General features: G+C 33.8%; 1 protein-coding gene across 3 annotated transcripts; it reads right to left on the reverse strand.

The window, feature by feature from the left end:
• Window positions 1–24,404: 24,404 nt before the first annotated feature.
• LOC118196364 (uncharacterized) lies at window positions 24,405–50,295 on the reverse strand. Of its 3 annotated transcripts, XM_085821587.1 has the most exons (5): window positions 45,234–50,295; window positions 45,019–45,089; window positions 37,995–38,107; window positions 33,352–33,618; window positions 24,405–28,912 (listed from the first exon to the last, which is right to left on the reverse strand). In XM_085821587.1, exon 1 carries the CDS (start codon window positions 49,920–49,922, stop codon window positions 45,672–45,674), a length of 4,251 nt encoding a protein of 1,416 aa, XP_085677713.1. In that variant the 5' UTR covers window positions 49,923–50,295; the 3' UTR covers window positions 24,405–28,912; window positions 33,352–33,618; window positions 37,995–38,107; window positions 45,019–45,089; window positions 45,234–45,671. The 3 variants fall into 3 exon arrangements, with proteins under 3 accessions (XP_085677713.1, XP_085677712.1, XP_085677711.1); XM_085821586.1 differs by lacking the exon at window positions 37,995–38,107 and having other exon boundaries at window positions 33,352–33,614; XM_085821585.1 differs by lacking the exon at window positions 37,995–38,107.
• Window positions 50,296–50,568: the final 273 nt, after the last annotated feature.

Below are 50,568 nucleotides of genomic sequence, written 5' to 3' on the forward strand. Positions count from 1 at the left end.
TAATGCATCATGCAGCTCTTCAGTAAATTCTTCAGTGAGAGCGTCTAACTCATCTCTCGTTTGTACTGTGTGTGTTGGATACTGAATGTTGTTTAGAGCTTTGGCATAACCTTCCCAGTTTGTAATAAGGGCTCTTTTGTGTGGTGTACTGTAGGTATTGGTATTGACTTCCATTATCATAGGATTGTGATCAGATGACATTTCAGTCAAGCTTTCTATATAACTGGTAGTTAATATTTTTTAAATAATTAATATTTTTTAAAATGAAAATAATAGTTAATATTTAAAAATAATAGTTAATATTTTTTAAAATGAAAAAGTCAATGACAGATGGTCTACCAATCCCCCAGTGTGTTGGTTTCTCTGGAAATGCTAGGTTAATGTTGGCAGCTTGGGCAAAGTGACTAATAATGCGTCCGTGTTGATTAATATCCCAGCAATTCCACTCGCGGTGGTGTGCATTGAAATCTCCACCTATAATGACTCGATTGTTAATATTTAATAGTGTTTGCAAATCTGCCTTGACAGAATTAGTAAGTGTTTGTGTGTAGGAAAATAGGTGAAGATAACAGTGATTGGTCGTGATCTGTTTGGAGTGAGTGTAATAGCTAGAGCTTCAATTGATAAAAGCTGTGGTAATGGCGTGACATAATGAGAAATGGAGCGCTTGATTAAAATAAGTAGTCCACCTCTTGCATTACCTCTGGGCGCATATCTGCCTACAGTTGATATGTCCCATCTGTGCGTGACATAATTGCAGGCTCTAAAAACATTCTGAGAGCCAAGCATGTGTTCTTGCAGGAATAGAATATCAGGGGCAAATTCGTGTAAAAACTTCTTGAGCTCGTAAGCTTTCGGGAGCAATCCATTTGCGTTCCATGTAATTATAGTTAAAGGCATACTTTGATTACACTGATACATTATGAATTTCAATAACTATTTCAAAAAATAAGAACATTTTATCAACATGATCCGTTAATTCTCTCAGGCATGCAAGTTTTAAATACATTATCTTTATGTTCTGAATTCCAAAAATATTGTTAAATTCTGCTACATTCTTAACAAAATTTACACATTCTGAACATTGACTTTTCTCCTGCGGAGAACTGGAATCATTATTTTCAGAAGAGATTTGCTTAACATTTTTTACATTGGAAACATTAAGATTTTTCAGAGCATTACTAATATCAGTAACACTAAATTGCACGTTATTCTTAACTGATTGGTTTTGTGCAGCAGTAGCCGAACTGGGAAATTGCACATTAGATTTATCGTTAGAATTAGGAATTTGATTTTTCGTCATAGCTGCATATGAGATTCCATTTTTTACAGAATTATCCTTTTTCTGTTGGTTACTCTTATTTTTAGGAAATTTTTCGCATCCACGGTATGACGCGACATGATTTTTTTGACAGTTGCTGCACTTAGGCTCTTCAATACGTCCCTTAGTTGGACAATCCATAGTCTTATGTTCTAATGAACATTTCACACATCTCGACGTGAAGAAGCAGTTTTCCGAAGAATCGTGCCACTTTTGGCAATTATAGCACTGTGGCACCTGATTCTTGGATATGTACTTCTCCACTGTCACAACAAACAGTAGCAGATCAGTAACATAAAAAATTTGGTCAGACATTTCATTTTTCATCACTTGCACAAGAAATAATGGCATAGGGACCCTTGTTCTCCGTCTAGTCAATTGGGTTTACTTTGCTTTTGGCGAATCCTTTGGCTGCTAGTGCATTTGCTATATAATCTGTTTTCGCAGTGTTGAATAATCCTCTAAAAACTACTTTAATGGGTCGAGCATAGTTCGCATTTGTAATGTTCGATTTTTTTTCCTTGAAATAATTCACTAAGAATTCTGTGATCCTCCGCTGTCCGTGGTAGAATTTTTAGCAGCTCACCATTAACTTTTCCGAGAAATTTTGCCTCAGTCATTAAAGCCAAATTTTTTAGAAATTCCTCATGTTAAATTTGCCTGGGTTTACCATTATAGACGGGACAGTCTGAGACTGGGTATTTGTCGGCTGCTGCTGCACTGCCTGTTGACTGGGGGTAGCATTATTAGTAGTTTCAGCATTATCATCATTTAACACATTAAATTTATTATTACATTCAACATTCAAAGGTACTTTTTCTAATTTTTGAAGTTTAGCAGTTTTAGTCGGTAATTTGAAACCGTCATCATCAACTTTCTTAGAGTTACTATTAATTTTACGCTTCATCTTAGCATCACTATTTTTTCTTTTAAGTGTAAGAGCATTTTGGGAGCCAATGCCTGAGTTACAAGGCAGATTACACCTTTTGGATCTGCTTACCTTTTATATCTGCAGCCTGGGCCTGGAGCATATGTAAAGCTTTCAGAAGAAGTTCCGTAGCCGTGTCTGCATCCGGGACCGGTCGTAATTTCTGGCACTCAGTAATAGTAGTCTTGATCGCGGCGATCTTGACTTCCAAATCGTTGAGAAGATCCAATAGTCAGTATCGTTAGTATCCAAAATATCAGTGTCCAGTAGTCCAACACAGCTTTTCCTGATAGAAGGCGACTCCGCAGGGGCGCTAACATCAATCGAGAGATTCACATCGTCGTTCGATTCACTGGTCGTAGTCGGAGCGCTCATGATGAGCAACCTTTCGCGAGGATCAAGGACCGAATGGATGGAGTTCAACAATGTTCAACTTCTATCCGTATGTCTGCGAATGCGTTGGGGTCACGTGGTAAAAAAGGAGCAATCAGGTGTAGTCACCAAAAATTAATGGCTACAGAAGTAGCGATGAACGCTCGCTTAGGGAAAGAATGTTTTGCTAAAAAATACTTATTTCTGAATTAACATTATAGCGAGAAATCTGCGTGCTGAAAAAGACAGCAATCAGCTGAATTTAGTTAAAAAAAAGATAAGAAAAATAAGATAACTACAACTACAGCACTTGTTCGCAGATAAAATCATGAAATTCAGTTCAAGAAAATCAGAGGTAAAAATTATAATTCCAAGTACATGAAATAGCAAAATTTGTCCTGACAATTATTTCCTAGTTCTTCATACTCATTTACCTTTAATGAAAATGAACGTCTGACTATATCAAACTGCTATAGCAAATTAGATATGATTAAAAGATCTGTTATTTTTTCTTTTGAAACAGGTAAAAACTAAAAACGTTAATTATAAATTAAATTTGATAGCCTTTTAAATATTCCACTGCATTAAAGAGTATGTTAAATTTGTATTTCCCTTTATAAATAAATATTTTTGGTTAACATAATAACATTTATAAGCACATGAAATATATTTCGAGCAGCCCGTTTAACTTCAATCGGAACGCCACTTTAAAAGATAATGTTTTTGTAAAAAATGTACTAGAAGCTGAAGAACAAACTCTGGTGAATTTTTCAGACGATAGCACACTGAAATAGGACCAAAATATTTAGTTTTAAGAATTGATTTACTTGATGATAAGCCTAATATACATTCGACTCCTGTGTGGTACAAGTTTAGTGGTAAAGCTGACGGTAATAATGTTTACTTTTGGGGGTCGTGAGTTCGAATCCCATACGATTTTTGCACCCTGTCTGCAACTTTCTCAGCTTTTTGTTCCAATTTGATCTATATTCATGTTTTATAATTTATTTCTATTATTATATGCGTTAAATATATTGTTTTATTTATGCTCTTATTTATTTAAATTTGCCCCCGCAAAAAGGTTTGAAAATTATATAATACTTATTTAAAGTATACCCTGTACATATATATTTGAATTTAACAAACATTATCTATTCATAAAAAGCAAATTTAAAGTTAATTAAATTTAAATGAAATTTAATGCAAATAAATAAATGATTGATTATTGCTGCGAATTAATCTACAATATCATTTAAATTCTGAGAGCATATGTAAATCAAGTGCAAGTATCAAAATCCATGAATAAATATATAATTCCAAAAATTTATTAATCCTAAAAAATTTATAAAAATGGATAAGTGAATACATTTTTTTAACAAAATATTACTATAATAATTGTTTTTAAATTCAGTCCTCTCCAGCAGAAGCGCAGGAATTAATTAATTAAATATTTCCATTTTCTTTACCTAATGTGTGTATATATAGAGAGAAAAATCTTATTTTTATAACTTTTTCTATAAAAAGAGATATAAATTAAAAATGTTTAAATTAAAAATAATATTTTATGGATTATGCATAAAATATAACTGCTCATAGTGCATTTTAAAACAAAAGAAATTTCTAATAAATTATCCAGCTATGACCCTGAAGTCAGCGATATACAAGCATAGCTGTGAACCTTTCTTTACAGTTGCTCTGCATTTTTTAAAGTACCAACTATTTTTTAATTCCTTTAACTTTTTTATTTTATTTATTTATTTATTTTTTCACTAACAGTACATTTCAGTTTTAATAATATATATATTATTTCATTAATATTTAAGGCTTCTAGAAACGCAAAATTTTTTTAAAAATTTACTTCAGCTTCTATGGAATTAGTGCTGTTCATAATATGTATTATAACCTTACTTATCTAAAAATTGCTAGCGTACTTTACTTTCGCAGTTCATAAGCAGAAATAAAAATTTCCAATAACAGTTGGAATGGAATTTAGTAAACAAAACTTTTCTGCATTTTACGTCAGGATCCATATCAAATCCAAAACAAACAATATTCGCTTAAGCGGGGAAAATTCAGATGTTCAGCGTCGTAACTCGCGAACTGCTTGTTTGGCGCTAAAATATTACAGTGACACCTAGCGGCGGAAAATGAAAATATTCTACGGATACGAGCAGTGGAAACGCTTGTACGGATGCCGTAGGCGTGTCTTCAATTGACGCAATGCGTTCGTACGCAGTAGTGGAAACGAGGCTTAGTCTGTTACTGCAGAAGAATATAAACATGAGTATATTAGAGATGCATTCATCCTAGGTTTGAAGAACCCACGCATTCGAGAACGGTTATTAGATTATGTATGTGATGTATTTAATTATGGCAAAGCACACTAGGGCTATCTGCCTAAGGGCAGGAATGCCTTCGTGGAGGACTTTCTAAGGGAAACTGGCTCGTATACACGTTACACATGGGGAAAACCACGAAAACACCCATGCAGCCAGCCCGTTCGCGGGATTCGAACCTCGGACCAAACTACCAGTGTTCAGCGACTTTACCGCTCGGCCGCTGGTGGGCGAACGGTTATTAGAAAAAGCCAGTATTTCGTTAGAAAAAGCTTATGATCAAGCTAGAGCCTTAGAACTTGCTGAACATCATTCTGCCTCATATGCCGGTGCTGAGGAAGATATTAAATATAATATCTTCCTCAGCACCGGTAGCTGCTGCTGAACAGTGTGAGAACAAAAATGATAGTGAACAATTGGCAGTAGTTGCTCCTATTCGATCCAGAAAATGTTTCTTTTGTTGCAGAGACCTTCATTTACGAAGTATTTGCCCAGCTAAGGATGCAATATGTCGAGGATGTGGTAAAAAGGGCAATTACCAAAAGGTATGCAAATCCAAACTTGTACGCTGTACTACTAATCCCACAGCGGCAGTTTATACACTAGCATCAGCTTCAATGCTTCCTCACTGTCTTGAAAGATCAATAACTAAAATTCTAGTAAATGGAGTTCAGCTGAATGCTTTAATTAATACCAGTAGTTCACTAAGTTTTATAAATCAGTGTTTTGTAAAAAGATGTCGAATTAAAGTAAAACCATATTTTGGTAGAATAACCATAGCTAACTCTTCTCTAAGCTCAGATATTACAGGCTGTTCTTTAGTTAATATCAAATTGCAAACCCATGTATACACTACTGTAGAGGTATTAATTATGAAAAACCTCTGTGGAGACTTTCTTATCGGGCATGATTCTTCTGTTGAGATAGAATTTAAAGGTGACAGACCAACTTTTAGAATTTGTTCATTAGCAACTGCTCTTGTAGCCCCCGTGTCATTGTTCTCTAATTTAACGCCTGACTGTAAACCTATGATTACAAAGTCAAGACGCCAAACTGAAGAAGATAGAACATTCATAGCTAGAGAAGTATGTAAATTACTTAAAGAAGGTGTAATTGAACCAAGTAATTCTCCTTGGCGTGCACAAGTTTTTGTTGTGAAAGGAGAACATCATAGACCCAGAATGGTAATAGATTATTCGGAGACTATAAACAAATTCACTATGATGCTTACCCTCTTCCCAAAATTGAAGAGTTGATTTCACAAGTATCAAAATATAAAATATTTAATACAATTGATCTCAGAAATGCTTATCATCAGGTTCCTATCAAAGAATCAGAGAAACACTATACTGCGTTTGAAGCTGATGGTAAACTCTATCAATTTCTACGTGTTCCATTTGGTGTAACAAATGGAGTTGCTTCTTTCCAAAGAACAATTGATGAAATAATTTCAAATGAAGAATTGTCAGGAACCTTTCATACCTTGATGATGTAACTATATGTGGCAAGAATGAAGCTGAACATAATAATAACTTGGAGAGTTTTATGGCTGCTGCTAAGAAGTATAACCTAACCCTGAATGAGGAAAAATGCATATTTTCCACGAAATCTGTAAAACTGTTTGGCTACTATATAGCTAATAATATAATAAAACCTGATCCTGATAGACTGAAACCGCTAATGGCTTTACCGATTCCTAAAGATGTAGGACCACTACAGCGAGCACTGGGAATGTTTGCTCATTATTGCCGTTGGATTCCCAATTTTTCTGAAAAGATTCGCCCTCTTTTGACTAGAGGACCTTTTTCCCTTAGTAAAGATGCCGAGAAAGCCTTCAGTTCCCTTAAAAGAGATATATCCAAATCTTCTTTAGCTGCAATGGAGGATAATATACCATTCAGAGTTGAAACTGACGCTTCTGAATTTGCAATAGGAGCAACCTTGAGTCAAGCTGGTCGTCCTATAGCTTTTTTCTCAAGAACATTAACCTCTTCCGAACGAAAACATTCTTCTATTGAAAAAGAAGCATATGCTATTGTTGAAGCTTTACGAAACTGGAGACACTATCTAATTGGAAAACACTTCGACGTTTTTACCGATCAAAGATCTGTGGCATTTATGTTTGATCAACAGCACTCCAGTAAAATTAAAAATGAGAAAATTATGCGTTGGCGATAAGAACTTGCTTGTTTCAAATTTGATATTATATATCGCTCTGGAAATAAAAATGAAGTTGCAGACACTTTATCAAGAATAAATGCAGCTATAAAACCGCAAATAGATCTAAAGGCACTACATGATGAACTTTGTCATCCCGTAATTACTCGAATATATCACTGGGTAAGATCTAAAAATTTGCTTTTCTCACTAGAAGAAATTAGAAGAACTGTTAATTCATGTGTATGCTGCAGTGAAGTAAAACCTCGTTTCTATAGATCTGAAGGACACTTAATTAAATCAACTGCACCTTTTGAAAGACCAAATCTAGATTTCAAAGTTCCTTTGCCTACGGCTTCCAGAAACCGTTTCCTTCTTACTATTGTGGACGAGTTTTCAAGATTTCCTTTTGCAATACCTTGCCCTGATATGTCATCTGCTACTGTTATTGCTCACCTGAAAAATATTTTCTCAATTCTTGGCATACCAGCCTACATACATTCTGATAGAAGATCTTCATTTATGTCTCGTGAATTAAAATGCTTCTTAACTTCACTTGGTATAGCAACATGTCGCACAATTGCATATAATCCTCAAGGAAATGGCCAAGTAGAGAGGTATAATAGAATCATAGGGAAAACCATCCAGCTGGCATTAAAATCAAAGAACATGGTTATCGAACGTTGGGAAGACGTTCTGCAACCTGTTTTGCATTTGATTCGGTCACTCTTATGTACAGCAACAAATGCCCCACCACATGAACGTATGTTCATCTATGCTAGAAGATCATATAACGGCGTTCTTTACCTACGTGGTTAACACAACCCGGAACAATATTAATGAAGAACCACACACGAGCTAATAAATATGAGCCTATTGTGCAGGAAGTGGAGCTCATTTAGGCTAACCCAGATTACGTTTGCGTTAAACTTCCAGATGGTCGTGAAACCAACGTTTCAATAATACGATATTTAGCAACCAGAGGAGATACTCTCATACATGCCCATGATATCGAGTTGGAGGAAAACCAACAACTTTCAGATTCTTTTGCTCAACATAACGAAGGTCTGGCCACTGAAGCTCCTGAACCCGTATCGAAAACTGTAAGAGTCAGCAGAAAAGAGGATTTTGAAAATACTTCAAATGATAACTTGCATGAGAGTGAATCCTTGCGTCCGAAAAGGCAGAGACGTTAGCCTTCTTATCTGGCAGACTATGTAACTTATTAATAATCTTTGGGAGGGGTGAATGTGTTTATAATATTTAATATTGTTGTCAGCACTAAAATTATACTACATTGAATGGCAACAGTCATTGTTAGTTTAAATATTATTCTTACAATGTAACAATTGTTTTATGTGCAATTTTAGTTGATTAAAGCTTCATTTGAGCTTCTGTAGGAAAGTGATTTATTATATTTATAACACAGTCATCATTCATAAAATTTTGAAAAGAATAATAAAAGGTGCAATACATTGCCTTGATTCTTGATCTCAACAGTAAAATAAAATCCTTAGAACAAGCAGTCCGGATAGAAGGAGCTAGCGAGACTTCAATAAACTCTCACCCACTCGGAATAGCTGGCGAACTGGGCAGAGGAGGGACCCGTTAGGCAGGTTCTAGAAGCAGATCAGAGTATATAGCTGATGGAGGAGAAGAAATTTTGGTCGCTATTCAGTGCGACGTTTAAAGGCCAGATAAGAACGCCCCTTAGCGGGGTCGAAAGCAACCCGTTTAGCGTGTGAAAAGAAGCTTTTTAAGAAACTATTAAGAAATTAAATGCTGTCGCGTGCGGCTGCGTAGATAAGTTGTCCCTTTTTAAAGAGACGTTTAAAGACTTCTTAAAGAATTAAAGAACAGGGTTCCTCCGGTCAATGCCCTTACGCATTGTTAACGCGGAGGCGGTTGTGGTTTAGGAACGTGAAGTAATCATCCACTTGGGCGTCTGTATTCCAATTCCCGCGCTGTTTAAAAGGCAGTTGAGCATATTCAGGTTGTAAGATAGCTCTGGGTCGCTTTTTAGAAGAGGCAACCGCAGGATCGTATACCGGCAGGGTACGTATTACTGGATTTCCAATAAGATGGATGATTTTTGAAAAATATTTCCGAAAGTCGCTGTATAAAGCGATTAATGGGCATAATTTTGAGGTCGTTATGAATGTCTGTTTTACTATTCAAAATGTCAGCGGAAAAGAACTTATTATTCAAGCCAAACTTATTCACAGCTTTTTAGGTTTGAAAATAATGACAATTCGATTCTTCTATACTGGAATAACACACAACAATATATATGTGCTAAATACATTTAGTCTTGCTCAAATGTTGCTTGCATTTCTTGAATAACAGATTGATTTCTCCTTATCATCTCCTTGTCTTATTGATTATTTTATTAAAACAAAAGCGTTCTTTTAAATGGAAAGTATAAAAAAAGCAATAATACATCTTTGGAAGCATTTAGAGGCCTTACGAGGGTTGTGGCCATAGATATAATAGTAATACTAATAGATGGAGCAAGCCTAGTTTTCAAACACGTAATTTTGATTCCAAATAAAGTTTGTGGCATCAGCCATGAAAGTGGCAAGAAGCACGGTTCGCATGCATGTTCCTAAAGAGGTTATCACATGGCTACATTCCCAGCTAGACGGGACTTTTCTGAGAAACGAGATTCTGGTAGCACTGATTTAAGCGGGGGAGGATTCTTAGAAAAAAGAGCCCCGCCTGAAGCGAAGTCCACCCTAGCTACGGAAGCAATGTTGCGGCTAAGCGGGATTTTTTCAAACCTCACCGAAAATATCTAGGCTCCCGGGTAGAGACAACCAATCAGACGAAAGTTCTGCTTCTGAAGGATCACGTGATGCGATTTGAACGATAATCGATTACTGTTTGGCGTTCAAGTCTTTGTAGTAAGTGAGAATGCTAACCTAGCTAGGTGTGTTTCCTGGGATTGTGCGGGTTCTGAGAATTGCCCTTTCGACGTCAAGTCCCGCGTAGCCGAAACATAATGTGATTCGGACCTTTAAAACGTACTCGCTGTACCCCATGCTGAGAAAATGCTGAATCACTATTGGCTGATCGGCTTGCTATGTAATAACATCATTTGTTTGGTCACGTGACAAGCCAATTGCATGGAATCTGAAGAAGTGTGGTGGAACCTGCACGAAGTACGACATTGATTATGCAATAGATGTACTAAACAGCAGAATCCTTAGTGTTTACAACAGCGCCACAAAGAAAATGCCAACGGATAACTATAGCGCCAAACCGTCAATTAGCATTAGAAACATGATTAAACAGAGAAATAGATTGCGTAAAAGATGGCACATAGCTTGGACCCTAGACTTAAGAAAAATTTAAATAAACTCAATAGAGAAATCAAAGCCTGCATTTATAAACATAGAGAAGAGACTTGGAACGAAAAGATAGAAAGTTTCAATGAGCCGAACAATGCATTTTGGACATTTGCACGAAATCTTCATGGCAAGACGTCTAATAATAAACCGATTTACGGAGACAATAGTATTGCTGTCACGAATAAAGATAAAGCTAATGCCATGGCAGAGTATTTAGAAAAACAATTTGTTCCGAATCAGGATCCCAACGATCCCCCTTTTTTCTTACGATATAAGATACTTTAATACAAGATTGGACGAGCGGCCCGGGTGCCAAAAATAAAACTAACCATACTTCACCTAAGGAAGTTAAAGACATTATCAAACGTATGAAAAATAGAACAGCTCCCGAATTTGATAATATTACCAACATCGCCATTAAAAACATGCCTTTAAATATTATTACTAGGTATGTCAGTATATTAAATGCATGCCTTGAACGCAATTATTTCCCAGATAAATGGAAAAAAGCCAAAGTTATTTTATTACCTAAACCAGGAAAAAATGTTACAACTCCGGAGGGTTATAGACCTATAAGCTTGCTGCTCGGTTTGGACAAAATCTTTGAGCGTGTAATTTATAAAAGATTTGAACCTACATGGAAAAATTACCTCCCGAACAGTTCGGGTTTCGAAAAAACTTATCGACGACCAAACAGCTAGTTAGGTTATGTGAATACATTGGATCTGCACTCTTTAAACATCAGAGCGTTGCCTTACTCATGCTAGACGTGTCGAAGGCATTCGACCGCGTCTGGCTTGATGGGCTGATTTTCAAGCTAATTGCTTAGACTTCAACAGAGACTTGATCCTGCTGATCTACTCGTTCATCAAGAACAGGTAATTTTTTGTCAATATAGGGAGTGATAACTCTGATCCTAGAAGACTGAACGCTGGAGTAGCGCAGGATTCAATTTTAGGTCCTATATTATATTTATTCTATGTTGCGGAATTTCCGAAAATTTACACAGACACAAATTATTATTTAGGATGCTATGCCGATGATACGGCTCTTGCATATAAGTGACACAATCAGGAACTTGTCATATCCAAACTACAGAAGAAAATACCAGAAATTGAACACTGGTGTTCGAAATGGCAAATTGCCATTAATGCTTAAAAGTCCCAGCTAGTAATTGTAGGGAAAAAGCACTCTAGAAGTCCTTTTGAAAATAAACTCAAAACTTTTAATGTGGAAGTGCCCGTAGTAAAAAAGGCTACATATCTAGGAGTAATAATAAATAATACATTTACATGGAAAGATCACGTCAAAAAGGCCAGGTGTAAGGCTGCGGCCGCTATTAGAGATATCATTCCGTTAATTGGCAAAAATTCGAAACTTGATCTGAGAAGAAAAAGACATATCTACACAGCTATCATAAGACCAATTTTTTCATACGCGTTACCCGCATGGGCGACCTACTCGAAAAATGACCTCAAGAAACTGCAAATTACACAAAGTAAATTTCTAAGGGTCATCACGAGTGCTCATTTTTATGTATCTAATGATACACTTCACAGGGATTTGAAAATAGAGAGTGTCGAGAAGTTCCTTCATAATGCAAATCGAAAATTGGTTGACAATGCAAGAAAATGCTCGCACATGAATTATTTTAAGGTATTCGATTACGTAGTGTTCGCAGAGGATTCTAAGATCAGACCATTCGCGGCCTTCCTCACCCGTGACTCAAATTTTCCAACTTAGTCAGATTTTCAAATGCGACATCACTTGTATATATATGTATATAGTTTTATTACGCTTTGTATTTATACTTTGTATTTTATCTATTCGCATTTATGTATCTCATTTATTCCTATCTGTTGTATTCTATTTATTTTGTAATAAATTTTGTCTGCTTATTTTATGTTTTATTTCCCACTTACCTATCATAAACAACAAACTTTCAGATTCTCCACCTTTTACTGCCTCTCCTGGTCTTTGGCTATTGTTAGTTGCTTCTCAGCTTGTGATGTCCTGTAGTCATCTCCCCTTTTTCCAATTCCGACCCCTCCTATTACTCGACCCAGACATACCTACGTCATGCGCCCTTTGGTCATACGAGTCATGAGCCGGACACGTTGCATCTGAAATGCAATATTTCGGCAAAATATGTAAGTGCAAGTCACGTATGGTCAGGCTCCTGGGCATTAGCCTCATCCTGAGTTTAATCGCGTAGGAACATCGCATAACTTTTCTTACACATAACGTAAGTAACGCACAGAGCTGAGGGTAACAATCTCATCTCATCCGATGAGTAAGTCTTCGCATATACCTTTGGAGTCACTCCGAAAACAAAGTCCGTCTTACAAAGGAGTCGACAGTATGGCAAAGATGTGTGCCAGTGCACATCATGGTCTCAGAAATCTAGAAGCAAGAGTAACAGATGGGAAAACGTCCGAAACAAACCGTAGGGCGGAGCTACCTGGTTTTACGTGCATCATCCAATGAGCGACCTGGAAAGTAAGCACAATTTCTAGCAGATCAGGCATTGATGGGGGCGGGAACTAGTAAGACTGCATAACTTAGCTGATATTACTGAACAGAATAAGATAAAATTATGTTAAAAAATTTAATTTTCCACGTAAAATAGATCAAGGACTAAAATAAATTAGGACCTAAAACAACTATTGAAAAATTAAGGAAGCTAGAAAATACTTTGCTTACATTTTTACTTCCTTGTACGAAGTAAAAAGGAAGTATTGTAATCGTGAAAAGTTTCAGGCAGCACATTTCAACGAAAATATCCATTTTGACCGCTATCGAATGCAATTAAACGATGTTTTTGCGTGATAGCTGTACGTAAGGACAGAATAAAAGACTCCTTTCCTCCAAAAAAATTATAAAACTGCTTTAAAATTAATTCTGAAGATAATTTTTCGTGGCGTCTGTAGGAACGTACGTACGTACGTATCTCGTATAACTAAAAAACGAGTAGCCTCATAACGTTGAAATTTTGTACATAGGGACTGCTATAACATGTAGATGTGCACCTGGTATTTTGGTTGCAATCGGCCGCACCAAACGTATATAAATATATTTATATATATAAGAATAGATTCAATTTAATTAAATAAATTTAATTTAAATACAAATTTAATTAAATATTCTTTGCGCCATTGCTGCAAGTAATGAAATTTAAATTTAAACAAATGCGTATAAAAGTTAAATTTAAATTTAAATTTGTTTATATTTATATATATATATCCACTCTGTTACCCGGCTCAGTGATCTCAGTTTCTTTACTCTTATACATTTGTAAATTGTACATTTTTTGCTTTAAAAATGATTGAATTATGTTGTTTTTATCTTCCAGTTAAGGTTTTTATGCCTTTAGTAATTCTGTATGCAATAGTTTTACAATTATCAACAATTTTAAAGTTGTTTAAGTGCTGCTAAGCCTTTTTTTTTGGCGGCCATTGATTGTTTACATTTGAAACAGCAGACTAGTGGATTTGTTTCCAATCTAGAGAAACTTAGCTTCGCAACAACAAAGATTACGCCTTCATTTATTATTGCCAATTAAATCATGCTTAATCCTTTCTGGAATTTTTTCGAGGAAATAAGTGTTTAAGATTTACTTCGTAATTTTTAATATAGATATTTTGAGTTTTGATGTATTTTTGCCTTCTCGCGAAGTGAGAACTGTATTAATTGAATGAGAAATACTCAATCGTCTGTGAAAAACTGTTTCTTTTTTGTTTTATTTGCTTAATTTCTTTTATACATCATTCTAGCTTTATTATAGTATTTGAATAGAACATGTGGCAACGATTAGCTAATTCTACTCTTTAAATGATATAAATTTTGTGCATTATGAGTCATATGAACGAAATATAATACTGTTAAGTGAATCTAGCGCCAGAGTGTCGCTATGGTAAACAAATACTAGAGTGAATTTTAAAGAATGCATTTATTCTATTGTGATTCATGCGCTGTCGGCGAAGTAGATTTAATTCAATCCAATAAGTTTAAATGAAATGCAAGAAAAAATGCGTATAATTTAATATTCCGTACAAGGATGTCATATGGTGTACACATCAGATTTTTTTTTAATACATGAGAGAAATATGCACAAGTTATCTGTTTAAATGGAGCAACATTGCACCTGGTCTTTTTCTATTTGAGCTATTCTCGTAATTGTAAATCATGACCGGAATTGATACATTATTTACTTTCTTGTTCATGTTTCTGAAAACTTTTTTTTGCAATTTTTGCAATTGTAGCATCTGATTTCGAGAGTATCAGTACTTTTATAGCTGAGAACCTCTGTGAACGACAGTATAGGAGAATGTAATGTAATTGCGTAAATGGCGCATCGCTGCTGTCTTATGAGTTAGTTAGAAATAAATATTTGTGGCGTGAACTAGTCTGTTTGGCTGCGTCATGCACTTCACTGAAACCACACCACAAGACACAACAGCAATACATACACTTATTTTATTAACACTTAATTCCCTATGTATTGCCTCATTTCTAATAAACCATTGGCAATTTGTCATTTGCCTGAGTATCACATTTTGTGCTTGCTGTATTTTTAACATTCGAGTATCACAAATATAGCCCCAGACAGGACAGGCGTATGTTATGATGGGACGCAAAGTGCATTTATACACCAAAACTTTATTGTCTATAGATAAACCAGAATTTAGGGAAATTAAGGGGTTGAGTAAAGCTTTAGTACCTCGAAATTTATTAAAAATATATGTAACGTGTGGGGTTTAAGTGAATTTTTGGTCTAAAATAACGCCAAGGTATTTGACTTGTTTGGTCCAGGGGATATTTTGGTCATACATTTTCAGAGTTATATTTAGATCTATGTTGACTTTATTGGTGAAGTACATCGCTTCTGACATTTCGACGTTAGTTTTGATTTTCTATTTAACCATCCAGGACTCTAATGCATGGATGTGTTCTTGTAATGCTTGTACAACTGCGGCCATAGACGCGTTTTGGTGCAGGATTGCAGTGTCGTCTGCGTATAATGCTAGTGTAGTGATGGGGTTGTGTGGAATGTCATTCGCATAAATTGAAAAAAGGGTAGGCGAGAGCAAGCTCCCTTGAGGCAAGCCTGCAAAGGTTTCTCTGCATGTGGAGTGAGCTTGTTTTATAACGAACGACAAAGTATCTATCGTACAGATAGGAATTAATGATGTTTATGATGTAATCTGGGAAACCCAGAGTTATTAACTTGTATGTGAGACCCTATACCCATACACAATCAAAAGCTTTCAATATATCAAGAAAGAGGGCACCAGTTATACGTTTCTTTTTAAGCCCGTCAGAAATTAATTCTGTAACACGATACAATTGATGTGTTGTTGAATGCCTCTGCCTAAATCCATATTGTTGAGGAGTCAAAATATTATTATCATCGATGAAGTCTTGGATCCGTTTTAGTATTACAGGATTAGTAGGATAGTTTAGTAGTTAGTTAGTTTAGTAGGATTCTTGCGAGTGTGGTTTAATTTACGTTGGTCAAACTAAGACAGCCTTAAAATTTCGCGTCAAAGAACATGAGACATATGTTAGGAAAAAGGAAACACAGAAGTCTTCTGTTGCCCAACACTGTTGGTCCGAAAATCACACTTTCAATTTTTCTGCTACCAAAATTATTCAAAAAACATCTTCCATTGGAGAACTGGATTTTCTCGAGGCATTTCACATTCAAAAAAATCTTTCTGTTCTAGTTAACGATCCTAATTCCAATCCATCTTTGCCTTCGACCTTTAAAGAAATTATGTTTTAGTTCTGGTTTCATCAACAGATGTCGCCACTAGCTTATTTTCTGTCCAGGCTTTCTTTAATCATATCTTATCTCATTCATTTGCGCTTTTGCAACTAAGGATGGTGGTTCGGTAAAACCATTGTGGAGGACTCTTTATTATTATTATTTGTCCGCTGTCCCGAGAGAGGGCGCTACCAGCTTTCTCCCTCTTCCTCTCTGGAGAAAAATTCGAATTGGTTACTCGGTTCCTGGCTGCCGTCGGTGAAGCACGCACTCACCTCTCTTTCCCTCCGTGATGTTATCGTAGCTGTAATATGACTTTCTTGATTTTTACTCATGCGGACTTGCGAACTGTAAAAATGCTCAACTTGTAACTACGAGCAAGGTGATTGTGTATAAATGAATATATGTTAAAATATATATCATCCTAGAATTAAATATAAATGTTAATATTACCGAGTCAGATTTTGTTAACATTCAACGTGCAATCAAAAATGGCATCCATTAACAACAGCCATAAATGGTGACTCGTCAAGTTGGTGAACTCGTGCCTCCTGTAACCTGCTTGCATCCTCAAGTTCTGTGATTATAATGTGCTATGAAGTGAAAATTATTTCTGTTCATGCAAACTACTAGCGTAATCCATCATTATTTTCGTGTCATCAGCAATATAGTGTGAAAAACAGTTGTGCCTGCTTAACAACGTGCTTGTGAATTATCATGTGTCTCATGCAAATCGTCAAAGTGCTTTGAAGTGATCTCCATATAAATTGTACAACGTGGTTACATATCATAAAATAAGTTTTTTCGGAATATTTTTTCTATAAGTGAATTGTGTTTTGCTGAATCTGCTGCTGACTGAGCAAATATTTCTCGTATAATTCGGAGGTAAGCCACGCAAATTCTTACTATTACTTATGCTTATATTCGGATAGCTTACCTGCAAAAGTGTTTCTCTCACGTTAATGTTTACATTATTTATTTTGCACTACTGTCGTATGTGAACTTATTAGTGACTGATTATTGTGTATTTATTTGTGTCATATTGGCAATATATATTTGTTTTTGTGAATCATGGCTCCACCACAATCCATCGCAGACGATCTTAATATTTCACGTGTTTCCGTCAAACCTCCCCCATTTTGTAAGGTCAACCCTACTTTGTGGTTTGCACAACTAGAGGCCCAGTTTGATATCGCCGGAATCACTGTTGACTCCACGAAATTCAATCATGTGATATCTGCAATCGAATCTGATATTCTCAATAGCGTTTGTGATATCGTTTTACACCCACCTGTGAGTGGCAAATATGATACACTAAAAACACGCTTAATTGAATTACATTCTGAAAGTGAGGAGTCAAAGATACGTACACTTCTTCAAGGGCTAGAACTTGGCAATCAACGCCCATCACAATTACTTATGCGAAACCTCGCTGGAGAGACCGTTGGAGAACCTTTGTTGAAATCCCTATGGATATCTCGTCTCCCGCAAAATACACAAAGTATTCTTGCTGCCTTAAGTGATGATCTTCCAAAACTAGCAGTTAAAAATACAGATCTCACAACTCTCCCGCACATAAATAGTGCTGCTACGGCATCTACCTCTCCCACTGAACAGCAAGTTGCAGAGCTGACAAAGCAGGTAAATGAACTTTCGCTAGCCCTCACAAACAGCCCTGAGCGTTCCTGTGAACGAAGAGACTATTCCCAACGTCGCTCATTTACTTGGCCTTTTATCCTGACAGACGTCAATCAACCCATCATAGGTGTTGATTTTCTCACAAAGTTCAACTTACTCATAGACGTTAAAAACAACCGTCTAATTGATGGACAAACAAAACTATATTCCTGCGGTAGACTTCTTAATGTGAACCCGCTCAGTACTAGCATTCATATTTTGATGAGTAACTCAAAATTTGACAAAATTCTTGCCGATTACCCTAGCTTGACGAATCCTTCGCAAACTTTTGAGAGGCCACCAATGTCAACGATTTTCCATCACATTGAAACTAAAGGACCTCCTATTTTCTCCAAACCTAGAAGATTATCTCCAGAATTACTTCAAGTTTGATTTTCTCCTATCAAAAGGCATCATTCAGCCTTCAAAAAGTCCTTGGTCAAGCCCCCTGCACATGGTTCGTAAGGCTAATGGCGACTGGCGACCGTGCGGGGATTATCGTCGCTTAAATGCCGTTACAATTCCGGATCGCTATCCCGTACCCCATATTCAGGATTGCACTCAAATGTTTTCAAGAAAGAACATATTCTCAACACTTAATTTAGCACGAGCCTATCATCAAATTCCTGTTAACCCTGCAGACATTCCGAAAACTGCCGTCACAACTCTTTTGGTCTTTTTGAATTTTTGGCTATGCCGTTTGGTTTGCGAAATTCAGGCCAAACTTTCCAACGTTTTATACATGAAGTTTTATTTGGATTGGATTTTTGCATTCTTATTTTGACATCCTTATTGCATCGACTAGCGAAGAAGAGCACATCCGTCATCTTCGTCAAGTGTTTGATCGTTTGAATAAACATAGTTTGACATTAAACCCTAACAAATGTGTACTCGGAAAACCATCTGTTTCATTTTTAGGTTGCCTCATTACTGCCTCAGGTGTAAAACCCCTGCCTGAGAAAACAAAAGCAATTGCCGACTTCCCAAAACCTACCACTATTGTCGAGCTCAGACGTTTTTTAGCCATGATAAACTTTTATCGCCGCTTCTTACCAAAGGCAGCCGAGACCCAAGCTTCACTGAATGAACTCTTATAAGACTCACGTAAAAATGATAAACACCCTGTTTCTTCGAACGACGAACGTAATCAGGTATTTGAAAAATGTAAACACGACCTTAGTAATGCTGCAACTCTCTCCTAACCAAAAGCTGAGTGTTATAGTCGACGCTTCTGACATTTCCATCGGAGCTGTCTTAAACGTTCGACATTCTAATGACTACCAGCCGCTAGGATTCTTCTCACGTAAGCTGTCCCCTACAGAACAAAAATACAGCACGTATGACAGAGAATTATTAGCTATTTACGCAGCTATTAAGTATTTCAGGCATAATCTTGAAGGTCAACACTTCACTATATTTACTGATCACCGACCTCTAACTTATGCATTCACATCAAAATCAAATTCTGCTTCCCCGAGCTCAATTCAGCACTGATATTCAGCATATATCAGGTTCCAGCAATGTCGTAGCGGATACTCCCTCACGTATTCAGGGCATCGATGCCAATGCACCACTGGATTTCACGCTCATTGCTCACTCGCAAGCCACTGATGAGGAGTTAAAACGTCTGAGTGAAGACCCAAACTGCTCGCTGAAATTCCAGTCATTACAACTTACTCGGGACCTCCAACTATTGTGCGATACCTCCAACAACAGACTGCGACTTTATATACCACTTGAGTTCAGGAAAAAAGTTTTTGACCGTTTTCACAACCTATCGCACCCAGGTATCTGGGCTTCCAAAAAGCTCATACAAGAAAGATTCGTTTGGCCATCCATGCTAAAGGACATTGCCAACTGGACTCGTTCCTGCATCATGTGCCAACGTTCAAAAGTTACCCGGCACACACATAGCCCTTTGGAAAAAATTGCGATGCCATCCGAACAATTCGACCATGTCCATATAGACATCGTCGGTCCTCTGCCACCATCTGACGGTTATCGATATCTACTCACCTACATTGACAGATTTACTCGTTGGCCTGAAGCTTTTCCCATTCAGGACATCTCTGCTGACTCTGTGGCTCGACAATTCATCACCGGTTGGATTGCACGATTTGGTGTACCATCAGTTGTGACTACTGATCAAGGTCGACAATTCCAGTCATACCTTTTCGCTTCTCTGACATCTATGCTTGGAATACGCCGAATTCGCACTTCACCATACCATCCTTCCGCCAACGGCTTAGTGGAACGCTTACACCGCGACCTGAAAGCAGCTCTGAAGTGCCGTAATGACACCCGTTGGACTACTTCACTTCCTCTTGTTTTTGGTTTGCGTTTATCTTTCAAGCAAGACCTCGCAGGTACATCCGCTGAACTTGTCTACGGCACACCCCTTCGATTACCATCTGAGTTCTTTCAGCCTCAGATGGTAATCGGTTCTCTGCTCCAGTCGATCCAGCATCCTTTGTCCAGACTTTCCGAGAGGCGATGCAGAAGCTGTCTCCGACTCCTACTCAGCCACAACAAATCTGCTCCTTTCGTGCACCACGCACTGAGCACTTGCACTCACGTGTTTGTGCGAAACGACGCGGTCAAACCACCACTCACTCCTCCATACGATGGACCCTTCAAGGTCTGTGCACGTAACAATAAGCATTTCACCGTTCTCGTGCGCGACAAGGAAACCGTTCTGAGCATAGATCGTCTGAAGCCTGCTTTCTTCGAAGCTTCAAACACTCAGGTTCCTGTGACCAGCGATCCTCCTGACTCCCCGGATCCAACTGCTACTCCGGATACTCCTCCTTCGACCGACCTTACGCTTCCTCCCAGTGCACACGATCGGGAAGACGTGTGCGCTTCAACACCAGATATTTGTGAGCTGATTTTTTTCATCGTACCTTTGGTACTCGGGGGGGGGTGGATACTGTGGAGAACTCTTTATTATTATTATTTGTCCGCTGCTCCGAGAGAGGGCGCTACCAGCTTTCTCTTCCTCTCTGGAGGAAAATTCGAACTGGTTACTCGGTTCCTGGCTGCCGTCGGTGAAGCACGCACTCACCTCTCTTTCCTCCGTGATATTATCGTAACTGTAATATGACTTTCTTGATTTTTACTCATGCGGACTTGCGAACTGTAAAAATGCTCAACTTGTAACTACGTGCAAGGTGATTGTGTATAAATGAATATATGTTAAAATATATATCATCCTAGAATTAAATATAAATGTTAATATTACCGAGTCAGATTTTGTTAACATTCAACGTGCAATCAAAAATGGCATCCATTAACAACAGCCATACCATCGAAACTAGTCCTGTGAAAATTTGAAAATACAACGCTGATTTTTTGTTGTTTGACTTCTGAATTAGTATCTATCGATTATTTACTATATCTAAGATTTTTAGAGGTAGCTAATTCTCAGCAATGATGCCTGTGTGATTTCTTTGGTGTAAAGTGCCAATAAATATTTAACTGTAACAGTCATAACTGACTTCTGATAATTGTATATTTAGTTTTATATTTCATTTTTGTTAGCCATGTTCTCCTTTTATAAATATGGGTCTCTTTGATTTGCTAAAATAATGAAAACAGAAAACTGTTCGTGTTTTCTAGTTTCAGATTGCTATGTCATGGGATAGTATAAATCTCATAGAATGAAATTATAATCATTCCAAAAGCATATTGTAATAGTAAAGTTCTGATATATGCAGCTAAATCATTATGTGGAAAAAAGGAAAGTGGTTTGAGGGAAGCACAGCATATTAATTTTTCTTCATCACAAATCACAAAGTGTATAACTTATTCAAAATAATTCTAAAATGATGAATTTTGGTACTTTCTAATTATCTGAACCTCACCAAAATGCTGTGAAAAAGTACTGATGGTCTACACCATGTTTCGAAGAAGAATTTATGTGGCTACACATGTCGCTAAAAAGCATTTATGTGGCAACCCAAGTATACACATAGCATTCTCCCAGATAGCACTTCTCTGATATTTTCACCAGTGTGGTTGCAAATTATGATCCCTCCTATGAGAATATCAGCATTGGGGTGGACCACATACTGCAGTTCCTGTTGTCTCAGGTGAAATCTTTGGCAACATAGCTTTCTCCATGCACACAGCATAAAAGGCATCATATGCTTCTCTTTCCTTTCTCGTTTTAAGATTCTGGTGCCGAAATTTTGCAATTTTCTGATTTTTTTTTTTTTTTTTTAAAGAAAAGATTTATAGGGAGAACAACGGTGAAAAAAAGCTTAGAATTCTGCGTATCTTATACAAAAAAAGAAGAATGTAAAACAAGAGGTGGTGGTGGATGCATCGTTGAAATAAATTTAAAGATATGCAAACAAATTTTCCTCTCCTAACTCACCAACGAGTTTGCAAATGCTCTTCAAAGTTGCCAATGAGTTCACGACATTTCAGTGGGTCTGTGGTAAGGATCTAAATAATTCCATATATCTTACAGCTCTTGTTAAAGATGGAATTAAATACAGTAATTTTAATTTAAACATAGGAATTATAATTTAATAACTTAATATATTTAAACACAAAAACCTATCACTATGTTTCCATTAATGAAAGAGCAATCATCACCAAACAAAAATATTGGTGCAAAATGTAGTTTAAAATATTAAATGGAAAATTTAAAATACATTCAAAATGCAAATTGTAACAATTCCAGATAATCCTCATCTTTTTTTTTTTTTTTTTTGAAGTAGAAATAGGTAATGGAAAGGACGTGTATTTTAAAATATAAATGAAAATTTAGGATAATCCAAGCAATGTTTATATGTCTAAAGAGTATATTCCTTACTACCTTAATGCATACTAAAGGTTACTGATAGATTTAACTGATAACGGTTACTTTTAAAACAAGAATATTATGAGAGATTCATAGGTTATATTTAATAGATACATATATATATGCCTACATTGTTGTACCTAGGAATGTATCCATTAAATATATTTAATGGATACATTCCTAGGTACAGCAATGTAGGCATATTTATTTTGCTGTTAATTGTTTGGCAAATGTTATCCAGTAAAGGAAAAGATCCCACATGTGCTTTCTCTATATCACTACTTTGATCCTAGTCAATCATTAACACTATCTTCGGATTCCATCTCAGGGTGAAAACTGAGATAAATTCAGGTGTATAATTGTAAGCTTTGTAATCTTGTTCTTAAAAATGTAGTTGCATCGCGAAAAAACATTAATAAACTACTTTAAATATCGTTTTTCCAATATTCCATTAGCAAAATAGAATAAGGCTATAATCCTCTTAAACAAATAACCCATTTTCCTTCCTTTGTAATGATCCGGTATTTCTCAAGTGCGTATTGCATAAAGTATAAATATATATTAAAATATGAATTAATTCAAGTGTACATAAAATTACCTCATGACTTCCTAACTGATTTTTTACAGGATTAAAAGATTGCCGCTGTAGGCCATAAAGCGTTTTTTTATTAGAAGGGTTAAAAATGCTACTTTGAATGAGAATCTTGACAAGTAGCATAACTTTTACCATGTGACAAAACAAATGACGCTTTATTCTTCTAATGAATAGCAGTGCAGCAGCCATCACTGCAGGGGTACAGCGAGTACATTTTAGGAACATGCTACAGCGACTACGCCCAACCTAACGCAAACACCAGTAGCGCCTCAAGTGGCAAAATTTGGAAGCTAGGCATTAGAAATCGAAAACAAAAAGTGATAGAGCAAAACTTTCAATTAGAAAATTTTAGATCATCAGTTAATTAGTAAGAAATGACAGTTAGTTCACATGGATAAGATAAACAATCGCATCAGTAACAGTCTGTATACCCGATGTCTGCAATCAATGCACTCCATTTTGCGTAAATGTTTGAAAGGAATAGCCATAGGTATTAAGAAATACGCACTTTTTAATTGCAAAAAATACGTAGTTACGTAAATACAGTTTAATAACATCACACACACACATATACATTAAAAAAAAAAAAAAAAACCTGCTGCGCACTGCTACATTTATGAAATGGAACATGCAGAGTAGAATAGTAATGCATCAGTTGTGGGCATCTTTGGGTCTACAGGCGAGAATTAATCTTATCCGTGTGAACCAAATGGCATTTCATACTAATGAACTGATGCTCTAAAATGTTCTAACTGGAAATTTTGCTTTTCATTTTCGATTTGCAATGCCTAACTTCTAAATTTCGCCACTAGGGGCGCTACTGTGCATTTGCTTTAGGTCGGGCACAGTGGCTTTACTATACTGTTATCTCACTTGTATAGCTGTAGGTCTCTCTGTTTGCAAGAATTTTCAGGTTAAAGTGACTTTCCTGTGCACCTTGTATAAAAAGACTCACCATTAATTAGTATTGTCATATTATACTATAATCAAAATCATCCATAATATTTTTCAAATGTTTTGAATAAGAAAGAAAAGATGTTTGAAAACGTTCCACACAAAGCAAACTAATTACCATGTTCAGTTAGTCATAATCAATAGAGGAAAACTAATTTTATACAGAGTTACATACATTTTAATATATTTTAAATAAAACAGAGCAAGGAACTTTCGTTTTCTTATATTTCAACATTAACAGAATCAAACAAAATGGTCTTAATTTAAAAATATAAGACATAGTTGAATGAAGGCAAAGTTCCATCATTTAAACATTTCAATTATTAATTCTTTCAAGATGTCTGTGATTATTTTTCATATTTTATAAGACAGAAACAACAAGGGACAAGTTAATGTCTAGCAATAAGTTAATGATAGAATAATCATATTACAGTATTAACAGATGAATCATTATTCAGTTATTTAATTTCTTTATCAGTGACATATTTTGATGTAAAATTTATTCATGTATAAAACATTTTTTTTGAATGCAACAGACTTATTAAAGTTTTTTTAGACAGATGATGCTGTCAAATGTATTGAGAAAAAAAACATAAATATGATATATTAATCAAGATTATATTTACAATTATTGAAATTTAAATATCATCTTCTTCTTCTTCAATGGCCAGACAGCCCAGGATGGGCCCTTGCCTTTCTCAGAATTGAATTCCAAGATCTTCTATCCCTGGCCATAGACATCCACTTTGTAATTTTTAAAATTAAGTCTGTTTCCAAACAATATTTAAATATCATACAACATTTTTATATCTATATCTTAGAAAATTGCATGTAACTTAATAAATATTTCAGAATATTAAAAATTTTTTAGTTAGAAAAACCATAACATACAGTGCATCTAGAAAATTTTAGGACTAGTTCTTCAACAGATTCCAGAAACATACCAAATGATAATTAGCAGCATTTATTACCAAGGCATCTAAATTTGCTTTTCCCAGAATTTCATCACTTATTCTCAGACTATTCTAAGCAGTTAATCATGTACTTTATCCAGTGGACATGGATTCAAAAAAGAATAGCAATAAGCTGTAAAGGAGAATAATAGCCATTCAGATATTTGAAATATTGTGTAAATCAAAGAGGGATCAAGCACTTATGCAATCCAATGTTTTTCATTGATATGTATCACTTTATGATGGATGCGATAATGATGGTGATGAACCCATCTTTACAGTCTTAAATGGATAAGAATACAGTTTTAGTGAAAAAGTTCAAAAATGGTTATTAAAAAATCAACTGTCTCTTTGAACGATAACTGATGAGCTTAACATTACTAAAGCCATTGCTCACAAAATCTTGTAAACTGAAATATTTTTTCCTCTTTTGTACTTTACACAACGAATAAAAAGAGGAATTTTTTTCTGCATGCTATGGTTAGATCCAAATGGCAGATACTAGTTCTGATTTATTTCAAACAAAGTATGATTGAAATTGAAACTTAATGTTTTTGCTTATGATCTTAAAGCAAAGGACAATCACTTGCTTAAGTTGGAGAATGTTTATCATGGCCACAGAAATTCTGAATAAAGACAATCTTGGTAACCATGTATATATATATATATATATATACGTAATGATTTCGAAGCAGAGTCGCGATGGCTGAGTGGTAGGGCGAGAGGAAGAAGTTGATATCAAACCTAACTTCAGCCAATTATCATCGTTATTTCCAGATTTCCTGCCACACTAGAATAATTCCTAATAGACCACATACTCTTTAATCATACAATTATGATAATTTCTTAAAAAGAATGATGGAGACATTTTAAAGAAGCGAAGCGAGGAGATATTAGCAAGGTAGAAACTAGCAGAATAATGATGTATCCGATCCGAGCATTTTACCCCGAGATGTTGAGCGGCAGTGCAACGTGTCCGGCTCATTAACAGGAATTTTTGCCTATATGGCACATAATGTGAATGCTACATGATCATGGTATCCCAAGGGAGAGCTAAGGGGGTGGAAAGGGGTGCGGCCGACAGTAACAAGGCCAGTGAAGCAAATAGAATCGTAAAATGGAGAACTAAATGTGAAGTAAATGTGAAACTAAATGTGTGTGGAATGTGAAACTTAAATAATGATGTAATTAACTCACCAGGGTATTTATACTAAATCTGAGGTATAAGTAGAGACAATCTGTGATTGGTTAATATCTTTTGACCGCATTTGGCATAACGGACTTTTTTTTTTTGATGTCACCTGAGAAATGGTATTAATTATTCAGTCATTTGTTAGTAATAGAACCTTCCCCATTAGACACTATTCCACACCAAGAAACATAGCTGTGGGCATCCCACAGGTTTCTAATTTAGGGCTTTTGTTTTACTGAATATAAGCCATGGATTTCCTGATGTTTGATAATAACAGTAATTGCATCATGGCATGCTATGCTGACAATACGGCCATTCTCTCTTCCTCACTTAACCCTAGCCATGCTATTACGTGCATCCAGAGCAGGATGCAGGAGATTGAACGTTGGTATCGAAAATGGAGGACTAGCATTAATGCATCTAAATACAAGCTTTAGCTCATTCGGCAGCACTGAAAGAAAACTGTGGATGCTGACTTAGCATTATTTAACGTACAGGTGCCTAAAGTCACTAAAGCTATCTACTAGGCACAAAATTCAATTTCACCCTCACCTGGAATCCTCATGTTACTACAGCAACTGGTGTGTCGAGGGAGCTGAATAACATTCTTATTTCAAAATCCTTGCTAGGAAAAAGCGGATCTACACCTCCATTTTTCGCCCAGTTTTAACTTATGCATCCCCGGCTTGGTGCACGGCTTCAAAATCTGACTATTTAAAGCTTCAAACTTTTCAAAATAATTTTCTCAGAAAAATAACAGGAGCTCCACTGCTCATATCCAATGCAGACCTTCATAAAGATCTTAAACTTGAAGACATCAGAACTTATAACCTGGAAGGATAAACAACGATTTCTATACCAAGGCCACTACCAATGATATAGTTAATTATGCAGATAATTTCAGATATGAACTCCTAGAAGAGGACTTTAATCTCCGGCACTATGCTACACACTATTTTACTTATGATATTTAATGTATTTTTGCTTAAATTCTCACATTTACGTTTCATGTTATCTCTTCCTGAAACATGCTTCTTTTCCCAGCTGCTTTCATGGCGGTTAGCAATTGGAAGGATGACCACAATGTGCCTATTGCCAGCCACTCACTCAACTTTTCCTTGATCCCCGACGCTTTACTTCATTCATATATTACGCAGTGCTTCTCTTGTATTATCTTTCACAGGCCAGGGCCTGCCAAAATTTGTTTTCTTTTGCATTTCACCAATAAGTGGTACTATCCGTGGTTTTACATGCATTGTTTCCCTTAATCACAGTATTTAAGGTGTTGGTAAGAGCATGATAATATTCGCGCTGACACCAGCATACCAACAAGTATCAAAGTTCGTTAATATTAGTTTTAGTTGCCCTTTTCAAGTAATGTTACATAACGCAGAAAGATCTTGAATTTGGGAGAACAGATGAATTTAAGGGGAAAGCACCAAATCTTTAGTATGTTAATTTTGAGGTCGCCAATTATTTTTAAAGCAGCTATCGTCTTTGTTATATCTTACATATATATAAGGAAAGGAAGGAATATTTTCAAAAGAAACAAACAGTGAATTCCATATTTCATAAGATGTAATGGACAGATTTCTGAAGAGAATTTGGCATATTATGCTTGAAAAATCTCAAATGAATAACTGATTTTTGTTATATTAGAAGTCACAACTAACTGATTTTTGCTATCACATAATTCTACTTGCCAAGTAGGTTCTAGTAAAAAAGAACTGTCACTGTTTAGAACTATCTCCATTATTTATTATCCAGTTAATTTAGCACCTAAAAACAGCTTTCTTTTCCCTAAAACAAGAAGGTTCAACAGTATTTTGAATGATAAATTCTATGAAGGAATCAAGCTTCTGCATGAATACACTTACCTTTGTGAAAATTTACATGGGCTGTAATATTGAAAATTAAAATAAAAAAAAAAAAAAAAGAAAAGAAAAGAAAAGAAAAGCATGCTGCTTTCTTTAAATTTTGCAGGAACTGAAGGTTAAAACTTTGTAGATGCACCGCATTTGCTTCTGATATAACAACTTTCAGTCAAAAATTTCAGGCTCTTTATTTTCCAAGCAATTAAAAGCACACAAAAGTGGCTTCAGAGAACACTCATTTCCTAACAACTGAATGAAGTTTGTGTGACTAACACTTCTGTGATTCTCTTCAAGTGTAATGCAAATACAAGTCAGTTTCTCCTTATCTATACAATAAGTTTTTCCTGCTAAGGCAGATGACCATTCCTCTTCCATAAAGTCATTTCTGCTCTGGCAAATAGCCTCAACATAACTACTTTGCTATAATGAATTAATCATACCAACCAATCAAACCTTTTGTCTAGTTTCTGGTGAACTACTTAACCATCTAAGTAATTTTTTCATCACTTTCTCAAATTTAGTGTCCAGGTCTTAATCTCCATAAAACTATTTTATAGTTTTAAGACTTTCACTTCACTTCTTCGGCAGCTGTTTATATGCAAAACCGTCATCATTTTCACCCATACCTGAAATAAATATAAATATATATACAGAAAGTTTTAAATATGGCAGATTTCAGAAATTTAGACACCTTTACTCTTTTAGCATTTAAATACAATTTTTAGTCAGAGTAAAAAAAATATTTTTTGAAATACATATAAACAAAATATTATCATAGTAATGAAATATCATCATTGCAAAATGAGGTATTTTCATATTACCCATTTGCATTTTCAACAGTCAATAAAATTGTCATGTTTTGAACATATTTTTGACTACTACACATGACAATAGCTAACCCACACATCTGAATACACATGAATTTATTCGCTTTACGTAAACCATCATTTTGCTGAATAGTCTACACCAACTGTAATGAAATATCAGCCATATAAATTTTTAGTTTTTCTTATAGAATTTCGTGTTTCTAATGAGATGCTTCTTTTTATAATTATATATGAACAGAACAGTACATGTGAGCCATAAAGCTAGTTAAACAATGTTTCGTACAAACCACAAAGTCACCAGAGTTAGAGACTTTGCTTAGGAATGCAGATAAGCAGAAAGTACCCAAAATGATAACAAAATACAGAAAACATAACAGCATTCCCCGCATCTGTAAATATGTGCCAAGATAAATAGTAGATAAAATTGATTGCTGTATGCAACATGATATTTGAATAACATGCATGAATACATTAAAGTAATAATTTCGATAAATTCAGTACAGTAAGGCACTGCCTTACGAAATACGGAAATAAAAAATATGTGCACTACTCAATAGATTTATATTGCATGTCGTATCTTTTGCTAGTATGAAATTTTGACATAAAGCACATCAGGGTCAGCACTAGGCATTTTGCCACCTAGTGCAATCTTTGCGAGTTTTTAAGTTTGCTAGCCAGTACCTTCATAATTCTAAAAACATTTTAGCTCCTAATTTCCAGTGGCACTCCTAAAATAAAAATCTCTGCCATCTCTAAATTTTTCCTTTTGGTCCTTTTCCAAATTCTTACAAAAGATAGCAGAAGATTAAAAATATTCATTTTTCCCCCTACCAAAGTGCAGCATGAGTAATAAAATGTTTGCTTGAATGATACACATATACTTGTACTCAAATTAGGATTGTCAGGAAAATATTGGACCAACTCTTCCTTTACACAAATTAACTGTAATAAAAACTGACAGCTAACGAGGATTTTGACATGAAAAGTAATAACTGAATTTATTACAGACAATCAGAGTGAAAAAGATACGGATGGCATTACAAACCATTTCCTCTATTTACTAGATACAAACAAACTAAAAAACACAGTTTTTTCAATTCACTGCATTACACATTCACAAAATATGTTTACCAAAAGACATATAAATATGTGTGGTTGGCAATTATTATGTCTTTGAGTAAGATTCAACATACATTGTTAACATAATGTACTGTCTGTATATTTGTCTCTTCTGCTCTTCCAATAGCCACTATCTAGTTAAAAAAAATAAGAAACCAGCAATCACTACGTCAAAAAAGTCACAGAAATATAATTATTTATTTTTAGTTGATTAGCTTCATGTACAGAGGATGGCACATATTTTGATACAGTCTTGAAATTATCATAAACAGATAACAATTTAAAAAATTTTAATAATATCTAAGCAATTAATCCAATGCTTAACACACCAATAAAAGGCTTATAACCCATTTTTTTGTGATGCTTCCAGTGTTTTAGTATTATATTACATTTCCAGTGCTTTCCAGTTTTTTAGTATTATATTACATTTATGCTAAGTTTTCTTAGCAATAATCTACCACAGGAACTGACAAATTATCAGTATTAAGAGAAAACCTCCTTTTTGCAAACTGCTAACAGTCGAAAGTATGGCCAGTATCACAGCAGAAATTCATTAATTTATTTTTAAGATAAAAAATACATCACTACCAGAGCAACAAACTCAGAACTATCAAAACATAGCATTTACAGTGATACCTCTGTATACGTCTGCTCTGACATTGTGCCCAATGCACTTGTTTCTATCATTCAGTAAAAAATCTGCTCTATAACTCTGAATTTTCAAAAGCTTTTTTACTTAAATGTTTTGAAAATTCATTACCTGCTCTGTAAGTGTTGAATTTTCGAGGGATTTTTTGTTTCTTCATACAAATGTTTTCCAAATTTATTCTAAATGAGTTTTAGGACAGTTAATGGAAAGTATCAAGCAATAAAGAAAATTATAAGAATTCCCATGGAGATGAAAAGAGAGATTGCTGAAAAAGTATGAAGATAACATGCACCTAGGACTTGGGTACTGCATATCGTATGCTCCGTATGATTATGAAAAACAAAGATGCTAATAAATCAGCTAATGCTATGAAAAGTATGAAATCAATTACCAAACAAAGATCAGAGATGTTAGAGCATGTTGAAAAAATGTTAATAATTTGGATAGCAGAAAAACATTTATGTACAGTAGCACATGCAGTGTTGCTTCATACAGTATATACTATTTCACCTTCCTACATCTCTAGTTAGTATATAAGTATCTTTAAAAATTGTGTCTGATTAAGATATTTTATATCATATAATTAATCATTTTGCAAACATTTAACACATACTGTAATTAATAAATTACATTTGTAACATACTGTGCTCATACTCAATAAATAATCAGTTTCTAACATACTGTGCTGATACTTGTTCAATGAATAATCATTTACCAGTCATTTTGCAAGGAGAGGAATATTTTTTATTTTGTCTCTTTTTCAATATAACACAAAAAGTATTAATTAATGAATACTACCACAAAAAGTACTGCAAAATGTGATATCAGAATCTACTGTAAATGCTTAAAATTATATCAATGACTTCCTTATTATCGATACATAAAAAAATTAATAAAAAAATGAGAGAGAACATCTGAATGAGCATTACTTCAGATTGAAATCGGTTTTGTTAATTTAACTTTGATACATCATTTAAAATTCTCAGAACTGTCCTTTAAAAAGCAAATGGATAAAATCATATGCACCAATATTGCAATCGGACTAAAAAACAAATTCCAGCATTTAATTGAACAGAACATTTCTAGGAATCATGCTTCCAGCAATTTCATATAATTAGATTATATAGTTAAATTCTGTGACCAGTGTTTCCATCTGATTTGATTATTGCACAATACTGCACCAAAAACAGTTTTTCTGCCTTGAAATAAAAGCTTCAGATAAAAATTTTTCAAGAAAATGTTCCCAGAAAAATTGCTTGTTATGTTTTGCGTTTACTGCTATGACAGGAGTTTTAGTTTCAACATTTATTTTTGCCAGAATGAATTCACCACACGTAAGTTTTTAGGTTTTCCCAACCTGTGTCATTCATAAGAAAAAAGTTTCAGCTAACTCTGCATAAAGATTAAAGTTCAAAGCAGATGAATAGCATATTTTGTCCGAATTAGCTAACTATTTCAAACATATTCAAAATATTCCCAATAATAAGTACAATTTCAAATCTCAAAAGAAATAATGAAAAGTCTAGAAACCTGCATAGTTGGTATCTTTGTGACATAAAAGCACTTAAAATCGATCAGTTCTAATTCCTCCCAAGAAGTTAATGCAAGGAACAGGGAAGGTGCAAGATCTTTAGATTTCATTTTTAAAAAAAATTCTAGATTAAAGCTTGGATCAGACTGGGCAAAATCATATTACCATTACTGTTCTTAAGTTGAAAGCTAAAGACAGGCAAAAGGATTAAATTGCAAGGACTTGGAATAAGAAACATTAAGAAAAGTTTAAATGAAATGAGGGTAATTTCTGATATGTATATCAATGAGAAAATATGTATTACTCATATATACAGTTACTAAAATTTTAAATATGAATTTTCATTAATGAATCTGAATGAAACTAACATGGTAGATCTACAATCACAAACGATAATAATGAATATTATAAGGGAAAATACTTGTATAAATTTGATGAGAAAGAGTGGTTATTATATACCAAATGTCTTCCTTTAAAATGTCTGTAATATAATTAATTTAAAGAGCATACTGGATTTCTTGACCAAAATTGGTACTGAGAATGTGAAAAGCAATATTTTCACCCTTGGCTATTAAAGCTTCTATTTCATCCTGATTCTAGACTCTTAAGTATGGATATTATATCATACTTAAGAGTACCATTATATAAATACCAGAATCCTGCTGAAAAGCAAGCTTGAGATTACTAATTCATGCTATGAATATGGTTATTTATGAGTCTGAAACTTTATTCAACATTTCTGTTTAAAGAAAAAAAAAAAAAGAAAAAAAAAATTGCAATCTTGTAAATTTTTAAGAGCGATATTTTGATGTACAATCCATTTTCTTAAAATGCCTTACTTCAACAAACTGATCAGAAGATCTTAATTGCCATGTTATAAAAATAATTGTAACCATTAATTAAACAAGCAAAATTTATGTGGACATATAAATTACTGACCCATGCAATCAACACCAAGAGCTGTGAAAAGTGTATGAACTTATGGCAGCACAATGCCATAAAGATATCTGACTGTCATTAAGACACTGTAACGGCATGCTAACAGCTGAAAAACAAGCTTCAGCTTGGCCATGGTCCATGATCCCACTGTAGGCTGATTGCTGAGGTACTAGAGTTAGTAGACAATCATTTCTGATTTGATTCTATCTGTTGGATTCAGCATGTCACCAATTTCAACAACATCCAGTTCATTGCTACAATACCTGTCTAGGAAGAAAAGCTCATAAAACATCTCAGAAAGAATGCATAAACTAAATAATATAGTTTATATACATATTACTATGGTTAAATGAAAAAGAAAACTTCTTTTAAATAAGTCTTACAGAATACGATGAAACAGATTAAAAGAAATTAAGTATATAAAGGCTGCCCATATTTTCGTGAATCAACAGTGGAACACTGGGATTGCATGAAGGGAATACACATTAATCATGACACAGAAGGACAATAGACAATTATTTATGACTTAAATATATTGAGCTTACCATTCACATCACTTTGTTAAATGTGAATTATATTTAGCCACAATTGTATTATGGATATTTCTTTAATGAAAGTTATCTTACTCAGGATTTTAATCTTTCTACAACTTAGAAAAGTTTTCACATTCTATAACACACTTTTTTATCCCAATTTAGGATACTTTTTACAGTTACACTGTTTAATTTTTCATAGTATTTTCTCAATATTTCAACATCAATGATTTTCTACATTTCAAAAAATCTGAATCTATCAATCAGATTTAAGAATGTTCCCTTTATCATATACACGTAAATGCCTCAAAATTTTTATAATTATTTGAATACCACAGATATTAACATTAATTGAACATATGGAGCAAACCAGCTCTTTAGTTAACCAGGCATTCATAATACTGATATGTAATTACAAGTTATGAACAACAGTATTTATGATTCTTAGTAAAAATATGTTTACCTTTTTTATTAAAAAAATGATGCATTTATCATTTTAATCAAAACAATAAGAATAGCTTAAAAATGTGAGGAAAAGAATTCAAAATTATATGTAAGGTTAGTGAAAGCATTCAAATTGGTATGTACGGTATAATTCTGAGGATAACCGGAAAAACGTCCACAGGAAAAATGCTCACAGGTATAAATGCTCACAGGTATAAATGCTCACAGGAAAAAAAGCCCACGCAGAAATATGCCCACATAGAAAAAAAGCTCACATGGAAAAATGCTCACTTAGAAATATGCTCACATGGAAAAAAGCTCACATAAATATATATGCTCACATGGAAATAAGCCCACTCATAAATAATATGCGTAGAAATATCATTACATTAATCAATCAATAATTAATTGATTTGAACATCGTACACCTACTTGAATTTTTCAAAGAAAAAATATTTAAATATGGTATATATATATATATATATATATATATATATATAAATAAAAAACTGTACAACTTATGTGTAGAATTAGTTGCTATATAAGATTAACAAATGGGCCATTTTGAATTATTAAAAAGAGAGGAGGAAGGAAGAAAAATGAAACAATATACAGCGAAAAATTATTACAATTTTAATTGTTAAAAAAGCAAAATAATAGTAAATATAAGTTACATATTTTATAATAGTATAAATATTTAGAACAATAAGCAAATAGAAATAATTATTTTCTTTAAATTATGTAAAATACCTTGTTATATATAAATCATGTATATTTCACATAAAGTTAAAAGGTATTTCTCCCGCTTTCTTAGCATGTTTTCGTGATGTGGTGGTCTGCATGTTGGGCACGTATTCCAGAGGTCCATGGTTTGATTTCCAGCAAAGGCATTGCTAATTTTTCAATCTCTCTTGCTTTCAAAAAATCCTGATGTCTCTACAAGTGGCACCCAACTATAAGGGTGGTAGATGATCACGCTCCTCACCCAGGATTTGGCGACTGGATTCCCTAGAAACCCCAGTCGCTCTTTAAAAGGAGGGTGTATATAAGGCATTTCTACTGCCTTCCTAACATGCCTTTGTGGTGTGGTGGTCTGCACGCTGGGCGCGTATTCCAGAGGTCTGTAGTTGGATTCCCGATGAAGGCTTTCAAAATTCACATCTCCTGTTTCCAAAATACCTAATGTCTCTACAAACTTACTGAATATTAGCTAATATATGTAAATATCTAATTTTATCAACGATTTCATCATAGTTTCTTACATGATTCGCGATTACCAAATGTAAGTTTTCATATTTTCTTTTACTTTAGTATGCCCGGTATTTACAATAGCTAGTAATAAACGTTGACAGGCTAAATCTTTTTTCAGTCCTTCGAACAAAAACCACATACTAAAATGGCTACAATTAAATAATGAATTTAGTACCTTATGAAAGCTTTCATAATAATTTGTTGTTTTAAGAGACTTTTGAAGGCTGCTTTTGAAAAATCCTAGAACCGATTCTGAGAAGTAAAGCAACCCTGCAGAAAGCAATAAAAGGAGGGAAATTAGACCAAATCATTCATTCCAGCTTCAGATGATGAAGAACAAGGGTCCTCTGGGAAAGAATGCTCTTTTATTTACATTTAAATCAGGTTTCAGATGTCAACCTAGAAGAGCTGCTCAAGACAGTAGTTAGTGTTGCTGACTGCTGTACCAAAAGGCCTGGATTTAAAGCTCAGAGAAGGCATGCATGTTGGCAAGGCTTGGCGATACTTAACCTTTTGAAGTCAGGGATCTGAGTTCTGTAAGATCGTTACAAAATCAAGGTTTTTCATCTTCTAAGAAGTTTATGCTATTCCCCTTTTAAGAAGTCCCTTGCTGTTGTCAACAATGGCTCATTCAGATAGTTTGATTCATCCTTTTCTTTACAACAGAAAGGGAAATATATTGATTCTTGTCTAAACTGTTTAGACGGTTTTCTTTATGAAGGGATAATTTAAAGGAGCATTTGATTCCAAATCAGACTACTCATTCGTATACAAAAGAGAATGTATATGTATACATTTATTGTTTAGCGTTTTCCCTCTTGATATATATGATTGTAATTAGTTCGTTTAGCCTTTTTAGGTTTTTATGCATTTCATTTTTTTTTCAGGTTTTTTGAGAAAAAAAGAAAAATATATATATATATATTTTACATTTTTTATTCTTGTTTCTACTTTAGTACCTTATTTTTGTAGTCCTGAGGTTGTGAATGTACGTAGGGAAAAGGTCTGAACATTTGAGAGCCACAAAAATGTCTTAAAGTTAAGATTTGATTTCTAATATTTATATCTATATGTTTTCTCAAATGATTCAGAGGAACAAAACATGTATTCGGAACTCATTAATCAACTTGGTTTAAGTACGCACTTCAAAACACTCTTCACTTGATATGTTCTGTTTGATGAGTTAAATAGAAAAGATTAATACATATATTTTGTTTATTGTTCTATTTTGCATTATTTTCACTTTAGTATAGATATTTGAAGTTTCTTTTAATTTTACATGTACCCCTTTTGGGTTATGTCTTTCATAGACAAAGAAATTGTTAGAGCCTTCATAGAGAAGAAATTATAGTTTATCAGTTTTGTTCCGACCTTTTCTGTTAATTTTATTATTTTCATTCTAGCAGCATTCATGCAGATTCGTCTCTTTGTTTTTTAAAAAACTTAACTTTAAAAATTCTTTTTGGACTTTCTTAAGAGTTATATATATATACACATATAGAGAGAAAATGTGATTCTATTTTTCCATATTATAGCCCATGCCTTTCTAAGAAAAGTGTATGAAATTTTAAGTAATGTTTTTAAATTTATCTTAACAAATTAACTGCCTTTATAAAGTGATAATAAAAGTTAATTCTATTATATTTTGAAGTTATGTTATAAAATGACTCCATATCTGTTATTTTATAAATATTTTTATTTATCAGGTCTCCATCTATTTTTTGAATACCTCTAAATTTTTTCATAGATATTATGAGCACATTTTCTTAAATTTACAAACATTCACGGTTTCGTAAACAAAGAAACATCCTGTACATGTTGTAGTAAACACAAATGTTATTTACTGTCATATTTCCTTGTACTGTTTAATCTGTTTTGCAGCATATTTTATTGGAATTATCCAAATACTTTAAAATTTTCTCCATGGACGGAGTTAAAAAAATAAAATATTATCACCACACATGATTAAAAACTTAAAACTGTACAGAAATGTTAAAATTTAAATTGCAGAAAACTTAAAATTTTAAGTGTACATAAATATTACAAATTTGTGTGAAAGTGTAATGCTTAAGAGCAAAAACTGAAAATTTAAAATATGCAGTTCAAATATGCCTTGTACTAAACATTGTTCGCATATTTCGTATTGCAAATTTTTTTGAGCAAAAGCTTTCAAATCGGAAGGAGAAATTTGTGCAGTGTATACAGATTTTAAAAGAATGGGAAGAATTTACAAGATAATTACAAATGAGATTATCTCCAAATTCTGAAGCTGGAAAGGGAAACCACATCCTTAACACAAAGACGTTTGAAAGCGATAAGTGGTTAAGACTCCAGGGGCATTAAACTTGACAGTTCACCCCACCTTTTCAATTTGAAAAATGGGAGAAAATGACATGGCCACTAAAGAGGACATACTCATCTTTTCAAACAGGGAATACCATGACCAATATAACAGCCATCCCATCCTCGAAAGGTTAATATACTTGGTTACATAGGTGCTGGCCTTGCTTGAACCTGTACCTGTCAACCTAGAAAATTTATTTTGGTTATTCATCTGTTTGTGAGATTATCATCTAATGCATGGGATAACCAGATTTTTAGCAAATTAGAGAAATTGATCATCTCCCATAACAATCATTACCATGATTATGAGCGTAGCTAGAAAGGGAAAAATTGCTCTGAAGTGAATATTCTAAAGACAGTCTGGCCACTGATAGTAGAGCTCTTGTTAGAAGACTATCAAGAAAATTTTATTTCCATTTTGCAAAATAAAAGAATGGTTCTTAGACTTCCCTCCCATGTCAACAATGACATTCTTTTTTTATTACCGATTGCAAATGTTCTGATCTTTTTGTGCTTTCTGGTTGCCTGTGTGGCAAGAAATGTTTAAAAAGCAGGAGACTGCAGCAAGATATTAAGCATAAAATATTCTAGTGCTCCTCAGTGAAATGGACTATTGTTATCTGCATATGTATTAAGTTTTTTGGGCCCTTGTGCAAGGGAAAAAAAAAAAAATCCCACACACATGGATTTCAGCTTAATAGGAGTAGACAGACATGATCTTCCAAATGCTAGTAAATACAGAATCCTTTCACCAGGTATTAATAAACATTTTTATAAAACCTTCATCACTTTGATCTGGGACAAAATATTATTGATTAGAAAGAAAAAAAAATCTTCACTTAGCATTATACATATCCTAACAGGTTGGGCATGTGGGGATTCTTCTATGCATTGCAAAAAACTAAAAAAAGATGAAAAGGGTAGAAATGAGCAGTGATGTATCTATGAGACTACTAAAGGGGTTAAATTTATTAATAATAGTTTATATTATCTGAAACTGTTTTGTTATTTCTTCAATAAAATTTAAAATGGTAATTTTTTCCCCAAAAATCTAATATACTTTACTGGATTTTTCAATAATTCTTCTCATTCTTTTCTTGATATGGTATTTCATTGAAAATTTTCCCACTCAGTCATGTTCGCTCAAACAATTCATGGTTGTATAAATAAATACTAGTACTTTGTTTTAATCTGCATATTTAAATATTAGTTGCAAGAAGTATTTCAGTGTTTTAAATATGTCTCAATCTATATGAAATTTTGTTTTACTTCCCTTTTTTTTGTCCATACATATAACAGAAATATTCATATTGATTAGTTACGTATTGGTGTTAGATATGAATAAAAAAGAAGTAAGAAATGAATTTCTTTCTTCAAATTTTCTCCAGAATGGAAGAAACTTGCTCATCCTATTGAGAAAACACTGTTTCTAAACACATACATACAAAATCTGCAGTATGTTAAATTTCATATGAAAGGGATGTGCCAGTTTTGAAATTTCTTAGGAACTATTCACAAATTTATTTAAGACTGAATTTCAGCTGCATTAAAATAAATTTTTTGTTCTTCTTCTGAATTCATTTATTCAAGCTTACAAAATAGGATACTGCATGCAATAGTCAAAACTATTCTGTTTTATAACATGGCTTTTATGATGATGCAAATTCAGTTTGGAATTTATCTTTTTTAATTTAATTCTGACGCTTGTTCTTTGTAAGTAATTATTATTTTGAAGTTTTTGCTATTAATATCAAACAAAATTCAATTTTAGAATCTATATAAGTTATCCAATGCAAAAGAAGATCTCATACCAAGTACATATAAATACATACACGCAATGTTATTACCAAGAAAAAGTTATTGTAAGAACTCAAATAAGACTAGTTAAATTGTAAATAAAGTTAAAATTCTTAAATTAGTAATATATCAGCATCATATATGAATAAAATAAAAGTTTCTTCCATTTTTTTACTAAGTGAAAGAAATCTATTTCTTCTGGCTGATATTTCCTGTCGTGGAAGAATTTTGCCAATCCTATACCATGGTTTTGAAAAGATTATTTAGAAATGAGGAGAAGGAGATATTATTTAGAAATGAGGATTTTTTTTCGAAAACATATAGCCTGGCATGGTTATGAGCTCATCAAAATGTATTTTACAGGTTTCTAAATTTTCGTTTCCAAAAAGCAGGATAATAAAAAGCCAAAACTCACAATCCAAAACCCACAGATAGAAAATTACACAGTACAAAGTCTGTAATCCGGATGTCCATAATCCGGACCTCAAAGCTACAAACTTTATGAGCATGCGTTTACACATGTGCATTTAATGTATAACGAACGCTATAAGCTAGGCTAAAATTATCCAAGGCATTCAGTTAATGTTGCATATTGCGCTGTTCCTTAATCTTCTGATTGGATCCGGCTTATTATTTTTCGCAGACTGTTAGAATAACCAGCTTGAACTTTCGATTATGTCAAAAAAAGTTTCCAATTCTGGAGCTGCCAAAGGATCTACAAAGCGAAAGCATACTTTGATGTCCATTAAACAAAAAGTGGAATTGCTGCAAAAAACAGATAAAGGCCTATCCGTCTCAAAATTATGCGAGAAGTATGGCATTGGAAAGTCCACTATATATGACACAAGAAAAAGGAACTTTTTGAATTTTTTGTGGAAGCATCTTGAACAACTTACATTGAAAGAAATGTTTAATAAAGTAAACAAATAAAAATTGAGCTTTTTTTTGTAAATTTTGATACCCTTTAGATCATAATTGTGCTTTATTTCATAAATTACGATTTCATATCTTTAATTGTATAATTTCTGCATGCCATCTTACCGGATTTTCCTAATCCGGATACCAGAAAAACCCCTAATCCGGAATCGCCAAAGTCCCGATGAGTTTGGATTACAGACTTTGTACTGTATTTATGATTTATAAATAAAATAGATTAAAACTAATCAGAATCAAACTTCACAGAAAAAAAATGGATAAAACCACAGAAAAAAACAAAGCGAAAAGAGGTTAACAGTCTAAGATAAGTTATATAATAAGCATCTGAAGAGTTGTATAGTGTATTTTCTGAAAAAGATGCATAAATAGTCTTCTGAATGTTGCAGGTGTCAGATGAATTCACCTCTCCTCCCACTTTGTAACAATTTAAAATGTTCAAGAAATAAAATAACTAGATATACAAAATTATTTGACTAATTCATTTATGTACTTTTTGATCATCTGACCTCCCCCTTCTTCCAATCGAAAAGTCCTGTTGCTGACTTTGGAAAGCATTTGTGAACTTGCTGGTGATTTATTCTTCACTAAATTAATACATGAAAGACAACAGCCATTTTCAGAATGGTGGCACACTAATAATCTTGCAATTAATCACTAAAATTTAAAATGCAAGAACTTCAGTAATGAAACCTTGCCTTCTTTGAGAAATCTTCTTAAAAAAAATCAGAAAATTACATAAACTTGGCATGATATAACTTTGTCATTATACACTGGCCAAAACAGTTGTGCTACACACATGCCTAGGTTAATACATAAATATTTTTTGGCTGTGGGTTGCACACATACCTATTTTGGTGACCCAGTGCTGTGCATCATGAATACTTTTTATCGGTAAGATGCAGATTATCAGAAATTTCAGTTTCAACTAACTCAAAGTCACTTCAAACATGCCTGTAATTTTCAATAGTACACTGGTCATTAAAATTAAAAGGTAATAGAATTGTTAATAGAAATTTGTATAAAAGCATTAGCTAAAATAAATTACAATGTTTGGCAGTTAATTATATATTGCAATTAAAACCAAATTTATGGAAAATGTAAAATGATGGAAAAATTAAATCACCTCATGTAGAAATTTTTTTCTTTAATATGGTGTACAGTCACCTTGCACAGATATGCATACTTCATATCTTGATTTCATAGACTTCACCAAAATGTTGATCAAGTCTTGTGGAATGGCACACCAGCAAGGCTGGATTTACGTATAAGTTACACAAGCTACAGCTTAGGGCACCCCCCAAAAATTGAAACAGTATATAAATAGTATTAAAACATATTACAACAGACTTATAAAGGGCCCCATATTTCAAATACCTTAGGGCCTTATCAAATCTAAATCTGGCTCTGCACGCCAGTCTTTAAAAAGTGACTTTTTAGCTCCTGAAAGGTCTAGGGAGGAATTTGGCATGCTGTGACAAATTCTTCCACGCATGCTCAGTTGGGTTCAAGTTGGGTGAGTAAGGTGGGCAGTCCATTCGAGTGATATCTTCTGTCTGCAAGTATTCTGATACCACATAGGCTTGATAAGGCCGAGCATTGTCATCCATATATAGAGCATTAAGATTAAGAGCTAAAAAGGTAAGGATTAGATTAAGAGCTAAAAAGGTAGCATAAGATTAAGGGCATAGCCCCGATCGTTGTAGCCAGCAAAAGTCGGCCGTATGACAAAAAAATGGAACTGGCCAGAGAAAACAAATATAAGAAAAAATAAAAAAAGTCCAAAATCTGAGTCTCATTGTCCAATTAAAATTCTATCCTTGTTCATATTTATCATTTTCATTATTGTCTGCAAAATCTTTCAAACTTGAATAGTTCCTTTTAAAATCTTCCTTAAAATTCTTTCTATATTTTGCTCTTGCAGACCGGGCAAGCGTACATTCATTAATCCGGACTCGTCAGGACTTCGGTGATTCCGGATTATCAATGATCAGTTTAAATCTGTAAGATGGCATGCAGAAATTATAAAATGAAAAATGTGAAACCATAATTTATGAAATAAAGAGCAATTATGATCTAAAGAGTATCAAAATTTACAACAAAAAAAAATATTAATGTTTATTTGTTTACTTTATTAAACATTTCTTTCAATGTAAGTTGTTTAAGTTGCTTCATTTTATGTGCTAATACTTTCTCCTTAATTCTATAAACTGACATAATTTCTTGTTCAGCTGCAAAGTTCCGCTGTTCGAGTCCTATAATTGCTGTGTCGAGAATACCGACTAATTTGTCAATCGAAATTTTTTCATTTTCAATAACCTTTCTGTCACTTTCTTTACTATCGGAAGTGGTACAATGAAACATGCTTTTGCTTTTGTAGATGCTTTGGCAGCTCCAGAATCGGAAACTCTTTTTAACGTAATCGAAAGCTCAAGCTTGCTTTTTATAAAATTGCTCTAACAGCCTGCAAAAAATATAAGCCGAATCTAATTAGAAGATTAAGGAACAACGCAATTTGCAACATTAACTGAAATAGATAATTAGATCATTTTAGCCTAGCTTATACCGTCCGTTATACATTAAACGCACATGCGTAAACATATTATGCGCAGAAAGTTTGTAGCTTTGAGTTCCGGATTATGCATGTCCGGATTAAAGACTTTTGACTGTATATATATATTTGGCAACTTCTACTAAGGTTGTTAATGCATGCATATATATATATATATATAACCTTAGTAGTTAGTTAACAACCTTAGTAGAAGTTGCCAAATTTTCAGAAATCACCAAACTCTGGCAACCATGCACATAGCATTTCTTTAGGTAACTATATTCATTGTGTTAATGCAAAGACTGTCCCAAATCACCTTTTTTGGGTAAAGTGCAGAATGGTCCACTTATTTGTTTGGCGCTTTTTACAAAATTAAGAAGAATTGGATTTTTGCCGATTTTTTTTGACTTTTTGGAACTACTCTGATATGTGCCCTCAAGGCTCCAAATTTCTCGCCAAATACTCCACGCTGCCATATTGCTATCTAAATTTTTGGTCTACATTTCGAACTTTAAGCCTAAAATGTCTCCAAAAACACGGTTTTCGCGAATGCAACCACGTTTTGAACACACAATTTAAGCTAAAAATCCGAAACAAAAACAAAAAATTTAGATAGCAAAACCGTGAAAATTATTTGACAAGAGTGCATGTACACACCGATATGTTTTAACTTAAAAAAACATCTACGAATGGCACCATCTAGGCAACGAACGAATTTACGAACTACGCACACCTCGCTTTAATAAATTAACATAACAACAATAAATTTCGAAGAATACCACGTACACAGCATTCTGTTTCAACTTTAAAAAACATCTACGAATTGCACAATTTAGACGGTACGCACTAATCAATAAAATAACTAAAATAAATTTCAAACAATTAAAAAAAAAAAAAAAAAAAAAAAAAAACAATAACGACAGAAATTCATACTAAAAAAACACTGAACATAACATTCTACAAAACAAGAACAAGAATAAAATAAAATGCACTTACCATTAATGCTTTTTCGAACAGCAGAAATTCCAATTTCATACCGCCTTTAACATGCCGCCACGTAATCACTATCATACTTATATGACAGCCAGACACACTATCCAGAAAATTCATACTATGGTTCACAAATAAATAAAATAACAAATAATCACAAATCCCTACTTCTATCACGCACAGCCACTAAAAATAATCTCCCATACCTTCTTTCCATACCTCCAAATACCCATTGCCCCTCAACAGGATGGCCATGACGATATTTCCTTATGCCGAACTTCAATTCAACAACTTTCACCATTAAATCTTTCCCCCCTAGCTTCTCAGACACAAAGCATGGCGGGAACCAACGAACTCCAGCGAAAGATTTTTCAATGTCAACAGGGTTGCCATACAACATGCAATCGTGCCAAAAACCAGCGCAGAACATATATCGCCACATTTGGTGAAATTAGAGCGTATATCAGAGTTGTACCGATTTTTTAAGTGAAAATAGGTCGATGTGTTAAGTCCAGGGAGTGCGCAATGCCATTTTTGTGCAATTCTGGGATTTTTTTTTAAAAGTGAAAATAGGTCGATCTCTACATGGATACCGATTATGTGCAATTCTTAAAAATGCACCAAGCAGTGGGTGATTCTGCCCTTTCTCCCCTTTTTCTTCTGTAAAAAACTGCCAAACTGGACCAAGATGTTTGCTTTAATATGTTAGTACTTAAAAAACTAAATATTTTAAATTAATAAATTCTGAAATTAATGACATTTTCAAAATAATTTTACTTAGAAATGAAACAAACAATTATACAGTAAATAACACCATTTTCTTACCTCTAAATTGATCAATCATCGCATATAATCACACAAACGATGATCTTCCAGTCTTATTTACACTTGTCTTACTAAAATAATAGAAAAGCAAAATTTAAAACATGCATAAAATTATTTTAAAAAAAGGAAAATAAAAAGAAAATAATGGAAAATTAAAACGCATAGATTATAAACACAAAATGTGAAAGCAATTTTCTCTTTAAATCAGATATTACCTTTTTCATAATAGTTCTTGAAGCAGTCAATTGTTGTTATCCTAATTATACTTTTGTTCTTTTTCAGACCAAGACATATTTCATTCCTACATTTCCTTACATGCAGAAGAACATAAACTTTAAAAATATTACATAAATTTTGAATTTTGTTGCTTATAATTTATATCTTCATTAACTCTGCAATCTTCTGAGAAAAATTTTTAAATAGACTATTATTACTAGAAATTTTATTGTGGCAAGTTATGCCATGAAATGTATTCAAAGTTACCTCCTCGAGCACTTAGAATTGATACTTGATGAAGCATAACCACTGCAGTAAAATTTTATATTCCAGTTAATGACATAGATTATTATATTTCTTATTTTCCAGTTTTTCTATGAGAAACAATTAAGTTAATTGAAGTAATATGATATTAGGATATAAATATGACAAAGATTTTACTTTAGACTATCAAACTGATGAACTGCATGCAGCTGTTCTAAATCTTTAACTATTGCTCTCATTTCTTCCAGAATCATCTGCGATTCATTAACACTGCCATTACAATTTTTGAATTCTTTTACTTCCACTGGCATATTATCAATATGGCTGGCAACATTTATGCCAGAAAATATGGAATCTAATTCTGTGCTTATATAATTGAATACATTAAGTAGACTTTCTTTCACTTCCTTGAGGCAACACTCTTCATGATGCATACCCATAAGATCACTACCACTCAGTGAAAGGTGATCATCTTTAATGGAAGAAGTACCACACTGTGAATCAGTTCCCAGAATATCCGATTCTTCTCTGCACATGTGACGTATTATCTTAATTGTTCCTAAACCAACGCATAAAGTTTTAGCTTCACCATTTACAAAATTTTTCAGTACAGTCAGACCTATTAATTTCTTTTCTGCTTTGCATTTCTTCAAACAAGAAGATGAAATATACAATTTATTAGAAAAATCTTCAGTTAGAGGATTGCTGTCTAGCTCTGGTCTGTTTCCCATTTTAATTTCTTGAATAAATTCAGCAAATTTATTACTGCTTTCTAATTTTACCCTCATCTTAGATTTTAAAGCTGAATCAGATGCTACTAATTCACAAAGATTATTATCATATGTTAATATTTTGCAAGCATTTTGAATTTTACTTAAAATGGGAATCAATTCTGGATGCTGTTTTAAAAAATCAGCACTATTCATATCAACACATTCTGAATTTGAATCTCCTAATTTTTGAGACTGCAGAAAATTATGTGCAAGTGGTCTTAATGAAGTAAGGATTTTTATTTCCTCAGGTGTCAACAGATCTTTTGAAAAATTTTTTAGGAAGTACTCCTTAATTAAAATATCAAGAAAATAAATAGCACTTAGGCTTTCAGGTAAAATATTTAAAGACATACTAGAATTTGCACTTTCTGTGTTGTCATTAGATGTATCATTACTAACAGCTGACGTGCTACTATTTTTCATTTCACGCTGTGAACAATTATTCAACATTGAGAATACCTGTTTACACTTTGACAAAATATGTTTGAGCTGTTTTGTTCTGTTGCAAAGCTCAGAAACATGTTGAATCGGCATGAGGCTTTTGTCCAGAGAATCACAACCACGAGCATATTCAGAAAACTTGAAAGAAGGAAATTCACGCTTTGCCAACCATTCTAAATAATATTTATCTTTTGATTCTTTGATAGCTTTTGAATAACGACAGTTCCAACACATGTGCTCTTCTTCCTTACCAATAGATTTTATATTAAGACATGCACAATGCTGCCAAGTTTTGCAGAAATCACATTGAATCATTTTACCTTCATCAGCAGTACTATTACAGATACAAACTACTAGGTCATCAGCTTCATATTCTAAGTCATCAACATATTCTTCATCAGACAACAGAGGAGTTTGAGGAACTGAACAACCAGATGTTAACTCCTTAGCATCTGCAGAATATGTAGTGATTTTTAATGGGCTGTAATGGGAATCCTTCATCAAATCTGTGTCTGCTGATTCATTTTTAGACCTAGACCGTCTGCGTTTTGATTTCCCCATCCAAGCAGGTCTTCTCATTTTTCTTCTCATGTATAAATTTGTTTTATTTTCAGAAGTTTCTATCTTTGCTTTTTCCAAAATTAATTTCTTATGACGTGTATTCATTACATGACTGGATACAATTGATGGAGAATCTACTTTGTTAATTTCTTTTTTGATGTGGTATCCAGCATCAGGTGAACCAAGTTTACCTTTCTCAGCTTTTTTAATTGTCTGGGATTCGCTCAAAATTTCTTCTGGCAACGAAAGTTTAGAAAGATCAGGACCAGTTGGCAATGAAACACCATTGGTTTCAATAGATGTTCCACGAGAATTATCAGGATTTTGCTCAGCAAATGTATTCACTTGCTCACTCAGAAGATCATCAATTCCATCTTGAAACTGATTTATTGTTTTCAAGTCTGGATCTCCCACAATGGCATCAGTGGTTGATAAAACTTCCGCGGAGTTTGAACAAGCTTCAGACTGTAAATCAGTCGGCATAATTTGCAGATTTTGAGAGCATATATTGCTTCTGGAATCTCCAATTAAATCACTGTTGATTTCACTGGAAATATCTGCATTTGAAGATTTGCTTATATCAGATGGAAATTTTTCTAATTGTTCACTAAACATACTTTTCCATCTCTTACTTTTATTTATCAGTGGTATTTTACTATCAAACTCTAAATTGAACTCGCTGTTTGAAGAGTTATATATTTTATCTTTATCTAAATCCATTTCATAATTACTCTCATCCTGACAAACTTCTAATGAGTTCACATTATTCTCACATAACTCCTTTTTAATTACTTTATTATCTGTTGTATCTTTCTCAACAGATTTAAAATCTGAATCGTCTTTAATATCTAAGTGAAGTTTTTCATTGTTTATATTAGATGTATAAGCTTGTGATGCTCGTTTCTTCCAATGAGTTATTTTAGTTTTGATGGGAGATTTCTTTTGTACAGGATCATTGCATTTTACTTGAACTTCTGTCTGAGGAAAATCTGACTTTTCCTCCTTTTTGTTTGCCTTTTTCAAATTATGATATCTGGAAAGCCCATGAAGTGATTTTGTTTCTTTGTTTGAAACCTGCATTTTTGAAGCTGAAGTACATTTGAGATTATATGTTTTCTTCTGTTCTGCTGAAGGAATCTGATTATTCCTGCCACAACTTGAATTATGAATCTGTTTAATTAATGGTGTTGTTAGAAAAATTTCAGAACTAGCAAATTTAGCTGGTAATGACACTTTTCGTGTTATACATCTTCTTGTAATGTTCTCACTACCTTCATATGTATGTTTTCGGGGTGAAAGAGGGACTATCTTGGCAATACCAGATTTATGTCTCGACAAATTTGGCAGCTTCTGTTCTTTTAAATTTATTTCCTCATGTTTAGAATGCCTAGCTGTGTTTCTAAATTTAGAAGGCTGTTTTGCAGAAGTTTCTTCTGTAAAAGAAGAATTATTTAAATCCTTTCTATAATTATCATTCACTTTTGGAGAAATTTTTCTTACAGTTTTATGCCCATTTTTTTCAAAGGGTGAGTAAATTTTTAATGCAGACATCTTATTTGCATTTCCTTCAAATCTTTTTTCACTGTGATAATGTTTTAAATGCGATGCCAATAGCTCTTCCTTACGGAAACTTTTAGTACATCCTCTAACTGAACACTTGAATTGATTGTGGTCTTCTTTAATAATGAATTGCTTAGTTGCAACTTTTACTTTTTTCTCACAATCAATTTTTAAAGGAGATTTAATACTTTTCTGAGGATATTCTTGAAGATCACATGCATGTTTTTTACGTTGAGCACCATCTTCTTTAAATAAAACAAGATAATCGTCCTCATCTAAACACTTCTTGACAACAGCTTCACACATATTATCCTTCCATTTAGCAAGAACTCTCTGCCCAACAACGAACGTTTTAGACTTGCTCTTTTCAGGTAACTTATTTATCTCAGAGGGTTTAAGATTATCACTTTCCATAGGAAACCATGAGTCATATCTTGCATTCCATTTTAAATAATGAATTTTAATTTTGTGTTTAGTCCAATCTATGTCAATAATTTTAGCATCATACCAATGAGATTTTTCTCTGACCTGTAAAAACTCTCCAAGCTTCCATTCAATACCCGGTCTTTGAGGAGCCATATCAGTATCACTAATGCTTCCTTCTTCTGGCAAATTTTGTTCCTTTTTAATATGAGCTACTTTTTTTGAACCAGAAATTTTGCTTGCAGAAGACTGCAGCTCGCTTTCATCTTTAATATTATTGATATCGGTACTTCTTTCTTCACTTTTAGTACTGACACCTTCTAAACACTCAACCAAAGCATTTAAAGCTTTCTCTGACGCTAAAACTACACAAGTTACATCTTCAGATTCAGGATTTAAAGTTTCTATTTTAGAATAAGAAAATTCTTTTGCATCTGATGCATTACTTTTACAAGGTACAGGACTGAACCAATCAATTTGCTGTTCATTTAAGTCGCTTTGTTGCAATAATGCATCAATTTCATCACATTTATACTTTTCTTCAATCTTTAGAGAATATTCTGTTTCATTATTATCACAGCCACTCCTCATTTTCTGCTCAACTGCTAAAGTGTCTATTGACATACTGCCATTCTTCGAGTCAGTTTTGGTCTCTGGAGCATCCATAGAGACGTCAGAGTCGGAATTTTCTAACACGAAATTTTTGTTATATGGCTCGAAATTTTTAATGCGTTGTGTTTCATTACTTACAAATGCTATTAAAACATCTTAAATATCGATTTCTAGATTTTTGAGCTTCCCTAGACATCTGGATCTACTGTTCAATGAATATACGCAAAAGATTTAATTAATTGCATTTATACATTAATGTGCATATTTAACGAATTTATTATTAGTGATAAACTGCTGCAAGCTATCAAATCATCCCTGGCAAAAAATATTCTAAACAAATTAAGAGGAATAGAATTACTATCAAAACCTAACACAATTCCCTGACGATCGCATCGGCTCAAATTAATTTTCACCATTCAGTTGTTTACGTTAGACGCAATACAGATCGATAGATGTTAACCAATCAGAGAGTCGAATTATACGAGAGATGGGAAGGACGGGAAAAAGAAAGAGGAATGTAAAAACGAAACCCAAAATTTATTCAATGCAATAATTTTCTGCGAAAGAAAGAAAGAAATTCTTTTTATTGATTTAGAAACTTCTGAAAATACTCAAAAGATCTTTATTTGTGCTATGATTTCGCCTCAGCTATACGCCAACGTCAGATTTTTCTGTTTTCATTTGCTATACTGTGATCTAA

The sequence above is a fragment of the Stegodyphus dumicola genome, chromosome 8 (assembly GCF_044657685.1).
Source record: "Stegodyphus dumicola isolate Sdum_Otavi_A_Nest chromosome 8, ASM4465768v1".
In the NCBI taxonomy this organism is placed as follows: domain Eukaryota; kingdom Metazoa; phylum Arthropoda; class Arachnida; order Araneae; family Eresidae; genus Stegodyphus; species Stegodyphus dumicola.

What these genes read in the sequence shown, in the direction of transcription:
- LOC118196364 (XM_085821586.1), bottom strand. Translation starts at nt 49,922, where the DNA reads ATGGATGCTCCAGAGACCAAAACTGACTCGAAGAATGGCAGTATGTCA.